Source organism: Phaseolus vulgaris, chromosome 7 (genome assembly GCF_000499845.2).
Source record: "Phaseolus vulgaris cultivar G19833 chromosome 7, P. vulgaris v2.0, whole genome shotgun sequence".
NCBI classification, from domain to species: Eukaryota; Viridiplantae; Streptophyta; class Magnoliopsida; order Fabales; family Fabaceae; genus Phaseolus; species Phaseolus vulgaris.
Window position 1 is genome coordinate 7213664 of NC_023753.2, and position 72089 is coordinate 7285752.

General features: G+C 31.2%; 4 protein-coding genes across 4 annotated transcripts; 1 reads left to right on the plus strand and 3 right to left on the minus strand.

Moving 5' to 3' along the window:
- Positions 1–7966: 7966 nt before the first annotated feature.
- Positions 7967–9834, minus strand: LOC137828288 (polygalacturonase-like). Its single transcript, XM_068634785.1, has 4 exons — positions 9662–9834; positions 9222–9530; positions 8597–9115; positions 7967–8469 (listed from the first exon to the last, which is right to left on the minus strand). The coding sequence occupies exons 1-4, from the start codon at positions 9782–9784 to the stop codon at positions 8125–8127; spliced, it is 1296 nt and encodes a 431-aa protein (XP_068490886.1). The 5' UTR covers positions 9785–9834; the 3' UTR covers positions 7967–8124.
- Positions 9835–26809: 16975 nt separating this feature from the next.
- LOC137828259 (polygalacturonase-like) lies at positions 26810–28809 on the minus strand. Its single transcript, XM_068634748.1, has 4 exons — positions 28637–28809; positions 28197–28505; positions 27572–28090; positions 26810–27444 (listed from the first exon to the last, which is right to left on the minus strand). Exons 1-4 carry the CDS (start codon positions 28757–28759, stop codon positions 27088–27090), a joined length of 1308 nt encoding a protein of 435 aa, XP_068490849.1. The 5' UTR covers positions 28760–28809; the 3' UTR covers positions 26810–27087.
- A 17308-nt stretch (positions 28810–46117) lies between these two features.
- On the minus strand, positions 46118–48014 carry LOC137828434 (polygalacturonase-like). The gene is made up of 4 exons (XM_068635013.1): positions 47777–48014; positions 47337–47645; positions 46712–47230; positions 46118–46584 (listed from the first exon to the last, which is right to left on the minus strand). Exons 1-4 carry the CDS (start codon positions 47897–47899, stop codon positions 46228–46230), a joined length of 1308 nt encoding a protein of 435 aa, XP_068491114.1. The 5' UTR covers positions 47900–48014; the 3' UTR covers positions 46118–46227.
- Positions 48015–53577: 5563 nt separating this feature from the next.
- Positions 53578–55615, plus strand: LOC137828327 (polygalacturonase-like). Its single transcript, XM_068634848.1, has 4 exons — positions 53578–53750; positions 53882–54190; positions 54297–54815; positions 54942–55615. The coding sequence occupies exons 1-4, from the start codon at positions 53628–53630 to the stop codon at positions 55284–55286; spliced, it is 1296 nt and encodes a 431-aa protein (XP_068490949.1). The 5' UTR covers positions 53578–53627; the 3' UTR covers positions 55287–55615.
- Positions 55616–72089: the final 16474 nt, after the last annotated feature.

The following is a 72089-nucleotide window of genomic DNA, read 5'->3' on the forward strand; positions in this document are numbered from 1 at the left end:
AAAAAAGGGAATAAAACAACAAAAAGAAAAGCAAATAAAGAGCGTACGAGTGGACCGTCTAAATACACTTGGTAGACTGTCTACTGTATGAAAAAAAATGATATCTTTATAAAAAAAGGAATTGAATTGTCAAGATACTTATACTTGTTTTTAGACCTGTCCTCCATTGCTCCTTTTGTTTTGTTTTTTTTTTTATGGTTTTAAGCCTTTTCCCCCCATTTTAACTACCTTTGCATTGGCCCCATTACATCCCTTATAAATTCCTTTTGATCTCTGGTTGCATGTTTTTCAATTGTTGTGAATATTAGAGTCCTTCTAAGCATATGGTAGTGTTTGTCTACATGAGTGCTGAGTGTAAATACAAACCCTAAGCACATGAAAATTGGAGAGTGTCTAGTGAAAGTTCTTTCATTCTTGATTCAACTTTTGATTTCAATTATCTGCCTGTGTATTAAAATAATAGGAATTTCCATTCACATTTGTCTTGATTCTTTTATTTTTTTGAATTTATGCCATGCTTGCCATTATGCGTTTTTAGAATTAGTTGTATTCATTTTGTTATTTGTTTGCACTATTTTTCTTTTTTTTTTCTTTTTTGAGTCCGTAGAGTATTTTGCCCAAGGGTGCAAAAGGATAAGTGTGGGAGTTATTTGATGAGCATAATTCTATTTGCATTTAATAGCTTTAATCATAGATTGTTGGTATGTAATCATGGATAAATCCATAGTTTTTATTAATATTCTTCTAATTTGGTTTATTTGAGCCTTAATTATTATTTCAGTTAATTTTGTGTTTTTAACCCAAGTTGTTTCTTTTAAATCAAAACAGGAAACAAAATTTGAGATAAAGAATTAAATATGCAAATATCTCATAAAAAGAATTGAAAGCAAATCTTTTGGAGGGATATTCTCTCAAATATTGCAATTAAAACTTCTCTACGAAACCCTTAAAAAATAGAACAAATATACTTTGAAGATATTATTAAAGAAAATTTTCTGCAATATATCTAACGGTAGTGATGTAATCAATTCACAAATCTGAAGCAAAAATTGGAAATAATATATTTGGAAGAGAAACAAAAATAAAATTTGAGATTTTTTTTGAATGAAGATATCTATTTAATAATCTTAAATATGAAAGAAAACATCTGATAATTGTAAAACAATATCATAACACAAATTTTGAATCCAATTTTGGTTAAAGGAAATGAAGATTATAAAAGAGATTTCTCAGGAAGAAAGAGGGGAGCTTTTGGATGGTGTTTCATAGGACACATTCTAGCTAGATCTAGTTTTATTTTCTTTTTTATATTATTCTTGTTTTGTGTCCACATGGAAAGGTAAACATTTTTGGTTGATTCATTTGTATTTCCCCACTGAGTTCCGAGGTTTTGATTAATAAAAGTTTCATTTTTCATTACTGTGTAACAAATGTTTTAATCTTTTAATCTCCTAGAAAACTAGTTTTTATGAGAGGTGGTTGTACTTGAATGCATGATTGAAAGTCTTCCCTGTCTTAAACTTTGGTTTTTTAGTTAGTTCACATGGTTCTAATTAATTTCTTGAGCGTATTATTCAAGAGAGAGGAAATAAACATTCTCATGAAATATACACATGAAACAAAATGGGTACCGATTAATCCAATACACACATGCTTTACTGGTAAGTTTAAAGTTGAATCATATTGATGCATATTGTTGCATGTTCAATTTGGTTTAGCTTGTTTGAGGACTCAGAAATGACTAATATTTAGATAACCTATGAAAAATTCAATAGTAAAAAAACTTGGGATCAATTGCTTTTAGACAAACTATATTGAAATCTTTTTAAGGGATCAATTAGTTTTAGACAAACTATATTGAAATCTTTTTAGGTCGACTGTTAAATAACTATTACAATACCTAAAAAATATTAAAAGAGGAGAAAAAAGAGGAAAAAAAAACATTTAAATATTCAACCAATGCATTCTAAAACTCAAATTGGGGCTTGGACACACCCCCGTAATACCTATGTTTCTAGCACCCTAAGAGCCGACGTCTCGACAACTACACTTCACTCAACTTCCTTTTTGGTCAGAAGCTCTTTTCGAGACATTAATAGCCAACCTTTGATAACAATTGATAAGTACCAAAGCAATTGGGGGTACACCCTCAAAAGCTAGCTATCTATTAACTTTTATAATTACATCAAAAGAATGAGTAGTTGGGGAAACAACTTGATACATACAAATATATTTAGAAATTTTAGAATTTGCATCCAAAACTAACTAAGTGATGCACAAAAAAGGATATAACATGATCAAATAACAAACTAGAACAATCACAAACCAAACAAGGAGAATAAAAACATTGAATTATTTAGTATAACTGTCTATTTAAAAAATTGAGGGAATAGAAGAAATCACAGAATCTAACCTGCACACGAGGAATCAAACTTGTCAATGTTTTGTAAAATGTGAAAATGGATCAATAAATCAGGCTTTTTTATGCCCTCTTGAGATTGGCTCTACAATTTTTTTATAGAACTGAATTTTTGTTGCTTGTATAACTATACTCCCAAGTTAAACAAGGAGAGAACAACAACCACTCCATTTCAGTCAGAAGTGAAACATGTATAATTATGTATGCAATCACAAATGTAAAAAAAATAAAATCCTAGGATATTCAATTCAATATCTATTCACTTAATGCACTTATACTATGTCTTAACCACAATTATCAATCTTGGATTCAACATGTAGCAGCCATCTCTGAAAACGTTATAATGAATTAAGAACAAAGAAATATATATTGGTGAAATTAATAGGAAAAAACACAACAAATTAGAAAAAAGATAATAGAAAACTGTAAAAAAAATAGTCACAAAATGTAAAGGTACTAAATTGAGAACAGAGGTACGTAACATTTATAATTTGAAGAAAGTAATATCATCTTCATGCAGGGAGTGCTCTATAACTTAAAACCATGCTGTAAAAGTTTGTCATGGCTAGCTAATATGAAATAAAATAACAAAAAGCCAAAAAGATAATTTGAATATCACATGAAAAAGTAATCATAAACACTTGCCTCTGAGGTAACAAGCACATGAGACCGAGTCTTGCAATAAAAGATGGGGAACTTTTCAATAGAAGAATATGACTCAATGTTGAATAAACAACTATATTTGTTTACAAATAACTAATAAATAGTTAAAATTAAAAAAAAAAGTTAATGTTATTTGGTCTTATAAGTCTTCCAAAAAATCATTTACCACAACTTAATCAATTATGTACATTGTGACATGTTATTCATGATTTCCAAGAGTAGTTATCTCCATAAATCTCTATAAGTAGCCTAACATTTTGCATTTGCAACAAGATATTGTAAAACTACACATTATACATGATAGATATTTGAGTTTGAGTTGAAATGATTTTTGTTTCAGGAAGTTATTCAAAAGAGTAGTTTTGACTCTTTATCCAAGAGACCTTTTGAGGAGACTCGTCTTTCAACAAAATGACATTGATGGTGAATTATAAGAAAATCATTAAATAATAATTAATTTTAGAGACAAACAACATTTAATTACTAAATTAGATATTATCTTAGAGACTAAAAAAGTTATTGATATCTAAAATAGTTTTTATTATTAATAAAATTTATAAATTAGTTTATAAACAAATATCTACTTAGCTATCAAGACTTTAGCTATCCACTTTATAATTTAAAGTAACTAGCAAATAAAACTTTGGTAGCTAATTAGATATAAATTTAAAAACTATTTTATAAATTTTATTAATAATAGAATGTACTCTATGTACCAATAAAGTTTTTTAATATCTAAAATAGTATCTAAATTATTAATATAGTAATTAAATATTTTTTTGTTTGTAAAATTAGTTTAATGTTTTAATGTAGTGGTGGTAATATCGGTAGTATGTGGACCTACTAATTATTGATTTTAATGAAAATATTTTATATAAATGTTAGCATTTTTTTGAAGGGTTATTTTTCAAATTTTGATTTCCAAAGTTGAAATCAATGAATTAATATAACAATAATAATAACTAAAAAACTAGTTTCAATTTAAAATATACTGATAATTTAAACTAAAATCTCATGTAGGCAAAATCAGTGGACTCGACCAAATAAATATAAATTGATTTGAGTGAACCCTCATTCGATACTGTTTGAAAAAAAATTAAATTAAATTTGAAATTTTATTTTAATTACAATATAATGATTTCATATATAAATTTTAATCCACTGGTAACTCGAATAGTCGAACCTTGAATAAATTGATTGGTCTGAGCCACTCACGTCTCTCGCACCACCAGACACCAAATCGGTGGCAAAAGACATTACTAACCTTGAAAGAAAAGTGAAATCAAGTTGGCGAATTCGGCACCCGGAGGAAACTAGACAAACTCTATAGAGTAGTGAAAATATCGTAAACTTCAAACTGTTGAAATGAGGTTCTATTTATAGGAAATCAGAGAGGAGAGATATTACGGTGTGATCGGTTCGACACTGTTAGATCAACCTTCATCCAATGGTTTAGGTCACTCGACATATGAAACGACACTAATTTTCAACCATTGGATATCTGCGACTGAACAATATACTCCAAATGGCGGCCTTCTTTTTGAAAAAGCAAGCGTCCCATTGTTGCCAAACATTTAATGTGTGCAATAGTCACATCCCACGTCGAGAACAACAACGATCATCTTTCGACTCTTTAGAAATTACGTTCTTCGAGCCTAGAGGGTAGTGTACCAGTCGAAACTGGACGAGCTAGTCTCAATCTCGGTGACCAACCGACCGAACATCTCATGGCACATAATAAATAATAGCAATGTCATTTACAAAAACACTTAATAAGCCACACTCACATCCCGAAATATATAGGAAATATCTTTGACAAATCAGCTAAGCACTTATTAGAGATCAAATATATTTGTACACTACAAGAAAAACATGAAATAAAATAGAAACAAATTTTAGAGACAAAAAATAATTAGTTGCTATAGTAACTAAATTAAAGACCATTTTAGAAACTAAAAAAAATTAGTTTCTAAATTAGTTTCTATTATTGTTAAATGGTTTCTAAATTGGTATCTAATTAGTTACAAGGTTTTAACTACCAATTATTTAGTTTTAAAATTTGGTAGCAAAAACCTTGGTTGCTAATTAGATACCAATTTAGAAACCATTTAACAATAATAGAAACTAATTTAGAAACCAAAATTTTTTTAGTCTCTAAAATGGTTTCTAATTTAGTCACTATATCAACTAATTATTTTTTGTCTCTAAAAATTGGTTTCTATTTCATGATTTTCTTGTAGTGGTAGTTTCTGATAAGTCAGGGATTATGCTTCAAATTAGTTAAGAACTAATACCTAGTTGGTTTATCCCATTACCATAAGGATCCATGACCAACATTACAAATACTCCTCTTCAGATGTGTAAGGTAAGTTTTTTTTACCATTTATACACTCTTGATAGAGTACTTCCTTGAGCGTCGAAGTACCTTTTGCAGACAACCCTCTGACGAAGCGTCAACATTTAAGGAAGAGTCTTGTAGGAAATAATCAGAAGATTACCGACACGTCAGCAATTGTCCGCCCAGTCACAGGTACTCTCTAGGCCCCCTGCCTATATAGGTACAAACATATACATGTTCATTGTAATACGAGGTTAACTTAGACATTATACGTATCCTTTGAGTATGTGGATTTTTTTACTATACATAAAGAAAGATTGTACAACTTTATAATATAATAGACCAAATACTTGCATGTTACATAATATGTTCTTGAACTAAACTATCGTCTTAAAACAAAGAATGACCATGTTTATGCTTAATTGTTTTCATCACTTAATCAAAATCGTAGGGTGTTAGAGTCTTTCTTTACTAATATTAAAAGTTTGTTACATATAAATATAAAAAATGTATATATATTATGTTAAAGAGAATGAATGTATATTATGTACATTTATGGTATGTTACATCTCACAAAGTTCTCGTAGAGAAATATATTGAGTCCATGAAGAACACTATGTTATCACATATTATTTGAAAAGGTTGAAACACCAAATACTTCCGTTGGATGAGAATTTTAAATTTAGGAAAGCTCAATGCATAAGCTAATGTATTGTTCGCTTAATACATATTGATTGGTTATTATATTAGAATTCTAGTTGATAAGTTGAATTCAAATTTTTATCACGACAAAGATTTGAATCAATTTTGGCCCAAATTCTTTGCGGTTAGGTACTTATTTATCGATTCCACATTTACTTGAATACCATAATTGGTGTTTATTTAATATATATTTCTCCATTTCAAAAGTTATACATCCTTCTAAAAAAATAATGATCAAATTTCTCTAACAAAATATACTGATGGTAATCATTCAATAATAATTAATTTTAAAAACAAAAAATAATTAGTTACTAAATTAGATATTATTTTAGAGACTAAAAAAAATCATTCGTATCTAAAGTAATTTTTATTATTAATAAAATTTATACAATAGTTTATAAACTAATATCTACTTAGCTATCTAGGTTTTAGTTATTAATGTTAGAATCTAAAGTAATTAGTAGATAAAACTTTGGTACCTAATTAGATACAAATTTAAAAACTATTTTATAATTTTTATTAATAATAGAAGCTATTATATGTACCATTAAAGTTTTTTAATATCTAAAATAATATCTAATTTATTCAATATAAAAACTAATTATTTTTTGTTTCTAAAATTAATTTAATGTTTTCTTGTAGTGGTGGTAATATCGGTAATATGTGGACATGCTCATTATTGATTTTAATGGAAATATTTTATATAAATGTGAGCAATACTTCAACTTTGTCTTTTCATTTTGTTTTTAACTTGTCCATTCTCTTTTAGCTCTTTTATCTCCATTTTTCCATAAATTTATGAAATTAACAACACTTTGGGAATAAATAATTCATATTCATCTAATAATCCCAACATATGTAAAAATATTCAAATTCCAAAATTAGCTGTTGAAATATAACTATTTTAAAAGTTAAAGTCCATAAGTGTCTGTATTTTTGTAAGAAATGTTACTGAATTATGAAACTAATCAGTGCATTACAAGATAATCATTAAATAATAATCAGTTTTAGAGACCAACAATAATTAGTTACTATATTGAATAAATTAGATATTATTTTAAAAACAAAAAAATCAATGGTATATAAAATAATTTATATTATTAATAAAATTTATAAACTAATTTCTAAACTAGTATCTACTTATCTATCAAGGTTTTAGCACTCCAGAGTATAAAGTAATTATTAGATAAAACCTTGCTAGCTAATTATATATCAATTTAGAAACTAATTTATAAATTTTATTAATAATAAAAACTACTATACGTACCATTAAAGACTTTTAATATCTAAAATAATATATAATTTATTCAATACAGTAACTAATTATTTTTTGTTTCTAAAATTAGTTTAATATTTTATTGTAGTGGTGGTAATATAGGTAATAAGTGGACCTGTTAATTATTAGTTTTAATGAAAATATTTTATATATATGTTAGCCTTTTTTCAAGGTTATTTTTCAAATTTTGATTTCAATGTTGAAATCAATGGATATAACAATAATAACAACTAAAAAACTAATTTCAATTTAAAATAAATTGATGATTTAAAGTAAAATATCATGTAGGCAAAATCAGTAGACTCGACCTAATAAATATAATAACCTATTTTTACATCTCTTATTTCAGCTCAAGAGAAGTTGAAGTTAATTTTTATTGGCTTAGTCCAATTAAATAGTACGTCAAATGTTATATATTCACGACTTACACCTATAGTTTACATCCTCCAAATAACCTTTCTTTAACAACAAGTGTGGAAAGGAGTTTTAGAGATATTACAAATAGAGAGTTATAAGAATAGGAAAATTACTATTAAAGACTAATTACGTACATAATAATTCTACAGTGTTTATTAAAAAAAAATACAACTAATTTATTTCATTGTTCTCCTCATTCAATGGGATGTCTTTCTAACTCTTAAAAGAAATAAAATATTGTAAATATAAATTGTTTAAACAAATTTGCATTACTCTTTTTGTTTTTTTTATCATTGTTCTGTTTTTTTATCACTGCTTTGCTTTTTTATCAGTGCTCTCTTTTTTATCAGTAGCAGAATCACTTGATTTTTTATCAGTAGCCGAATCACTTGATTTTTTATCAGTAGTAGAATCACTTTCCTTTGTATCAGTAGCAGCTTCACCGCAGGCAGGGGCTTTCCCTGTTATTGTTGGCTTGACATTAGTACATGTAGCGGTTACCGGAGCTCCATTGTATGTGAGCGTAACATCACCTATCTCAACACCCTCACATGGAACACCACTACTACAAGCAAGAATAATTCCTTCTTTAGTTGCTGAAGTTCCCTTAATACCCTTGATGGAAACTTTGCTTATCTTTACTTTTGATGGAGTCTGAATCACCACAACAATAAAAAAAATGAGATGAAAATTAGTCTTTTAAGCCACTTTAGTGTATGAAATATTTTGTTACTTAAATAATAACATCAACATGTGCATGAATGGATAGGAGACTAAGTACCCCTTTGGAGCATTGGTTGTTTGGACAATACTCTTGGTCTATGATGACAGGGTTCTGCACATTATCCATGGTAATATCTTCAAATTTCATGTCATTAACTGTAATTGTTCCTGGCTCGTTAGGCCATGTCTTAATCCTCACTCCATTCGTAGTTCCTTTCAAAGTGCAACCCTTAACTGTAACACCTTCAACAGGCTCTTCTTCCTTGTACTTTCCAAGGCTTCCAATACTAATACCATGACCAGGTCCACAATTCACATTTTGGATAAGTACTTGTCTGCTACCGTCACCCAATGAGACACAATCATCTCCAGTGGCAATGTCTGTATTAAGAACATTCACACCGGTGGATCTTCCAATGTGGATGCCATCGGTGTTGTGGCTATCACCTGGAGCACTTACTTTAAATCCGTCGAATGTGAAATTGTTGCAACCCAAAACATTGACATGAAAGTGTTTGCTATCCTTGCTAGTAATGTCACGAACTATTGAATTATTGATGAAATTAAAACCGAAGTTCTGTTGACATTTAATAAAAGAATAGAAAAGTGAATGAAAACTATTTTCGATAAGTGTGCAAGTTATGTTACATCTTATATGAATTTTGAAAATAATATTCATTTACCATGCCAAGTTGTTTGCAATCAAATTTTTTTGCACATTCATTTTGCTTCCAAGCAGTTGCACCTTGACCATCAAAAACTCCTTTACCAGATATGGTTAAAGAGTTAACATAGCCAATCCTAAGCCATTGGTCACCGCCAACTGCCTCTGGCTTTTCAGGTGCTTTGAGTGTGCCATCAACTTGAATTTCAATAGGAGCTTTGCAAGGACCTTTTACCTCTACATGGGTCATTTGATATGTCCCACTTGGAATCACAATTTTTACCGCAGATGTCGATGCACATGCTTCAGCCCAAGCACTTGTTAAAGCCTTAAGAATATGAAAGTAACAAATTATTCAAAAATATTGCAATAAGAACGAAAAAAAAATCCCATGATTTATGATGAAATAGGTTTTCTTCCATCAAACAATGTGAATTTCTTTTTGATTCATTATCATACCTTGGCTATATCTGTATTTGGTTTTCCTCCAAATTTTGATATATCAAGATTTGCTGATTGAGTTAAAACAAAGTTAATTACAATAAAAAAAGATAACAACAATATGATCGTAGAGAACTTCATATTTTGTGTACTTGCTAATTGTACCACACTTCAACTCGTGTTCTTGAATTAATTTCTAGCATATTTTGAATTTATTTATATTAGAGTAGCAAGGATCCAAAACCGTTAATGTTATTAGCAACTATAACACGCACATGACTATCTAAATGTGTCGTTTTCCTTTTTTTAGTTGTTTAGTATATTTGTAGGATTTAGTTATTAATTATTAACTTTACATCACCCATTAACAACCTATTTTTATATTTTCCCGACAAACTATCAATGTTCGTTAAATAATTCAATTTAGGTAATATGATTTTATTCAGTCAAACGTGATATTTTGAATCCATGGTCTAATTTAGTTATCAAAATCGAATTCTATCACTATAAAATATTAATAAAATAAAATGTATGTATAAATCTAACACTTTAAAATAATATATGTATTCATGTGTATAATATATGTTGTGTAGTATATTATATTTACAAGTAACATTAGAAATATATTATATTTATTATTTTGTAAGAACAACATTTAAATTGAAAGTAATTTTATAACTATTTAAATTGATTCCACGTTACATTGATTAAAGCACCAATTCACGTGAAATTATTGTTTAAATTTTAGAAATGATACAACAACTTTTTTTGGAGTAAGTTTTGAATGTTTTGTAATTTCTTGCATTCTTTTGATGTTTTGACTCAACTGAATAAGAGGGTGACAATTTTTTTTAGGAGATTTTTCTCTCAAACAAATTAGGAACGAGACAAATCTCTCTCCCTTTTATTATCGTCACTCAAGTGAGTCATTTATTGCTTAAGCTTGAAATTACCATTCAAGTTAGAAATTCTTCTTCAATCTAAAATTCTAACGAACCAACATTCTTTCCTATTGAATTTTGCTCTAACGATATTGAGTGCTTCAAATAAATTTTATAGATGAAATTAATGTTTTTTATGTTGATAAGTGTTACGGACATGTATATATAAAAGTTTAAGAGGTTTAAAAGTGTTGTTATTTGATTCATGATGTAAGATGTAATACATTTTATGATAAAGAAGTTGTGAATCACTAAGTGTGATTGATGGTATGTTTTGCATTTGGATATGTGTGATATTAATATGAAAATCTGTGTATTTTAATAATTATGAAGTAGGTATTATTGACATGTTGTGTAATTATAAATTTAAGGGATTGATTAATATATTCAAACTCTAGTGATGCACTGAGTCAAATAGAAATGTATCACATGGTAAAAAACTAACTGAGATTCCATATACTAAGTTAAGGGTGACGGTCATTAATATTCAACTAGAAGTATAAAAATTATTTTGCCATTTGTGGTTGTTAGTAGGATCTATATTAGAGTAGGATAGATGATTGACCTTATAGAATTCTTAACAAAAAATGTTGCAACATTCTTACTTTTAAATAACTAGGTTATTTATTTAATATTTAAATTGAATATAAAATATTCGAATATTTTACGCTTTAAATAACGTTTATTTCTTATGATTTCAGAAGGATCTTTATCTGTCTATTCTAACTTGTTCTAATAGCGACTTAATCCATTCTTTTCAACATATTAAAATACAATTTTAATCCAATTAAATTGATTTGATAAACTCTATATAACTCTCATTCTGAAATCTTTTTCAATATGCTTTTTTATGTCTTAAATTTTAAAACACCTTTAAATCGAAAAGAGATATTATTTTGGGTTCTACAAGCGTTTTCTAGAAAAAAAATTTAAGTATTTTTGAGATCAATCTTTTTGGTTAAGAGGATTTCAAGTGAGTTTTACTATTCTAATTTGATCTTACTGAATTTAGGTGACATTGTTGTATTATATAATTTTGATTTGTGGTGTTTAACCTTGATTGGATAGGGTTTACTCTTGCAGTTATATAGGGATAAAATAACACTCTTGTAGTATTCAAGAGTGTTGTTCTTGGTGTATTTTGTATTTGTGAACAATTGATTTAGTGTTTGTTTGGCTTGTTTAGTTTAGCAAACAAATGTAGCTCTTGTTTCAAAGTGAAGCATTATAAAAATTACTATGAAAATCTTCTTTTCCTTTCTCTCTTTATTTCAAAGTTTGAATTGATCTTGTTCTCGATGTAACTGATCATTTTAATCTGTTAAATTTGGTAACAAATTCGCTTTAATCCATTAAATCATTCTAATTTTTTATATTTAAATTCACTCCTCTTAAACTCCACATTTATTTTTAACATACTTCTGATATTGTTTCTTTCCATGAGAAAGTTTTGGATGTTGATGGTGTTTATGGCTTTAATTTGTATATAACCAGAAGAATTATTTGGTCTGATTTAGTCATTACCCACCAACAAACTAGGTGTATTTTTTATTGCTGTAATGGTGTATCTTCCTGTGTCGCATAACTCTCCAAATATATGTTATAAATTTATATCATTTGTAATAAATTTTTATAATATAATATATAATATATATTATAGTTTTAAACTCAGTTAATGTTAATTTTTTTCTTACGAAATAATAAATATAATTATAATGATATTTCGAAATGCAGTATATTATAAAATATTTATAATAATATAATTTAAATTTGTAACCCCCATTTTTACTCTAACTATTCTTCATTATTAGTTATCTCTTAGGATTTAGCCATCATTCTTGATGGAAGAGTTGAGAAAATTATTTCTCTCAACTTATTTTATCATATACTGAATTTTGGTGATGTTTGAATAATTTGCTTTAAGTGCCTAAATTTTAGAGGGTTCTCCTACTTGAACTAGGATATTTGGGGATAAGAAATTACTTGGGAAGTTATCTATAATTTTTTAATAGAACCTAAGATAGTTTATTTAGATAATAAGTTAATCTAATAATTGTATGAATGTTAGGTTATAAAGTTAGTTAAACTGAATTTGATTATGAGATTATGAATTTGAGATGTATATGTAATTGTTTTGAGAAATCTTAACACTACAAGAAAATAATTAAATAGAAACTAATTTTAGAGATAATTAGTTATTATATTGACTAAATTAGATACTATTTTAGAGACTAAAAAAAATTATTGATTTCTAAATTAGTTTCTATGGTTGATAAATAATTTCTAAATTGGTATCTAATTAGTTACCAAGGTTTTAACTACCAATTATTTATGTTCTAAATTTGGTAGTAAAAACCTTGATAGTTAATTAGATACCAATTTAGAAACTATTTATCAATGATAGAAACTCTAACTTAGAAACCAATAATTTTTGTAGTCTATAAAATAGTATTTAAATTAGTCAATATAACAACTAATTATTTTTAGTCTCTAAAATTAATTTATATTTAATGATTTTCAAGTAGTAAATGATGTATGTATTAGTGATTGATATGCATTATATGTGAATATAATGATATGTGTTGCATGTGATTGATGAAAACTTGAATAAACATGATGTCATAAAATTTCATAATTTGTGATGAAATAGGTTTTCTTCCATCAAACGATGTGAATTTGTTTTTTATTCATTATCATACCTCAGCTATATCAGTATCTGGTTTTCCTCCAAATTTTGATATATCAAGATTTGCTGATTGAGTTAAACAAATTAAATTAAAAATAGATAACAATAATATGATCGCAGAGAATTTCATATTTTTTGTACTTGGTAATTGTACCACACTTCAACTTGTGTTAATGAATTAATTTTCAAGAATATTTTGAATTTATTTATATTAGAGTAGCAAGGATCCAAAACCGTTAATGTTATTAGCAACTATAACACGCACATTACTATCTAAATGTGTCGTTTCTTTTTTTAGTTGTTTAGTATATTTGTAGGATTTAGTTATTAATTATTAACTTTACATCACCCATTAACAACCTATTTTTATATTTTGACAAACTATCAATATTCAAGAAATAATTCAATTTAGGTAATATGATTTTATTTAGTCAACCATGATATTTTGAATACATGGTCTAATTTAGTTATGAAAATCGAATTCTATCACTATAAAATATTAAAAAAAAATATATGTATAAATCTATCACTATAAAATAATATATATATATATATATATTTATAATATATATATATATATATATACATATTATACATATATGTTTGTATAAATATATGTTGTGTATATATTCTATTTAGAAATAGTATTAGAAACTATAATAGCCTAAAAAAAACAGAAAGCACATAACCTCCCTAACACATGTAACTTTTATTTATCTCTTATCAAACTCTCTCCATTCTCTCTTCATTTCTCACTCCATACATAATCTATTTTAGAATCTTATCGCATCACGCTACAGCTGGGGAGTCAAGGAACATTTCTATCGATCAGATTTTCAAACAGAGTAAGTTCATTTTTGCTTATCCTCCATTTTTCCTTAGGATTTAGTCATCAATCTTGGTGGAATCAGTTGAGAAAATTAATCCTCTCAACTTATTCTACTATATACTGAATTTCTATTATGTTTGGATAACTTGCATTAGACCATTATATCTTGAAGCTTATTCACACCGAGGGGGTAAAATTCTAAAGGTTGCTTGTAAAGTAAGAAATTAAGGTAAGAAAAGCCAACTTTAACTTTCAATAGTACTCTAGGCTAGAAGATCTTAATATGGAGAGAACGTGTTCCCAATATTTAATTTCTCTTGTAGGAATGTTGTTTATTTATATATTGTGTTATTTTTTTTATATATTATTTAAACTTGTAGAATTGATGGTTTAGTATTTAAGTGTTGTTTTTTTATATGTTAAATAGACTTTTGAATGTTGTGGATCGCGTTTTGAATGATACTGTATGATGAAAATGGTATGAAATTGAAGTCATACATCTGGGATAATGTATTGACTGATGTTTGTTTGTGTATGAAGTATTGATGCCTATGTGGTAACAGAGATCTTCGAGCTTCATTGATGATCTAAGTCACATAGACTAAGATATCAGGTGGTGAGAAGTTGATGGATGAGTTTGCACACCGTGATATATAAGATGCACGACTTAGGTTGTATTGAACTTAACCTGATCCTTTCTCTTGGATTTGCTGGTAATCTAAGTCTTGGGTATTAGATCAAGTGTTAGTCTCACGTAGGAGTTACTTTTGATGGGAAAAACGCACGCGGAAGCAACACACACAATCACAAATCAACTGCAGAAAATAAACAACACAAAATTTAACGTGGTTCGGCTGCCAACTGCAACCTACATCCACACGAGCAACTATTAGGTTTTATTTCTTTCCTGTTGCGTACAAAATTACAAGCACAATGATCTCTTAAAATAGAGATAATAAAGGGACACAATGATTAAGTCCACTCACTAAACATGTGTCTAGTCAGCCCAACCCAATTGGTCTTGGCTTCATACCCAACAATCTCCCACTTGAAGCCACAAAACAATGTTCACCTGCGCTTCAATTGTGTACAATGATTAAGCCCACTCGCTAAACATGGTTTATAGTCAGCCCAACCCAATTGGTCTTGACTTCATACCCAATAATGTCCCACTTGAGGTCACGGAACAATGTTCACCTACGCTTCAACTATGTACATATACTTCTGTAATCTGTCGACGAAACTCATTGTTCCACCTCTAGTTGACACCAGCCTTCTTAATCATTTTGAAGACTTCGTTAAAACTCTCCTGAGTCTCAACACGTCAGTCACTGACCCGTTCTCTGTTCCTACCGACTCCCACTTACAGGAACTGCCGGATCCTGGAACAACCTGAGAACAAACACTCTCCTTATTCAACAAGAAATTTTATGGAGAAGTTTCAACAGTTGGAATACTGGTTCTTCTAAACCACCGTCGTCTAGGAACCTTAGCTGAAGCACGACCCGTGCTCCCACTGCCATAAGTACCTCTGACTGGTTTACCTAAACCTTTCCTTGCTCGTTCATCCTGAATCTGACATGTGTCTCTGGGTTTCTCTCTTGTAAAGACAACCCTCTTCTGCCCACGAGATTCTGTGAACCGGACTTTGTTTATGTTCTGAACTGGGATGGTCACCCCCTCAGACGGTAATCCGATCATATACAACGAACCTCTCTTTCTTCCGCAGGTCATGACAAGATTTCCCTTGACAACCTTCCACTGCTGATTTCCGAACTTCACTTCATGTCCCTGTTCGTCCAACTACCTAACAGAAATCACACTTTTCGTTAAGCTTGGAACAACTTTGACATTCTTCAAAGTCCAAAAACCAACTGGTGTCTTCAACACTATGTCACCCATGCCCGTAACCTTAAGTGTTCTATTGTCCGCTAGTCTTACCTTTCCAAAGTCCCCAATAACTAAATTCTGCAATGCTTCACTGTTGGTGGTAACATGAAATGAAGCACTAAAATCCATGACCCAGGAATCCACACTGCTCTCCGCGCAACAGACTAAGAGGTTTCGGACGTCCTCGCCAAGAATGAGATCACAAATCTTCTCAAAAAGTGAATCCATCGGATCCCGTTGAACTGATAACTGCTGTAACCGTTCCGGACCAACTGTCAGAAAAAACAATAACAGTAGTAAAACTTGAACTTCATCATCGAACTTAATGTCCACTGACATAAGTCTGGCTAAGAGATGTGCTAAATAACTGAACTGTCTTCCTTCATCCTTGTGTTTACCAATTCTCTAAAGAAACACCTTGTTTGCAGCAGATGACTTCTCGTACATGTTAGACAATGCTTCCATGATACCTTTCGATGTCTTCTCCTTCAAAATGTTGAACGCAACATTCTTGCTCAAAGAGAGTCGAATAACGGACATAACTTTCCGATTCAAACCTGCCCACTCTGCATCAGACATCTTTTCTAGCTTGTCACCCAAAGCCACGTCCAAATCTTTCTGAACTAGCAAATCCTCAATTTGCATTTTCCACCAACTGAAATCTATACCATCGAATTTTTCAATTCGGAACCTCCCTTCTTTTGTCATCTCAAATAACTAGACGAGATACTCGGTACAACTGATTTCAAATCTTGGCAATCTTTTTTCTTTTTTTTAAAAAAAAAATCAAGAACACAAAAATTGCACAACCCAAAATCACTCACCAACAAACCTGGTCGTAGTCCCCACTGCATTGGCGCTCCGCACCACCACCGTCGCTGGTCACCGCTGTTGTGAGGCAGATTTGGGAGCCTCCTCCTTGCACCGCTGTGAAACCCTAAGCCTTGGGACGCTGTTGCAACCCCTGCAAAACCCTAGCTTTGGTATGCTGCTTCCGCCTCTGCGAAACTCTAGCTTTGGGACACTACTGCAACCGCAATTTTCACGTCTCATCTATTAATTTCTGCTGATCAGATCTCTAGTGTGTAAACGAACCAAAGCTCTTGATACCACTTGATGGGGAAAAACGCACGCGGAAGCAACACACACAATCACAAATCAACTGCAGAAAATAAACAACACAAGATTTAACGTGGTTCGGTCGCCAACTGCAACCTACATCCACACGAGCACCTATTAGGTTTTATTTCTTTCTGTTGCGTACAAAATTACAAGCACATTGATCTTTTTAAATAGAGATAATAAAGGGACACAATGATTAAGCCCACTCACTAAACATGTGTTTAGTCAGCCCAACCCAATTGGTCCTGGCTTCATACCAACAACTTTACGGATATTTCGGAAGGCGACAATTGTTATTCTGTTTGTTGAATATCCTGAACGTGTATATCCATGTGAGATCTATGTGATTGTTTTATATTGAGATTTGAAGAAAATTGAATAATTGAGAAATTGATCAATGTAATTTGGTTTTCTCTTTTTCATTGAATTGTGTATATTATAAAATTTTATTTTTATTAGCTTACATTTTTTCTTGTTGTGTTTTGAATTGTGATGATTGTACTATGTACATGAGCAAAAATAATCTTACAGTGTTAGAGGTTTTGGAAGACTTTAGGATGTTCTTTTAATATTTATATTGTAAATATTTGTATTTATATAAACATGTATGATTTGTATTGTAATAGTTATATGTATTTCTGGAATGTTACAAAAATATATTATATTTATTATTTTGTAAGAAATAACATTTAAATTAAAATAAATTCAAATTAATTTTATAACTTTTATATATATATATATATATATATATAAAATGTTCCCAATATTTATGATTTTTTTTAAATTTAATTAGAAGTAAATAAATCATATAGTCCTATTCCTAAAAGATTTATCCCTAAATAACATATCCAAATTAGAAGAAAGTCCATGAAAACCACTATCGAAGAATTTAGATTTTTTTTTCTTATATATAAATAAATCGCAATAATAATCCAAGTAATAAAAGCCATACATATATATATTATGTTATATTTAAAACTTATTAGATAGGATGTAAATTTTTAACATATATTTGGAGAGCTAAGCGACAACGGAAAGATTGCAACGAGGTGTCGACTGTTTTTGTTTTTTTTTTTTTTAATTTGACACTCATATTATTTGAATTTTATAGAAAATTTTACGTAAACACGTAAATAGCTGAGAAACAAATATCGTGTTAATTCAACTGAGAAATTATATTTTCTTAAGATGTTATAAATATTTTTCATTTATATAATATTAAATTAGTTTATTAAAAGAACTATTTGAACTATTCTTCGATATATTTTTCCTTACTTTAGTTTCGTATTGTAGTATTTTTTGCTGCTAAATTTTACTGTAAAACTTTACAAATTTATGATATTATTGGGTTAAGCTTCGAATTAATATTTCAAAATTGAAAAATAAATTATGGATTAGATAATGACTAATATTACCGGAAGACATGAAATAGTATTCAATGTTTAGAATTTGATGTTAATTAATTATTGAGATATTTGATTTTGATGTGACAGGGCTAGTGAGAATGGAAATAATTTTTCAAAATATATAATATACCAAAATAAAATACATCAGTTGAGAGATTATTTTTTGTCATTTAGCACTTTCAATTTTTTGAATTTTCTTTGTTATTAAATTTGAATATGGACATTGACTTAAATGCAATCCATTTAAATTTAATTACTTTTTTTTGTAACATTTTTTATAACTAAGAGTTTTGCACCAACATATGGTAAAATTGTCTACCACACATGGTAGATAGTTGAGCCTGGGTTGAAACGATCTTTGTGTTAGGAAGTTGATGAAAAAAGTAGTTTTGGCTCTTTATTCAAGAACACTTAAGAAGCCACACTCACATCCTGAAATATACAAGAAATATCTCTGACGAATCAGCTAAGAACTTATTAGAGATAAAATATATTTGTACTTTTTGATAAGTTAGGGATTATGCTTCAAATCAGTTAAGAACTGATACCTGGTTGGTTTATCCTATGACCAACATTATAAATACCCCTCTTCAAAGGTGTAAGGTATGATTTTTACCATTTACTAGAATACACTCTTGACAGAGTACTTACCTGAGCGTCATAGTACCTTTTGCAGGTCACCCCCAACCGAGTGCTAGCATTTAAGGAATGAGTCTTGGAGGAAGCAAGATTACTAACACGTTAGCAATCATACGCCCAATCACAGGTACTATCTAGGCCCCCTGCCTATACAGGTACAATTGGCGCCCACTCTGGGGTCGAGGTAGCATTCAATTTCAGCAACGATGGTGTCAAAAAGGAAAAACATTAACAATGATCGAATGGCATACGAACAACTCGCAATAATCCAGGCCCTCCAGGCACAAATGGAGGAGTTACGATAAAAAGACATCGAAGAACAGCTGCAGAATGAAGAAGAGATGCTCATTCTCAAGGAGAAGAATAAAGAGCTAAAGCAACAGATTGATGGGCGTGAACAAGAAGAACAATCTCGAACACAGATTCATCAAACTCATTAAAGTTACAGACACACCCCTCCACGTGACGATGACGAAGACCTGAGAGGGCATCCTTTTACGGATTAGATCATCTAAACACAACTCCCTTCCAAGTGGAAGAGATTGACCATTAAACTCTATAACGGTTCTACCGACCCTGATTGACCATTAAAATCCTAACTCTGTGGGTAGTTTAAAAGTTTTGACAACTAAGTTTACCACTCAGTATGCAACGAGCCAACCACATCATACCTCATCCATGTCACTCCTTAACGTAAAGCAAGAAAATGGAGAGTATTTGTAGGCGTTCATGGATATATTCAATAAAGTTTGCATGGGTATTAGAAACCTTATGCTGGAGATAGCCATGCATCACCTGATCTCGACAATCCGATCAGACCGGTTCACTGAAAGCTTGACCAAAAGGCCAACTAAAAATCTTGATGAGTTGAAAAATCGTGCCACTAAGTTTATGCAGATAGAGGAACACACTGATTACCATATAAGCATTCAGTCTGTGAGTAGAGAAAAAAAAGGAGAAAGATAAAGGAAATTGGCCTACATCAAGTCGGCCGAATTGCTTCAGAGAAATCGGGCCCCCGACTCCTTATTTACACCCACTAACCGTTCCAAGGTGTAGATGGTTAGCATTTAAATTTTTTTTAAGGGTTATTTTTCCAATTTTGATTTCCAAAGTTGAAATCAATTAATATAACAACAATAACAAATAAAAAACTAATTTCGATTTAAAATAAATATAATGGACTCGAACTAATAAATATGAATTGATTGGAGTGAACCTTCATTCGAAACTGTTTGAAAAAAAATAAATAATTAGTTAAAAAAATTAAATTAAAAATTTTATTTTAATTATAAATATAAGGATTTCATATATAAATTACAATATAGGATATGTTTTTAATATTTTTTATATTTTTAAAATTATTATTATATTATAAAATGAACTAACATAAATATATGGTTCAACGAATCTAAACTAATTTAAATTGCGCACAAAAATGAATTCTAATAAAAATAATTTGTCCCATATGATACTTTTTCAGAATTTTCAAACCAATCTAGTAAAATACAAGTTATTTTTGCACCTCTTATTTCAGCCTAAGAGAAGCTGAAGTTAATTTTTATTGACTTAGTCCAATTAAATAGTAGGTGAAAGGTTATATATTCAGGACTTACACCTATAGTTTACGTCTTTCAAAGAATCTTTCTTTTACAACAAGTATTGCTAGGAGTTTTAGAAATATTACAAATAGAGAGAATTATAAGAATAGGAAAATTATTATTAAAGACTAATTACGTACATAATAATTGTAAAGTGTTTATTATAAAAGTTACAACTAATTTATTTCATTGTTGGGATGCGTTTCTAACTCCTAAAAGCCGCTAGAGGAGTTGCAGTCTATCTCCACTCCATGGCCCTTTCATACTTTGGAAATTGATATTTTGGGTCAATTCTCTTTTAACCCTACGTCAAATGAAGTACCTCATCATCGCCATTGAATATTTCACCAAGTGGATCGAAGCTGAGTCGGTTGCCCATATAACCTCTCCCAAAGTCCAACATTTCCTATGGAAAAATATTGTATGCCGTTTTGGAATTCCTAGACACCCGGTATCAGACAATGAGACCCAATTCGTAAGTCGACAACTCAAAAAACTATGCACGGAGCTGGGAATGAAGCAGATCTTCGCTTTAGTTGAGCATTCGTAAACGAATGGTCAGACTGAGTCGGCCAACAAGGTCATGTTAAGGGGTCTGAAGAGAAGGCTTGAAAAAGCGAAAGGGGGTTAGTCGAAAGAAATCCTCGTAATCTTGTGGTCATATAACACCACTCCCCAATCAATAACGAGAGAGACATCTTTCAGTGTGTCTCGAGGAATCCAACAAGAGAAGGAGGATAAATTTAGACTTGTTCGAGGAAGTGTGTGACCACGCACGTATAAACTCAGAAGCGCTGAAAAGAATAGTGGAGTTGCGGCACAAAACCAAAACAAAACTTTTACAATTCAGGGTTGCCGACTTGGTACTGGGAAAAGCCCATCTCTATCAAACCAAGAACAAGTTGTCCCCAAAATGGACTGGCCCATATCGGGTAACCGAGGTGCTTGGCAATAGAGCTTATAGATTGGAAACTCTGGAAAGAGGAACCATCCCATGAACATGGAACGCGACAATTCCCAAACTCTATTTCAGTTAAGATGTTTATTTATGATGTTTCTTAAACATTTTCTTTTTGGTGATACTCTTTTCTACCCTAAAAAGTGATATGATTCCAATAGCCAAATAGAGATGATTCTTTGACATTCTACGGAATCAACTTGAGTTGGAGATAGCTTAGGCACTTAAATAATGAGGTTTTTTTAGGTTTTTATAATGAGGTTGCCTTGAAATAATTTTTTTTTCTTGGAAATCTACATATCATTATACACCCCGATTAGATGAACCCTAAGGTCAGACTAACTTGAGGGCGGTTACACCCCGATTAGCCGAACCCTATGGTCGACAAACTCTGGGATGTTACACCCCGATTAGTTGAGCCCTAAGGTCGAACTAACTTGGGAATGGTTACATCCCAATTAGTCGAACTCTAAGGTCTGACTGAATCAGGGACGAACACCTTCTATGTATCGTTATACTCATCGTTTAGTCGAACCTGAGTTCGGACTACCTCAGTGACGTCGACATCAACATATTGTCTCAGTGGAACCATAAGGTGAGGCTGACCTGATAAGGTGCTTACTATATACATCAAGCTAATCAATGGCACAAATTAAGCAATGTTGAAGCAATAAGTGGCTCGACTGACCCTGAAGGGGGCAACCCAACAATAATCAAGCTTGCTGCTAAGAGTTATTCTCGTCGCCTCGGGTGCTTCATCTAAACTCAAGTCAGCAATTAGCAATCTGTTTAACTGTGTGCTTTTAGTGTGCAAGCAAATTTATTTTATATTTACTTTAGGCATTCATTTATATGTTATAATCAAAGCTATCGATGCCATAAAAGGGCACAATTAAAAAGGAAGTCACAGTCTTAAGATACACGAAACGATTAACATCCCAAATGTCGTCCAATTTTAAACATTAAATATACACATAAAGGTGAAAATATTGTTCATAATTTTAGAGTCTAAGACTCCCCAACGAGTTTTCCATCAACAATCGATTTGCATGGGTTCAGCTTGAAGAAGTCCACCATGGGATGAACAAGAGCAACTTGCTCCAGGGCGATTTCAAAGCCAACGATCTATGATTGAGCCGCGTCGTCTTTCAAAGTGTCCACTATCTTGGAAAACTCATTCTCTTTACGATTTATCTTGTCTCCCATCTTCTTCTCCAAATTCTCAATCTTACTAGATAGATCGGTCTTCTCTTTAGACAAGACAAGCTCTTATTGAGTCTTGCTAGCCAACTCCAAGCGTAAATGGTCAACCTCGACGACCTCGTCATGGAGGCGCTCGATCTCCCGTTGGAGTTTGGCAATTTGTTAAGCCTTCTTGCTTTCGGTCTTTTATTGATCCTCTGCCTTGACATCAGCCGAGCATGCCAGGACAATTGCTTGGCCAAAAGGTTTCTTAAAATCTTGGCGGAGTCGATCTTCATCATAAATTGTCAGCCTAGCCCTATCCTCATCCAGTAGAAAGCATGATTCGTTGTGAGCTAAGATGTCAAAATTTGGACCCCATAAACTTTTCCCTTTTGGACTTTCCACAACTTCACACTCTTGGATGGTTAAAACATCTTGGTTAGGAGCTCGGTCGTCTGATTGTGAATGCTCGAAGGGATTGGCAACTTTGATCTCTTTCTCTTAAAGACGAGCCTAAAAGTTGTGTGCTTGTCTTGTTCATATTGAACACGAACATAACCAGCTGAGGGATTCTTCTTGGGCACCAAAGAATCCTTGGTTGCCCTCATTCTCTTTGCGAGCTTGGTCAGCTTGGACTTCCTAATTGAAGAAAGCATGTTCTATGGAAAACAAAGAGATAGTTTCAGAATCCATAAATCGAAGGATCTTTTATAAGTTGATGCTGAAAGAGGGGTATACTAATATAGGCCTTTAGAGAACCCGGAAGGTATTCTTTTGTCAAGAGTGTTTGTGTGTCAAAGATAACCTTGAGGTTCTCCAAGAACTCGCAGATACCTCATTCCCTTAGGGACAGGTCTTCAAGACGCCGAACACTTTGGAATCGAGGGTGGAGCGACCAATAAAATGGGAAACCATCTAACAAATATGGATCTCCGACCAAGGCACAAACCTTTATCAACCGACCTTTAAAATTTTGTAGAATGACTAAAAAAGGGTAAGCAGACCCCTCCCGGGAACCCCATTCAAGGAGGCCTATAATTGCTGACCGAATTGTTTGAACTCGAAAAAGTAAGAAGAATACTTCCACAGTCGGCGAAATGTCGAGCTGGGAACACAAAATGATGAAGCCTCGGATGAATGCCCAACTGTTCGAATGCAGCTGGACAAGGGCCATGTTTAGCTCGGTCAACAACTCTTTTTAAAATATCGGGAGTGGGAGATGCAACAAGACTTTGGTAAAGAAAGTAGCATAAAAGAAACATAATGGCCCATCGGGGTTCGACGACTCATCACTACATATTGGTTCGCTTTCTCTACATACTACAACTTTTACTGAGTTTTCATCCCTTTTGGTTAGGGCCCCTGATTCTCTTAACTCCCTAATTTCCAAACGAGTGGTAAAAATAGAGGTTTCTTTAAGCAGTTCTTTTTTGGCCCAAGGGTAAGCAGAGCTATAATCCATCTTTGAAAGCAACTAAGACATGAACAACAATAGAAATACGAAGCAGAATTAACAAAAAGAGATGTGTATATATATATATATATATTAGAAACTAGTCAAAGCATAGTAAAGTACATTGTCCAATCGAAATCAATAACAAACAGTAACAACCATTGCTCAAAAGAGGGTTGGTGGGATGAAAATATACATGTTTTTCAGTGATTCATGGTGAGGCAAAGTGGCGCTATGAAAGGGAGAAAGAGTTTGCTTTTCTTTGATAACTCTACACAAGCATAAAAAGTAGAGTACTGAAGAGGGAAGGGTTTTTATTTTTGAAAGGGCAAGTTAAAACGAAAAGTTTTCCCGCCATTCATGACAAAACACGTGTACGCACCATAATTAGTGTGATGAAGTCATCCCGTCTGCTGACGCTACGGAAATCGTGTACTAATTAGCCTCTAAGCCAAATGTATTTCCAAAACGAGCACAGGTAAGCCTTTTCACCTCGCCATGCTCAGTTCGAGGCTGGGGGGTTGTGTGCTAGTCGGACGTGCTCGGGGCTCAACCCGGGCACTTAAGCACACTATTCTGACTCGCCTAGTCTATAAAAGCAAAATACTTAAGCTGCCCCAAAACAACAAAAGGCCCAATGACGCAACAAGACATATTAAAAAGGTAACTAAAATAAGAATAACTGAATGAATAACTGAATCAGTTAGACACAAATATTTACTTTACAATTCAATGAAAATAAATAGTTAGAGATAATGTTTTACCTGTACCCCTAAAATAAAGGGATATATTGACAAAATATCTTTATGTTATTGACTCTTGAAGGGAGATCTACGATGATATAAAAGGACCACGAGCCCCTGAACAATGGTAAGTGCAATTTTGAGATACTACACCATACTCATACGTTATATTCATATCTATATGCTCTCACTGACTTGACTGTCAAAGTCTCATCAATAGGTGGAGCTCCTCGCATTGTGAATTATTAGCATCTCAAAACAGAAACAACAACAAAGAGAAGTCGGCTCAGAGTCCACCATCGAAATCCGATCCAGGTCCACCGACAAGAACATTAATAAAATTTATAAACTAGTTTATAAACGAATATTATCTAATTAGCTATCAAGGTTTTATTTATCCACTTCATAATCTAAAGTTATTAATAGATAAAACTTTGGTAACTAATTACATACAAATTTAGAAATTATTTTATAAATTTTACTAATAATAGAAATTAATTTATGTACCAATAAATTTTTTTCATATCTAAAATACTATCTAATTTATTTAATATAATATATAATTATTTTTTTTCAAAAATTAGTTTAATGTTTTCTTGTAGTGATGGTAATATCAGTAATATGTGGACCTGCCAATTATTATTTTTAATGGAAATATTTTATATAAATGTTAGCATTTTTTTCTAGGGTTATTTTTCAAATTTTGGTTCCCAAAAAATCAATGGATATAACAATAATAATAACTTAAAAACTAATTTCGATTTAAAATATAATGATAATTTAAACTAAGATATGATGTAGGCAAAATCAGTGGACTCGACCTAATAAATATAATTTGACTGGATTCGAAACTGTTTGAAAAAAAAATTAAATAATTAGTTAAAAAATAAAATAAAATAAAATTTTATTTTAATTATCAATATAAGGATTTCATATATAAATTACAATATAAAATATGTTTATAATATTTTTTGTACTTTTAAAATTATTATTATATTATAAAATGAACTAAGATAAATATATGGTTCAACGAATCTAAACTAATTTAAATTGTGCGCAAAATGAATTCTACTAAAAATAAAATGATACTTTTTCAAACTTTTCAAACCAATCTATTAAAACCCAAACTATTTTCACACATGTTATTTCAGCCCAGAGAAAAGGTGGAGTTAATTTTTGTTGCCTTAGTCCAATTAAATAGTAGGTCAAAGATTATATATTCACGACTTATACCTATATTTACATTTTTCAAAACCTTTCTTTAATAACAAGTATTGATAGGAGTTTTAGAGATATTAGGAAAATTACTATTAAAGACTAATTACGTACATAATAATTGTTCACTATTTATTAACAAAATTACAATTAATTTATTTCATTGTTCTCCATATTCAATGAGATACCTTTCTCACTATTAAAAGAAATAAAATATTTTAAATATAATTTTTTTAAACAAATTTGCATTATTCATTTTGTTTTTTTATCAGTGCTTTGTTTTTTTTTATCAGTGCTCTCTTTTTCAGTAGTAGAATCACTTGATTTTTTAAGTAGCAGAATCACTTTGTTTTTTAACCGGAGCTCCATTAGTTCAAACTTTTCAAACCAATCTTATTTCAGCACAAGAGAACGTGAAGTTAATTTTTATTGGCATAGTCCAATTAAATAGTAGGTCAAAAGTTATATATTCACGACTTACACCTATAGTTTAAACTCTCCAAAGAACCTTTCTTTAACCACAAGTATTGATAGGAGTTTTAGAAATATTACAAATAGAGAGTTATAAGAATAGAAAAATTACTATTAAAGACTAATTACATACACAATAATTATACAATGTTTATTAAAAAAAATACAACTAATTTATTTCACTGTTCTCCTCATTCAATGGGATGCCTTTCTAACTCTTAAAAGAAATGAAATTTTGTAAATATAAATTGTTTAAACAAATTTGCATTACACTTTTTGTTTTCTTATCATTGTTCTGTTTTTTATCACTGCTTTGCTTTTTTATCAGTTTTTTTATCAGTGCTCTCTTTTTTATCAGTAGCCGAATCACTTGATTTTTTATCAGTAGCAGAATCACTTGATTTTTTATCAGTAGCAGAATCACTTTCCTTTGTATCAGTAGCAGCTTCACCGCAAGCAGGGGCTTTCCCTGTTATTGTTGGCTTGACATTAGTACATGTAGCGGTTACCGGAGCTCCATTGTATGTGAGCGTAACATCACCTATCTCAACACCCTCACATGGAACACCACTACTACAAGCAAGAATAATTCCTTCTTTAGTTGCTGAAGTTCCCTTAATACCCTTGATGGAAACTTTGCTTATCTTTACTTTTGATGGAGTCTGAATCACCACAACAATAAAAAAAATGAGATGAAAATTAGTCTTTTAAGCCACTTTAGTGTATGAAATATTTTGTTACTTAAATAATAACATCAACATGTGCATGAATGGATAGGAGACTAAGTACCCCTTTGGAGCATTGGTTGTTTGGACAATACTCTTGGTCTATGATGACAGGGTTCTGCACATTATCCATGGTAATATCTTCAAATTTCATGTCATTAACTGTAATTGTTCCTGGCTCGTTAGGCCATGTCTTAATCCTCACTCCATTCGTAGTTCCTTTCAAAGTGCAACCCTTAACTGTAACACCTTCAACAGGCTCTTCTTCCTTGTACTTTCCAAGGCTTCCAATACTAATACCATGACCAGGTCCACAATTCACATTTTGGATAAGTACCTGTCTGCTACCGTCACCCAATGAGACACAATCATCTCCAGTGGCAATGTCTGTATTAAGAACATTCACACCGGTGGATCTTCCAATGTGGATGCCATCGGTGTTGTGGCTATCACCTGGAGCACTTACTTTAAATCCGTCGAATGTGAAATTGTTGCAACCCAAAACATTGACATGAAAGTGTTTGCTATCCTTGCTAGTAATGTCACGAACTATTGAATTATTGATGAAATTAAAACCGAAGTTCTGTTGACATTTGATAAAAGAATAGAAAAGTGAATGAAAACTATTTTCGATAAGTGTGCAAGTTATGTTACATCTTATATGAATTTTGAAAATAATATTCATTTACCATGCCAAGTTGTTTGCAATCAAATTTTTTTGCACATTCATTTTGCTTCCAAGCAGTTGCACCTTGACCATCAAAAACTCCTTTACCAGATATGGTTAAAGAGTTAACATAGCCAATCCTAAGCCATTGGTCACCGCCAACTGCCTCTGGCTTTTCAGGTGCTTTGAGTGTGCCATCAACTTGAATTTCAATAGGAGCTTTGCAAGGACCTTTTACCTCTACATGGGTCATTTGATATGTCCCACTTGGAATCACAATTTTTACCGCAGATGTCGATGCACATGCTTCAGCCCAAGCACTTGTTAAAGCCTTAAGAATATGAAAGTAACAAATTATTCAAAAATATTGCAATAAGAACGAAAAAAAAATCCCATGATTTGTGATGAAATAGGTTTTCTTCCATCAAACAATGTGAATTTCTTTTTGATTCATTATCATACCTTGGCTATATCTGTATTTGGTTTTCCTCCAAATTTTGATATATCAAGATTTGCTGATTGAGTTAAAACAAAGTTAATTACAATAAAAAAAGATAACAACAATATGATCGTAGAGAACTTCATATTTTGTGTACTTGCTAATTGTACCACACTTCAACTCGTGTTCTTGAATTAATTTCTAGCATATTTTGAATTTATTTATATTAGAGTAGCAAGGATCCAAAACCGTTAATGTTATTAGCAACTATAACACGCACATGACTATCTAAATGTGTCGTTTTCCTTTTTTTAGTTGTTTAGTATATTTGTAGGATTTAGTTATTAATTATTAACTTTACATCACCCATTAACAACCTATTTTTATATTTTCCCGACAAACTATCAATGTTCGTTAAATAATTCAATTTAGGTAATATGATTTTATTCAGTCAAACGTGATATTTTGAATCCATGGTCTAATTTAGTTATCAAAATCGAATTCTATCACTATAAAATATTAAAAAGTAAAATATATGTATTTATATATGTTTATAATATATGTGGTGTAGTATATTATATTTAGAAATAACATTAGAAATATATTATATTTATTATTTTGTAAGAACAACATTTAAATTGAAATAAATTGAAAGCAATTTTATATATTATATATACTAGCGGAAACAGACGCGCTGCTGCACTTTTGTATCCACATTTTTCTGTTCTGCTCAAGTTCCATGATGATAGAAATTTAATATATATACAAAAATAATTTTGAATATGTCAAAATTGAAAAGCAATAAATAATATGTAAAAGAAAAATGATGAATATATTAATCAATCTTTTTTTTCTTCTATGGTTTGAGTTTTTCTTCTTCTTTAAGCTTTTTCTTTTCTTTCATTGTGGTGGTTTTGGGATCGGAAAGTGTGATGATGTGTATTTTTATTTTTTAAATATTAACATGTGTATTCTCATTTTTTTTATCATTATTTTATATTTGTATTTTTTTTATCACTACCATATGTGCATTTCTTTTTTTAAAAAAGAACTATAATACATAATATACAATTTATTTTTATCATTTTTTTAAATTCTATTCTGAATTTGTTTTTTTTAATGTAACTGATTAATGAATTGAATGGTAATTTAAAAAAAATAAAATTGGAGGCATATCAGAAGGTTCTAAGGTGTAGGAATTTACCTAATAATACAGGAAAAGAATGCAACAATATATTGTGAGTAATTTATTTTAATTAGTTAAGTGAAGAAAGATAAAAGGATTAAGAGGTGGCATCTTTCAGGATTACTGCAATATAAACCAATCACCAAATATATATTTAAGCTTCATACCCACGTTTCCAATAACCAACTCTTCTTTATGCATTACTCTGGTTCCCCATCAAACTTCACAACAAAAGGTCCAACTTTCAATAAAAAATCATATATTTTTTTTAAATAAAGACTTCCAAATATGTTATGATTCCATTTATGTCTATTTGAATATTTTTTAAACTTTTTATTTGCAATTTTACTCTTGTGATTTTTCTCATATATATACAATTATATGTTTATTTTTTTATATTGGATGTTACTTAAAACCTTTTAGAACGAAATTTCCTTTTTAAAATTTTGAAATTGTTAACAAGTATTAATCTATTAAAATATTTTTATCACATATTTTTTTAATAATTTTTTAATTTTACATCTATTTTTTTACTTTTATATTGTCATAAATTATGTTGTAAAAAAATAAAATAAAAATATAATTATCTTAATTAACATTAGATAAATTACTTGATTGAAATTTGCAACTGAAAAAAAATATTTAATTATATATATTTTTTTTGATCAACAAAGAATTAAGTTAAATTAAGGGGATACAAAAGAGGTATCCCAACCCTTTACATAACCCAAACCCTGTTTTTTAGGACCTCCAAGAGGCATCCCAAAACATGAGGGAAAAAAGATATATCATAAAAACAGCCCCATACTACTACTATTGTAATGCTGGACTGCTTCAAAACACTAAACAACAATTTCACACCACCATAACACCATTAGGTCCTCCCACCAGTTTGACTGCTACTTGAAGAGTGAACTTTCTGCAACCTCCACACCCATTGGCTAGTGCTGCCTCTCTCAACCTCCTATAATAGCGAACATAAATTACCCTTGCCAAGTTCTTCAGTTTTATACGTAAACCTCCAACAACTTCAATTAGGCTTTCTGGAAAACCCGGCGATGTGCCTACCACGGCGATTACCGGTTATCTGATCTTCTGTTCTTCAAGTACGACGATGATACATAACTTCGGCGACCACCGACTACGCACGCATGGAGAACGCCGCTTTATCGACCGACGATCATGTTGGCTTTCCACGTGTCCTCATCCACATCGCCCCTCACTTCCAATCTCTGATCTTCTGTTCTTCAAAAACGGCGATGATGCATAACTTCGGTGACCACCGACTACGCACGCATGGAGAACGCCGCTTTATCGACTGGCGATCATGTTGGCTTTCCACGTGTCCTCATCCACATCGCCCCTCACTTCCAATATCTGAACTTCTGTTCTTCAAAAACGGCGATGATGCATAACTTCGGCGACCATCAACTACACACGCATGGAGATCGCCGCTTCATCGAACTTCGGCGACCACCGACTACGCACGCATGGAGAACGCCGCTTTATCGTCCGACGATCATGTTGGCCTTCTCGACTGCACTCCTTTGTCTTGACCACGTGTCCTCATCCACATCGCCCCTCACTTCCAATCTCTGATCTTCTGTTCTTTAAAAACGGCGATGATGCATAACTTCGGCGACCACCGACTACGCATGCATGGAGAACGCCGCTTTATCGACCGGCGATCATGTTGGCTTTCCACGTGTCCTCATCCACATCGCCCCTCACTTCCAATATCTGAACTTTTGTTCTTCAAAAATGGCGATGATGCATAACTTCAGAGATCGCCGCTTCATTGACCGGCGATCATGTTGGCCTTCTCAACTGCGCTCCTTTCTCTTGACCATACACCAGCAGCTCAGCCCATACCTCATCGACATCGCCCCTTACTTCCCATTATCTGATCTCCTGTTCTTCAACTGTTATAAGTGTTTACCATGGTGACAACAATCCGAACTACCAAAATAGAACCAGACATATACTTTTGACCTCCAACACGAACCAAATTTAGGCACCTACATGTTCAGATCAAACTTGGTACCCAAAACCTCTTGATCACATCACCCTGAAACCATCTCCTCTCCTTTTAGAAGCTCCCACACCGACCTCAGTCTACATAGTGGTGCCCTTCTATTTTATACTTTTAATACAAACAAACGGGTTAAGTAACCAATCCTCAAACGAATAAGAATGGAAGGCAGCTTTATGCTTCATCCACAACCATGACTTGAGTTGTGCCATCTGCAGAATCTCTTCAGCATCAACAACTTGTTGTTTAAACAAAATTGAGTTTCTCTGATCCCAAATACACCTCACGATAGCGGCCCAAATTCCTTTGAGGACCAAATTTTGCTTACTACTGCTTTGGGCTACGTGGAAACTCACAAAGTGGTCCTTAAGGTCGTTGTGTTGGACTAACGTGATACCTAACCATTTGAGACATAAAGACCACACCTGTTGTGCATACACACATTCTAAGAACAAGTGCTTGCAAGATTCCTCATTATCTTCACATAGCACACAAACTACAAAACTCATATGAACGCCTCTTCTACTTAGCGCCTCCCTAGTTGGGATCCTATTGACAAACACCCTCCAAGTTGTTGACAAAACAGTGGGAAACGCTTTTGCTCTCCATAATGACTCGAAAGCTGCATGATACGTGCCTCCGTTTCCATTAGACAAGGTATTGTAAGCTGCATTGACTGAGTATGTCTCCAGATCCTCTGTCCCCTAGACTCGGATATCATTCTTGGCTTGCTTTACATCAGCCCTTGCAAGATATTCGACAAAGTTTACTTCCAGCTCCGATTCCCATTCGAATCTATCTCGTCTCCATTCTAGCCTCCATTTCCATTCTGAACTTTCCCACACCCCTACATCTTCCACTTTGTACTCCTGATTAACCGACACCGAATATAGTCTCTGGAACAAGAATTTGAGGCTTGTGTCACCAACCCACACATCCTCCTAGAACCTCACCTTATCCCCCCTACCTAATTTCCAGTGTATCTCCTTCTGGAACCATCCTTCACCACCTCCCTCCCTACACACCTTTACTAGATCTCTCCACCACCATGATTGGTATTTTACTGGTAGATGGGGACTTACTAGTTCCACCCCATACTTTGACTCTAACACCTCCTTCCACTTCCCTTTTTCTTGAGACATAAACCTCCATCTCCACTTTCCTAAGAGAGCAAAGTTGAACTTTCTAATGTCTTTTAACCCCAACCCTCCCTCCTCTTTCTTTTTACAAAGATCTTCCCAACTTACCCATGCAATAGGCCTATTTTCCTTGCCCCATCCCCACAGAAACTGCCTTTGAATACTTATGATGCTTTTGTAGATTGACTCTGGCGCTTTGAAAACTGAAAGATAGAAAAGGGGGATTGCATTGAGAACAGACTTTATAACACACATCCTTCCTGCCATTGATAAGAACCGCCCCTTCCACACACTTAGCCTTGCTTTGAGTTTGTTGAGAACAGGCTCCCAAAACGCTTTCTTCCTTGGATTCCCTCCCACTTCTAATCCCAAGTATTTGAAAGGTATTCCCGATTGATTACAGTTCAAAAACTTTGAATAGCAAAGGAGGTTAAAAGACTGCACATTTACACCTGCTAGGCTTGATTTGTGGAAGTTGATCTTCAGCCTTGATGCTACCTCAAAACCCCTTAAGATAGACTTCATTACAACCACATTGCTCCATGATTCCTCACAAAAGAAGAGAGTGTCATCTGCAAACTGGAGAAAAGACACCTCTACCTCCTTGTTTCCCACCTTAACTCCGGATAGAAGATTCGCTTTCATTGCTTGTCGAACAAGTCCATCTAGGCCTTCCGCCACCACTATAAAGAGAAAAGGTGCTATGGGATCGCCCTGCCTTAACCCTCTAGTGGGTTTAAACTCCTCCGTGGGACTTCCGTTGACAAGTACTGATACTGTGGCTGATTCCATGCATCCTCTAATCCAATTTATCCAAACATTATGAAAACCCAACCTTCGAAGCATGTCGTACAGGAATTCCCATATGATAGAATCATATGCTTTTTCAAAATCTACCTTGAAGCACAGACCCCTCTTCCCTCTCCTTCTAATATCTTCGATCACCTCATTTGCCAAAAGCACATTGTCTACCAGATCTCTTCCTTCAATGAAAGCCGATTGACTACCATCTACAAGAGCAGGTAGAACTTTCTTTATTTGCCCTGCTAAAACTTTTGAGATGACTTTGTAGATGGCACCCACTAGGGATATGGGTCTAAACTAATGAAGGTTACACGGGTCCCGTACTTTAGGTACTAATGCTATGAATGAAGCATTGCACCCCTTCGGGATTACATCTGTTTCATGAAAGCACTTCAACGCTGCTACAAAATCAGATTTTAGAATATTCCAACTCTTCTTGATGAAGTTGAAATTGAAGCTGTCTGGGCCAGGACTCTTCATACCCTCACATTGCCATACAGCTGCCTTGATTTCTTCCTCACTAAAGGCCTTAATCATACTCAGGCTTACTTCTGGCGATAAAGAATTAAACTCAACCCCATCCATACTCACCCCAAGGTCCTTCGTTGCTTTAAATCTGGATTCAAACAGATTCTTTGCTTCATGCCGAATAGTGCATGGTTCCTCACACCATAAACCCCCTAAATCAACACCCTTCACTTCATTCTTAAGCCTTCTCCATCTTAAAGACGAGTGAAAGAACCTTGTGCAGGAGTTACCATATTTAAGCCAATTAGTTCTAGCCTTTTGACGTAGAAGGGATTCAATCTTTGCTTCATTCTCCCAAAGCCTCCTTACCAAATCTGATCTAAGCTTCTTCTAACTCTCATCCAAACAGCCTCGACTATCCTGACAATCCAGGTTTTCAATGTCTTGCAATAATGACTGCTTTGTAGAATTCAAGTTCCCAAAAACGTCTTTATTCCATACTTTTAGATCCAGTTTAAGGAGTTTAAACTTCTCCTTGAGCACCTTTATGACATTTCCTTGGCCCTCATAGGACCTCCACTTACCCTCCACCATCCCCAAAAAACCTCTCTCTAAGAACCAAGCATCAATAGTTCTAAAAGGTTTGGGACCCCAATCCTTGTCTATGCACTTAAGTCTTAATTATATATTTTATAATTATATATTTTATTACTTTATTTATTTTTAGTATATCAAATTAAAAAAAACTTAAGTCTTAATTAATATATATTTTTAATGATTACAGTAATATTTAACTTTTTAAATCACATATATATGTATATATAAATAATGTTATGTTTAAAATTTATTAGATAGGATGTAAATTTTTATCATATATTTGGAGAGTTGAACGACAACGTAAAGATTGCGACGAGCCATGGACTGTTTTTTTTTTTTTTTTTAATTTGACAGTCATAATAGCTGAGAAACAAATATAGTGTTAATTCAACTGACAAATGATATTTTCTTAAGATGTTATAAATATTTTGCATTTATATAATATTAAATTAGTTTATTAAAAATACTCTTTGAACTATTCTTCGGTATTTTTTTCTTACTTTAGTTTCGTATTGTAGTAGTTTTTGCTGCTAAATTTTGCTGTAAGAATTTACATATTTATGATATTATTGGGTTAAGCTTCGAAATAATATTTCAAAATTGAAAAATAAATTATTGATTAGATTACTTTTTTCAAAATATATAATATACAAAACTAACAAACACATGATTAGTATATATATATATATATATATATATATATATATATATATATATATATAAATTTATATAAACATTATCTATCTATTCAAATATGAGAATGAAAAATATTTTTCAAAATATTTAAATGACTTCCACGTTACATTTAATTCATGTGAAATTATTGTTCAATTGTTTAAAATTTTAGAAATGATACAACAACTTTTTGTGGAGTAAGTTTTGAATTTTTTTTTAATTTCTCGTATAATGTTTCTTTTGATATTTTACATGAAGCGAAAATAAGAGGATGATAATTTTTTTTTTCATTTGGGAGATTTCTTACTCAAGCGAATTAGGAACAAAAATAAATCTCTTTCATATGGATTATTCTCACTCAAGTGAGTGAATAATTGTTCTATATAGAAATTATCGTTAAGTTAAAATTCTTTTTCAACAAAAAAACCCTAACAAACCACTTTTTTTTTTCTATTTAATTTTACTCTAACGATATTTTGTACCTCAAACAACTTTTAAAGTCCATTTGCTTCAGACCCAATCTTGTATGCGACGATATAAAGGAGAAGATGATTCATGTTTGGTTCAAGGATGATGGCCGAAAGGAGAGTAAGTGTAACGACACCTTTTTTTTAAAGAAACAGAAACAGCGTGCCACATTCTTCTTCACACCACAGTAGCATCTTTTCTTCTTTCTCTCTCTCTCTCTCTCCAATTCTTTTCTCTCCCTCTCTCTTAATTTCTCTCCCAATTTTCATCTATTTTAGAATCTGATCATACCACGTTGTAGCAGAGGAGTTAAAGAACATTTCTACCCGATCAGATTTTCAAACAGAGTAAGTTCATTTTTACTCTAAATATCCTTTGTTCTCTGTTTTCCCTAGGATTTAATTATCAATCTTGGTGGGATCAGTTGAGAAGTTTAATCCTCTCAACTTATTCTATTATATACTGAAATTTTGTTCTGTTTGGATAATTTGCATTAGGCCCATAAATCTTGAAGCTTATGCAAACGGTGGGGAATAAAATTCTAAAAGTTGCTTGAAAAGCAAGCAATTGAGGTAAGGGAAGCTAAATTTAATTTTTAATAGCACCCTAGGATAGAATATTTGAATGCGGAAGGGACGTGGTCCCAATATTGAATTTCTCTTGCATGGGTGTTATTTGTTTATATATTGTGTGTTTGTTTATATATTATTTAAATTTGTGGAAATATTGGGTTTTGATGATTTAGTATTAAAGTGTATTTTTTTTTTATGTCAAATAAACTTTTGAATATTGTGGATAACTTTTTGAATGATATTGTATGACGAAATGGTATGAAATTGAATTCATACATTTGGGATAATGTATGGACTGATGTTTGTTGTATATTAAGTATTGATGTCGGGATAATGTATGGACTGATGTTTGTTGTGTATTAAGTATTGATGCCTATGTGGTAACAGAGATCTCCGAGCTTCACTGATGATCTAAGTCACATAGACTAAGATATCAGGTGGTGAGAAGCTGATGGGGGAGTTCATGCACACCGTGACATATGAGATGCACGGCTTGGGTTGTATTGAACTTACCTGATCCTTTCTGTTGGATTCGCTGGTAATCTTTGGATCAGGTGTTAGTCTCTGGTAGGACTTACTTAATACGGGTCTTCCGGAAGACGTTGTTTGTTGAATATTTTGGATGTGTAGATCCATGTGAGATCTATGTGATTGTTTTAATGTTGGGAATTGAAGAAGATTGTGTAATTTGAGAAATTGATCATGTAACTTGGTTTTCTCTTTGGATTTAAGTGTGTATATTATAAAATTCTATTTTCAGTAGCTTACCCTTGCTTTTCTTGCTGTGTTTGAACTGCGATGACGGTACTATGTACATGAGCAGATGACCATACAGGTGCAGGAGAGCCTTAGAGGTTACAGAGTTTTATTTTGAGCTGTGGATATGTAAATATTTGTATTTCTATAAATCCTAATCATGTATTAGGAATGTTTTGAAAAACTCCAAGTTTGTATAGAAACTGGTAGAACGTTTATTGTAATAGTTATATGTAAATTATGGGGTGTTACAGTAAGTATACAAACATAAATAGTAAAATCGTTTCTCCTCCTCACAGCAAGTCACTGCACAGAAACAACGAGAAAGACACCTAAGCACATGTAATTTACAATTTTATCCGACATAATAAACAAGTTTAAGTAAATATATATTAATAAACTTCATTCTCATAAAGTAAACAATATGAATTTCATTCTCAAATCTTTATAATAATATAATATAATAATAAAATAAATAATAATATTATAAATATTTATATATTTATAACAATAAATTTTTTATTAATATTAATAATATATGTAACACCCAAAAAATAACATCTAACTATTATAAGATTATGACTTATAGAAATACAAATATTTACATATCTATAGCTCAAAATAAAACTCTGAAACCTCTAAGGCTTTCCTGCACCTGTATGGTCATCTGCTCGTGTACATAGTACAGTCATCGCAGTTTAAACACAACACAAAAAGCAAGGGTAAGCTAGTGAAAATAAAATCTTATAATATACGAAATTAAATTAAAAGAGAAAATCAAATTACATGGCCAATTTCTCAATTATTCAACCTTCTTCAAATTCCAACATAAATCAATCACATAGATCTCACATGGATCTACACATCCAGAATATTCAACAAACAACGTCTTCCGGAAGACCCGTATTAAGTAAGTCCTACCAGAGACTAACACCTTATCCAAAGATTACCAACGAATCCAACAGAAAGGATCAGGGTAAGTTCAATACAACCCAAGCCGTGCATCTCATATGTCACGGTGTGCATGAACTCCCCCATCAGCTTCTCACCACCTGATATCTTAGTCTATGTGACTTAGATCATCAGTGAAGCTCGGAGATCTCTGTTACCACATAGGCATCAATACTTAATACACAACAAACATCAGTCCATACATTATCCCAAATGTATGAATTCAATTCCATACCATTCCGTCATACAATATCATTCAAAAAGTGATCCACAATATTCAAAAGTGTAATTAACATAAAAAAATAACACTTATATATTAAACCATCAAAATATAATATTTTTACAAATTTAAATAATATATAAACAAACAACCTAATATATAAAAACACAACATCCCTGCAAGAAAATTGAATATTGGGACCACGTCCCTTCTGCATTCAGATCTTCTATCCTAGGGTGCTATTAGAAATTAAATTTAGCTTACCTTACCTCAATTACTTGCTTTCCAAGCAACTTTTAGAATTTTATTCCCCACAGTTTGGATAAGCTTCAAGATTTACAGGCCTAATGCAAGTTATCCAAACAGAACAAAAATTTAGTATATAGTAGAATAAGTTGAGAGGATTAAACTTCTCAACTGACTCCACCAAGATTGATGACTAAATCCTAAGGAAAAACAGAGAACAAAGGATATTTAGAGTAAAAATGAACTTACTCTATTTGAAAATTTGATCGGGTAGAAATGTTCCTTAACTCCTCAGCTACAGCGTGGTATGATCAGATTCTAAAATAGATGAAGTTTGGGAGAGAAAATTAGGAGAGAGGGAGAGAAGAGAATATGGAGAGAGAGAGAAAGAGAAAAAAAAGAAAAGAAACTGTGGTGGAGGGGGTAGGTTCTGTGCTTTTTTTTTACGTTGTCACAATATAAATGTTTAAATATTAAAATAACAATAATATGTAAAATTAATATATAAAATAATAATTTTAATTAAAATGATGATAATAAATATAAATTAAATAAATTAATAATAATTAAATAAATTTATTAAATAATAATATTATTAATTATTATTATTTTAATTTTATATTCTTTTATTTATAATTAAAATTTTACATTATTTTAATTAACTAAAATGTACACAATTATTTTTTTTTATACACAAGGATAAATTTGTAATCTTACAATTTATACATTAAAAATAATTCACATCACTCACCAATTTCAATAAATTTTTCTCACACATCAACTCTAACATACCTCGATCCAAACAACCTCAACTTTCTTCACACTTCCACTCCCCCACACCCTCTAAACCAAACAAAACCTTATAGATGAAATTAATGTTTTTTTTTAAGTTGATAAGTGTTATGTACATGTATATATAAAAGATTAAGAGGTTTAAAAATGTTGTTATTGTTGAACATAATATGATTTTCAATTCAGCTTGAAGAATATGTTGTTGTGTGTGCTGTTAGATAAATTTTGAGTTGTTAATTTGAACTTAGTAATGATTCAAGTTCAATTGAAAGTTTTATTTTTCAAATCTATGTTAATTTTAGATAATTGTTTTGTGTTTTGAATCAGTTCAAAAAGCTTCTATTCAAGTTTGGTGACTACAACAAATTTTTCAACAAGTTGATTTATGCGACAACAAATTGAATAACACTTAAGGTTTTTAAAAGGATTTATAAATGTTTTGTTTTCTTTTGTCTTTTCTATAAAACAAAATTAGTCAGTTATTTCAATAAGTGAACTGGTTTTCTATGTTGTGATTTTAACCGAAAATGAAAACAAAATAGTTTTTTTTTTAAATCAATTAAGTAATTTTAACATAATGTTGTTATGATTTTCAAACTGTTTTTAAATACTTTTAACAGATTTTATGTAATGATCAAATTGTTTTAACCATTTTTTGAAATTTATTTTGGACATGAAAAAAAAACATCTTTTGAAATCTATATAAAGTATGGTTTTTGATCTTTTTCTAAGAAGAAGAAGAGAGTTTATTGAAAACATTTTCAAAGAGAAGATCAAAGAGCTTTGAGAATCAATCTTGTCATCTTGGATCATTGCTTCTATGTAAATAGGATTCTGGGTTTTATGTTCTACTGTTTTTCAATTGTGTAAATCTTAGGTGTATTCTAATTCATTCTTTTAATCTATATTGTGTTGTAAAACAATTTCAAATATTATTTTTGGAAACTGTGTTTTTTAGAGTGTTCTGCGTTTTTGAAGGGTTCAAGATTAACACTCTTGATTGTTTTGTAATCTGGTTTTTATAAATTATTGAATTCTCAGTGGTGTGGTGATGATTGAATGTAGCTCTTGATGAACCAATATAAATTTCTCTATCTGATTCTCTCTTCCCTACACTGATAATCTGTTTTATATTTTGTTCTGCATAAAACAATTAGTTGATTCGTAAAAACAATAGGTTTATATTTTTCATAAAACTGTTAATCTGTTAAATAATTAGTTGAACATATAAATCAATTGATTGATTTAATTGATCTTTTCAATCTAACTCTAGTCTTTACGAAAATTTTGCGATAACAATTCACTCCCCTATTGTTCTAGCCACACATTCTAACAATTGACATCAGGGGCCAAGTTCTGGAAAAGATACTCATATTTCGATCCTAAATCTTTTTGAAAAATGACTGAAAAACTACCTTTGAGGAAGGTGCTTCTATAAATAGACCACCATTGTTGTGTGATTTGAACTATCAATTTTGGAAAGTTAGAATGAAAATTTTTGTTGAGTCAATTGATAGAGGAATCTAGGATGCTATCACAAATGGTCCTTTTATTTCTAAGAATGAAAAATGTGATGTTTTTATTGAAAAACCTTGGTCTCAATGGACTGGGAGTGAATGAAAAAAAGGCTCAATATGATTGTATTGAAAAGAACATCATAACCTCTACTTTCAGATGAATCTTTAAAGGTTTCTTAGTGTGTATCAGCAAAGGAGATGTGGGACATTGATGAACATATATTTATTCACACTCAATAACGTTAATCATAGATTATTGAACTATAATTATAAATAAATCAATTATTTTAATTAATATTCATATAATTGGGTTTATTTGGACCTTAACTATTATTTTTGTTAATTTTATGTTTTTAAAGTAAATGGTATGAAGGAAGTGTCTACATTTGTGAGTGGACGCAAAAGTCTAAGTTGCTTATTTGAATAAAAAAAGAAAACACAGTTTGGGGAGAAGAAGAAGGAAATAAAAGTTACAATATATTAGAAACAGAACTGAAAGCAAATCTTTGATACACGAATCATGGAAAGTTGGAAAATGTTAACAAAATCTAAACTACAATATTTTCCCAATATCCTTGGAGCAGAAAAGCCTATAAAAGGACACAAGCTTCAAAGAGAAAGGGATAACTTCATATGGTTTTCTTAGTTTCTTTTCTTATTTGTAATTTTTTGGTTTTGCCTCTACATGGAAGGCTAAACCTTTTTTGTTGATTCCTTTGTAATTTCTCATTGAGTTATGAGGGTTTGATCAATAAAAGTTTCTTTTTTAGTTCTCTATAAGAGTTGTTTTAATATTATAATCTTCTAAAAAATTTGTTTTGTGAGAGGTTGTACTTGAATGCATGATTGAGAGTCTTCCTTGTCTTAAATTTTGGTTTCTTAGTTAGTTCACATTGTTCTAATTAATTTCTTGGGCGCATGATTTAAGAGAGAGGAGATAAGCATTCTCATGGAGTATACGCATGAAACAAAGTGGGTATTGATTAAACTAATAGACACATGTTTTATTGATGAGCTTCAATTGAATTAGATTGACGCATGTTCAATCTGTTTTAGCCCTGTTGGAGGATTGAGAAATGACAAATATTTAGAGAACTTGTGAAGAATTCAATGGTGGAAGAGCTTGGGGATCAATTACTTTTTATTTTCTGTTTTAATCTTTTTTATATTTTTTGCATAACAATCTCAACTTCTTTTTTATCATTATTGTTATTGCTAACTTTTATTGCTTGTAGATGGATTCTTAAAGCTGATTTACTGATTTCACTATTTGATTCGTTGGGAGACAACTTGGGGTCATTTGAACACAATTATACTATCATCTTTCTTGCGTAAGACAGGTCTACGCTGAAAATATTTTAATTTGACAGTAGAACGACAACTATCATACATCCTTGAAGTGACCCATGATAGAACAACAAACATAAAGAGGGTAAGGAAGCATTCCTATGCTAATGGGAGAAACTATCTCAGATGTGCATAAGAGATTTACTCATATAGTAAATCATCATATTGTTCTAGGCAAAGTCTTTGAATGAGAAGAATTGAACATCAAGATCCTAAAATGCTTGGACAGATCATGGCAACCAAAGGTCACTGCCATTTCAGAATCGAAGGACTTGACTACACTGACCACTGCATCCTTATTTGGAAAGCATAAGGAGCATGAGCTTGAGATGAACAGACTAAATGATCAAGAGAGTGATGAAAAACATGTGAAAAGCATTGCTCTAAAAGCTACAGCACAAAAGATTGATCAAGATTCAAGTGAGTGACAGTGAAACTCTCAACTTGTTGATAAGGAAATTTGGTAAGTTTTTGAAAAAAAATAGCAGCATAAGGCACAATCTTCAAACAAGTATAATTCCAAGAAAATAACTTATTTTAATTCTGCTAATTATATTTATTTTGGGTGTGGTAAACAGATACACATCAAAGTTGAATGTCCAAATACCGTGAGTGAAGAGAAAGGTGCTAACAGGAAATATGAGAACAAAGGCAAAGTTAAAAGAGAATATATTGCATGGAAAGACAATAATGATTCGTCTTCGAGTTCTTAAACAAAATAAAATAAATACACCAAACAAAAACTAAATAAAATAAATACATTAACCAAAATAAAAAAGTAATTAAGAAAAACAAAAAAATTTAGAAAATATTCACATAAAAAAAATATGAACATCTAAAAAAAACAAAAACTTTCAAAAATATTCACAATAATTAGCAAATTATACTTTCAAATTTTAAACAAAACTATTCTTCAGCAACGATGCCAAAAGTTATAATTGGTCCCCAAGGACGGATATCAAGCCCACAATGAATAGTTATTTAAAATTCTAATAGTAGCATTCATTAAGAATATGTGCAATAATTTGATTTGAAAGATATTGACCCCTAAATTCCAAACCCATGAAAATTAAATAAAAGCAAAGTAAATAATTTGGATGAGTGAATTGGGAAAATTGAGAATGGAATTAATCTTTCTTACTTGTCTTTTTTTCAAAGCTTAAAAACATATAACATTTCATCTTGATTGACATTGATGCACACATAAAAATCATTCATATTGATTATGTACCTATACGAATGATAGGGCCCAAGTAATACCTGTCTACTTGGTACACAATTTGTTGACGTGTTTGTGGTATTCTAGTTCCTTTTAGTTCTTTCTCTTGCTGCGTGTGCTTCGTCGGTCGGGTATCTGCGATTGCACTCTGACGCTCAAGTCAGTGCTAGTATTTTCGATGCTCTAGTAGAAATATGAAAAACGTACATTTTCCCCCTTCATAAGTTCTATTTATAGGTTGACTTAGGCCCTTACCTGTGTGGGCTGGATAATCGGTTCATTAGAACGTGTGTAGTGACTCCCTGAAATCATAGGAGTGTATCTTTTAGGTTATCGTTATTTTGAGATATTTACCCGCATATTTCGGAACGTGTCCTTGACTCATCCAAGTCCAGTTATAACTGCTTCTTTATTACATTTTTATTATGTTGTAAATGCTATTTGACCCAGTTTTCGGTCGTCCAGAGTCCGACCGGTACAGATTCCTCGCATACAAAATTAGTAAGAATGTTTCCTAAATATCAATTTCTCGCATATTTATAAAAATTCCTTATTATTACGAGTTACGATCAAATGTTATAAAACTATTAACATTTCAAATTTATTCCTATCATTCCAATATATTAAGCATTATCATTTAAGTCAAATGCTTAGAGGTACTTTCCAATCAAATCTAAGGATCAAAATCATGAATAAAGATTCAAACTTTAATAATAAAATGACAATACAATCATCAATAAATAACAAAATATTATAAAATAAATATCACCTCAATACATACGAGTTTGAACATATTACCCTCAATCCCAAAGGAAAGAATTAGCCACTCATGGTGACTATTACAAGCATGTACAACAAGAAAGGAAGATCCAAAATGTTTCTCCTTGACGGATGCCTCCTTTAAGGTTTTATTCATGTGGCTTCCCTTCAAATGAAGTTTAGAGTTATGTCTCACGTCTTCTATTTAACCTAATTGAACTTGGGCTAAGTGACATCTCACTTAAGCGACATATTACTTATTTAAGTGAGTTTTACAAGAAAAAGTCCAACTTCACTATATTAAACCCGCTTAAGTAAGCCTTGGGCGAGTTTTCAATGTTTCAACTTTGTCTTTTCATTTTTTTCTTTAACTTGTCCATTCTCTTTTAGCCCTTTTATCTCCATTTTCCCATAAATTCTTGAAATTAACACAAATTTGGAAATAAATCATTCATATTCTTCTAATAATCCCAACATATGTAAAAAGGTTCAAATTCCAAAATTAGAGGTTGAATTATAACGACTTTATCAATTAAAGTCCATAAGTGCTTGTATTATTGTAAGAAATATTAATGAATTATGACACTAATAAGTGGATTACAAGATAATAACCAATTTTAGTGACCAACAACAATTAGTTACTATAATAAAAAAATTAGATATTATTTTAAAAACAAAAAAAAATTAATGATATATAAAGTAATTTCTATTATTAATAAAATTTATACACTAGTTTCTAAACTAGGATCTACTTATCTATCGAGGTTTTAGCTATCCACTCCAAAATATAAAGTAATTAGTAGATAAAATCTTACTAACTAATTATATACCAATTTAAAAACTAGTTTATAAATTTTACTAATAATAGAAACTAATATACGTACCACTAAAGTTTTTTAATCTAAAACAATATGTAATTTATTTAATATAGTAACTAATTTTTTTTTTCTAAAATTAGTTTAATGTTTCATTGTAGTTGTGGTAATACCGCTAATATGTGGACCTGTTAATTATTGATTTTAATGAAAATAAAAATAAAAATATATATATATATATATATATATTTTAGCATTTTTTTCAAATTTTGATTTCCAAAGTTGAAATCAATGAATATAACAATAATAATAACTTAAAAACTAATTTCGATTTAAAATATATTGATAATTTAAACTAAAATATCATAGGGAAAATCACTGGACTCGACCTGATAAATATAATTTGTTTGGATTCAAAACTGTTTGAAAAAAATTAAATAATTAGTTAAAAAAATTAGAATTTATTTTAATTATCAATATAAGGATTTCATATATAAATTACAATATAGGATATGTTTTAAATATTTTTTATACTTTTAAAATTATTATTATATTATAAAATGAACTAAGATAAATATATGGTTCAACCAATCTAAACTAATTTAAATTGTGCACAAAATGAATTCTACTAAAAATAAAATGATGCTTTTTCAAACTTTTCAAACCAATCTTATTTCAGCCCAAGAAAAGGTGAAGTTAATTTTTATTGGCATAGTCCAATTAAATAGTTGGTCAAAGGTTATATATTCACGACTTACACCTATAGTTTACATCCTAAAAAAACCTTTCTTTAACAAAAACTATTGATAGGAGTTTTTAAAAATATTACAAATAGAGTTATAAAAATAGGAAAATTACTATTAAAGACTAATTACGTACATAATAATTGTACAGTGTTTATTAAAAAAAATACAACTACATTATTTCATTGTTCTCCTCATTCAATGGGATGCCTTTCTAACTCTTAAAAGAAATAAAATATTGTAAATATAAATTGTTTAAACAAATTTGCATTATTCTTTTTGTTTTCTTATCATTGTTCTGTTTTTTATCACTGCTTTGCTTTTTTATCAGTTTTTTTATCAGTGCTCTCTTTTTTATCAGTAGCCGAATCACTTGATTTTTTATCAGTAGCAGAATCACTTGATTTTTTATCAGTAGCAGAATCACTTTCCTTTGTATCAGTAGCAGCTTCACCGCAAGCAGGGGCTTTCCCTGTTATTGTTGGCTTGACATTAGTACATGTAGCGGTTACCGGAGCTCCATTGTATGTGAGCGTAACATCACCTATCTCAACACCCTCACATGGAACACCACTACTACAAGCAAGAATAATTCCTTCTTTAGTTGCTGAAGTTCCCTTAATACCCTTGATGGAAACTTTGCTTATCTTTACTTTTGATGGAGTCTGAATCACCACAACAATAAAAAAAATGAGATGAAAATTAGTCTTTTAAGCCACTTTAGTGTATGAAATATTTTGTTACTTAAATAATAACATCAACATGTGCATGAATGGATAGGAGACTAAGTACCCCTTTGGAGCATTGGTTGTTTGGACAATACTCTTGGTCTATGATGACAGGGTTCTGCACATTATCCATGGTAATATCTTCAAATTTCATGTCATTAACTGTAATTGTTCCTGGCTCGTTAGGCCATGTCTTAATCCTCACTCCATTCGTAGTTCCTTTCAAAGTGCAACCCTTAACTGTAATACCTTCAACAGGCTCTTCTTCCTTGTACTTTCCAAGGCTTCCAATACTAATACCATGACCAGGTCCACAATTCACATTTTGGATAAGTACTTGTCTGCTACCGTCACCCAATGAGACACAATCATCTCCAGTGGCAATGTCTGTATTAAGAACATTCACACCGGTGGATCTTCCAATGTGGATGCCATCGGTGTTGTGGCTATCACCTGGAGCACTTACTTTAAATCCGTCGAATGTGAAATTGTTGCAACCCAAAACATTGACATGAAAGTGTTTGCTATCCTTGCTAGTAATGTCACGAACTATTGAATTATTGATGAAATTAAAACCGAAGTTCTGTTGACATTTGATAAAAGAATAGAAAAGTGAATGAAAACTTTTTTCAATAAGTGTGCAAGTTATGTTACATCTTATGTGAATTTTGAAAATAATATTCATTTACCATGCCAAGTTGTTTGCAATCAAATTTTTTTGCACATTCATTTTGCTTCCAAGCAGTTGCACCTTGACCATCAAAAACTCCTTTACCAGATATGGTTAAAGAGTTAACATAGCCAATCCTAAGCCATTGGTCACTGCCAACTGCCTCTGGCTTTTCAGGTGCTTTGAGTGTGCCATCAACTTGAATTTCAATAGGAGCTTTGCAAGGACCTTTTACCTCTACATGGGTCATTTGATATGTCCCACTTGGAATCACAATTTTTACCGCAGATGTCGATGCACATGCTTCAGCCCAAGCACTTGTTAAAGCCTTAAGAATATGAAAGTAACAAATTAATGAAAAATATTGCCATAAGAATGGAAAAAAAATCCCATGATTTGTGATGAAATAGGTTTTCTTCCATCAAACAATGTGAATTTCTATTTGCTTTATTATCATACCTTGGCTATATCTGTATTTGGTTTCCCTCCAAATTTTGATATATCAAGATTTGCTGATTGAGTTAAAACAAAGTTATTTACAATAAAAAAGGATAACAACAATATGATGGTAGAGAATTTCATATTTTTTTGTACTTGCTAATTGTACCACACTTCAACTTGTGTTAATGAATTAATTTTCGAGCATATTTTGAATTTATTTATATTAGAGTAGCGAGGATCCAAAACCGTTAATGTTATTAGCAACTATAACACGCACATTACTATCTAAATGTGTCGTTTCTTTTTTTAGTTGTTTAGTATATTTGTAAAATTTAGTTATTAATTATTAACTTTACATCACCCATTAACAACCTATTTTTATATTTTCCCGACAAACTATCAATGTTTAACAAGAAATAATTCAATTTAGGTAATATGATTTTATTCCGTCAAACGTGATATTTTGAATCCATGGTCTAATTTAGTTGTCAAAATTGAACTCTATCACTATAAAATATTAATAAAATAAAATGTATGTATAAATCTAACACTATAAAATAATATATGTATTCATATATGTGTGTATAATATATGTTGTGTAGTATATTATATTTACAAATAACATTAGAAATATATTATATTTATTATTTTGTAAGAACAACATTTAAATTGAAAGTAATTTTATAACTATTTAAATTGATTCCACGTTACATTGATTAAAATACCAATTCATGTGAAATTATTGTTTAAATTTTAGAAATGATACAACAACTTTTTGTTGAGTAAGTTTTGAATGTTTTATAATTTCTTGCATTCTTTTGATGTTTTGACTCAAGTGAATAAGAGGGTGACAATTTTTTTTTTTGGAGATTTTTCTCTCAAACAAATTAGGAATGAGACAAATCTCTCTCCTTTGTATTATCGTGACTCAAGTGAGTCATTTATTGCTTAAGCTTGAAATTACCATTCAAATTAGAAATTCTTTTTCAATCTAAAATTCTAATGAACCAAATTTCTTTTTTATTGAATTTTGCTCTAACGATATTGAGTGCTTCAAACAAATTTTATAGATGAAATTAATATGTTTTTTATGTTTATAAGTGTTACGGACATGTATATATAAAAGATTAAGAGGTTTAAAAGTGTTGTTATTTGATTCATGATGTAAGATATAATACATTTTATGATAAAGAAGTTGAGAATCACTAAGTGTGATTGATGGTATGTTTTGCATTTGGATATGTGTGATATTAATATGAAAATTTGTGTATGTTAATAATTACGAAGTAGGTATTATTGACATGTTGTGTAATTATAAATTTAAGGAATTGATTAATATATTCAAACTCTAGTGATGCACTGAGTCAAATAGAAATGTATCATATGGTAAAAACTAACTGAGGTTCCATATACTAAGTTAAGGGTGACGGTCATTAATATTCAACTAAAAGTATAGAAATTATTTTGCCATTTGTGGTTGTTACTAGGATCTATATTAGAGTAGGATAGATGATTGACCTTATAAAATTCTTAACAAAAAATGTATGCAACATTCTTACTTTTAAATAACTAGGTTATTTATTTAATATTTAAATTGAATATAAAATATTAGAATATTTTACCCTTTAAATAACGTTTATTTCTTATGATTTCAGAAGGATCTTTATCAGTCAATTCTAACTTGTTCTAATAGCAACTTAATCCATTCCTTTCACTTATAAGTGAAATCAACATATTAAAATACAATTTTAATCCAATTAAATTGATTTGATAAATTCTATATAACCCTCATTCTCAAATCTTTTTCAATATGCTTTTTTATGTCTTAAATTTTAAAACACCTTTAAATCAGAAAGAGTTATTATTTTGGGTTCTACAAGCATTTTCTAGAAAAAAATTTAAGTGTTTTTTAGATCAATCTTTTTGGCTAAGAGGATTTCAAGTGAGTTTTACTATTCTAATTTGATCTTACTGAATTCAGGTTACATTGTTGTATTGTACAATTTTGATTTGTGGTGTTTAACCTTGATTGGATAGGGTTTACTCTTGCAGTTATGTAGGGATAAAATAACACTCTTGTAGTATTAAGAGTGTTGTTCTTGGTGTATTTTGTATTTGTGAACAATTGATTTAGTATTTGTTTGACTTGTTTAGTTTAGCAAACAAATGTAGTTCTTGTTTCAAAGTGAAGCATTATAAAAATTACTATAAAAATCTTCTTTTTCCTTTCTCTCTTAATTTCAAAGTTTGAATTGATCTTGTTCTCGATGTAACTGATAATTTTAATCTTTTAAATTTTGTAACAAATTCACTTTAATCGATTAAATCATTCAAATTTTCTATAAGTTTTTCAATATTTTTTATATTTAAATTCACTCGTCTTAAACTCCACATTTATTTTTAACATACTTCTGATATTGTTTCTTTCCATGAGAAAGTTTTGGATGTTGATGGTGTTTATGGCTTTAATTTGTATACAACCAGAAGAATTATTTGGTCTGATTTAGTCATTACCCACCAACAAACTTGGTGTATTTTTTATTGCTGTAATGTTGTTTTATTTAGAAGAGTCAAAGGGAGAAAATGCTTTTAATAATAAATCTTTTGCCAAGTTTCATGACTGAATTAAGTCTAATTGGGAGACTACAATTGAACCAAACATAGATGATAGACACTATTGGAATGAAGAGCGGTGTTCGCAGTGGGGTCCATGGGAGTGAGGTGTGATAAAGGGATAAAAAAAAGGGAAATTAAAAGTAAAATAAAAATAAAAATAAATTTAGAGCATTTTATTCTGGTTTTGAAATAAAACCTTTAAAATTATATGTTTGTATGAACTCATATATGAGTATATGTTATGTGATGTCTTTCCTTATTTTTTTTCTTAGACAATCTAATCTAGTTTGTTGTAAAAAGAGTGTAATGTTTCTATTGAATTTGTCCTAAAAAATCATATTATATTTAATGTCTTTCATATATTCCAAGTAATTGTTTAATCAATTTTTTTTTCAATTTTTAAATATTATTTACAAACTTAACCCAAAAATATCGTAAATTTGTAGATGTTTGCAGTAAGATTTAGCAGCAAAAAATACCACCATATAAAATTAAAATAGATAAAAAATAAAAACTCAAACAAGTCAAAGAATGGTTGAAAGAGTCCTTTTAATAAACTAACTTAATATCATTTAAATGCAAAATCTTTAAAACATCTTAAAAAGTATATAATTTATCAATTGAATTAACTATTATATTAATTTCTCAGCTTATGTGTTTCACGTAAAAACTTTGGATGAAATTCAAATATTACGACTATCAAAATAATAAAAAACGGTCTAGAGGTAGTCACAATCTTCCTCTGTCGCTTAACTCTCCAAATATATGTTATAAATTTATATCATATGTAATAAATTTTCACAATATAATATAATATATTATAGTTGTAAATTTAATCTGAATTTAGTTCATGTTAATTTCTTTTTTCTTACAAAATAATAAATATATTTATAATGATATTTCTAAATACAGTATATTATAAAATATTTATAATAATATAATTTAAATTTGTAACCCTCCGGAAAGTGAAAAGAAAAGAAAACGTAACAGAAACACCCCATTAACCCTAAAGCACTTTATTTGGAATATTATCAAAGAATTTTTATTCCAAAACTTAATTTTCAAAATTTTTAATTTATGTTGGAAAATAAACATAAGATAGTCTACGTGTTTTTAAAGAGTATTTTTAATGTTATATAAATGAAAAACATTTATAACATCTTAAGAAAATATCATTTATCAGTTGAATTAACCACGATATTTGTTTCTCAGCTATCTACGTGTTTACGTAAAAACTTTTGATGAAATTTAAATAATGAATGTCAAATTAAAAAAACAAAAACAGTCGACACCTCGTCGCAATCTTTCCGTTGTCGCTTAACTCTCCAAATATATGTTAAAAATTTACATCCTATCTAATAAATTTTAAATATATATATATATATATATATATTATAATAGTTATAAAATTACTTTCAATTTAAATGTTGTTTCTGTAACAGAGTTAAAAATAGAACACACACCCCTTTCTTTCTTTCTCTCTCAATCTCTACCAAGTTCTATTGTCTTCATTATCTCTTAATTTCCTCTCTCAATTTTTATTTATTTTAGAATCTGATCGGACCATGTTGTAGGTAAGGAGTTAAAGAATATTTTTACCTGATCAGATTTTCAAACAGAGTAAGTTCATTTTTGCTATAAATATCCTTTGTTTTTTGTTTTTCCTTAGGTTTTAGTTGTTAATCTTGGTAGGGTCAGTTGAGAAGAGTAATCCTTTCAACTTATTCTACTATATACTAAATTGTTTTTCTATTTGGATAACTTGCAGTAGGCCCTTAAATGGAAGCTTATCCTGAAGGAATAAAATTCTAAAAGTTGTTTGGAAAGCAAACAATTAAGGTAAGGGAAGATAAATTTAATTTTTAATAGCACCCTAGGCTAGAAGATCTGGATGTGGAGGAGACGTGATCCCAGTATTCAATTTCTCTTGCAGGGATGTTGTTTGTTTATATATTATTTAAACTTTTAGAAATATTAGATTTTGATTGTTTAGTATTTAAGTGTTATTTTTTATGTTAAATAGATTTTTGAATGTTTTAGATCGTGTTTTGAATGATACTGATGAAAATGGCATGTAATTAAATTTTGATGCCTATGTGGTAATAGAGATCTTTGAGTTTCATGGATGATCTAAGTCACATTGACTAAGATATCAGGTGGTGAGAAGCTGATGGAGAAGTTCATGCACACCATGACATATGATATGCACAACTTGGGTGTATTGAACTGATCATGATCTTTTCTATTGGATTCGCTGGTAATATTTGAATCAGATGCTAGTCTTTGGTAGTACTTATTTAATACAGGTCTTCCAGAAGGCATTAGATGTTATGTTGTTTGTTGAATACCCTGGAGTGTAGATTCATGTGAGATCTATTTGATGGTTTTATGTTGGGATTTGAAGAAGATTGAATAATTGAAAAATTGATTCATGTAATTTGGTTTTCTCTTTCGATTTAATGGTTTATATTATAAAATTTTATTTTCACTAGCTTACCCTTGTTTTTCTTGTTGTGGTGTGAATTGCAATCATTGTACTATATGTACATGAGAAGATGATCATATAGGTGTTAAAGGTTCTGAAGGGTTTAGGATATTCTTTTGAACCTTATATTGCAAATATTTGTATTTCTATAAGTGTTAATCATATATTAGGAATGTTTTGAAAAACTCTAAACTTGTATAGAAATATGTAAAACTGGTATTGTAATAATTAAATGTATTTTTGGAGTGTTACAGTTTTTTACAAAGTAATAAATATAATATATTTCTAATATTATTTCTAAATATAATATGCTACACAACATATATTTATACACATATATGAATACATATATTATTTTATAGTGATATATTTATACATACATCTTATTTTTTAATATTTTATAGTGATAGAATTCGATTTTGACAACTATATTAGACCATGAATTCAAAATATCACGTTTGACTGAATAAAATCATATTACCTAAATTGAATTATTTATCGAACATTGATAGTTTGTCGGGAAAATATAAAAATAGGTTGTTAATGGGTGATGTAAAGTTAATAATTAATAACTAAATCCTACAAATATACTAAACAACTAAAAAAAGGAAAACGACACATTTAGATAGTAATGTGCGTGTTATAGTTGCTAATAACATTAACGGTTTTGTATCCTTGCTACTCTAATATAAATAAATTCAAAATATGCTCGAAAATTAATTCATTAACACGAGTTGAAGTGTGGTACAATTACCAAGTACACAAAATATGAAGTTCTCTACGATCATATTGTTGTTATCTTTTTTTATTGTAATTAACTTTGTTTTAACTCAATCAGCAAATCTTGATATATCAAAATTTGGAGGAAAACCAAATACAGATATAGCCAAGGTATGATAATGAATCAAAAAGAAATTCACATTGTTTGATGGAAGAAAACCTATTTCATCACAAATCATGGGATTTTTTTTTCGTTCTTATTGCAATATTTTTGAATAATTTGTTACTTTCATATTCTTAAGGCTTTAACAAGTGCTTGGGCTGAAGCATGTGCATCGACATCTGCGGTAAAAATTGTGATTCCAAGTGGGACATATCAAATGACCCATGTAGAGGTAAAAGGTCCTTGCAAAGCTCCTATTGAAATTCAAGTTGATGGCACACTCAAAGCACCTGAAAAGCCAGAGGCAGTTGGCGGTGACCAATGGCTTAGGATTGGCTATGTTAACTCTTTAACCATATCTGGTAAAGGAGTTTTTGATGGTCAAGGTGCAACTGCTTGGAAGCAAAACGAATGTGCAAAAAAATTTGATTGCAAACAACTTGGCATGGTAAATGAATATTATTTTCAAAATTCACATAAGATGTAACATTACTTGCACACTTATTGAAAATAGTTTTCATTCACTTTTCTATTCTTTTATCAAATGTCAACAGAACTTCGGTTTTAATTTCATCAATAATTCAATAGTTCGTGACATTACTAGCAAGGATAGCAAACACTTTCATGTCAATGTTTTGGGTTGCAACAATTTCACATTCGACGGATTTAAAGTAAGTGCTCCAGGTGATAGCCACAACACCGATGGCATCCACATTGGAAGATCCACCGGTGTGAATGTTCTTAATACAGACATTGCCACTGGAGATGATTGTGTCTCATTGAGTGACGGTAGCAGACAGGTACTTATCCAAAATGTGAATTGTGGACCTGGTCATGGTATTAGTATTGGAAGCCTTGGAAAGTACAAGGAAGAAGAGCCTGTTGAAGGTATTACAGTTAAGGGTTGCACTTTGAAAGGAACTACGAATGGAGTGAGGATTAAGACATGGCCTAACGAGCCAGGAACAATTACAGTTAATGACATGAAATTTGAAGATATTACCATGGATAATGTGCAGAACCCTGTCATCATAGACCAAGAGTATTGTCCAAACAACCAATGCTCCAAAGGGGTACTGAGTCTCCTATCCATTCATGCACATGTTGATGTTATTATTTAAGTAACAAAATATTTCAAACACTAAAGTGGCTTAAAAGACTAATTTTTATCTCATTTTTTTATTGTTGCGATGATTCAGACTCCATCAAAAGTAAAGATAAGCAAAGTTTCCATCAAGGGTATTAAGGGAACTTCAGCAACTAAAGAAGGAATTATTCTTGCTTGTAGTAGTGGTGTTCCATGTGAGGGTGTTGAGATAGGTGATGTTACACTCACATACAATGGAGCTCCGGTAACCGCTACATGTACTAATGTCAAGCCAACAATAACAGGGAAAGCCCCTGCCTGTGGTGAAGCTGCTACTGATACAAAAGAAAGTGATTCTACTACTGATAAAAAATCAAGTGATTCTGCTACTGATAAAAAATCAAGTGATTCGGCTACTGATAAAAAAGAGAGTACTGATAAAAAAGCAAAGCAGTGATAAAAAAAACAGAGCAATGATAAAAAAAACAAAAAGAGTAATGCAAATTTGTTTAAACAATTTATATTTACAATATTTTATTTCTTTTAAGAGTTAGAAAGGCATCCCATTGAATGAGGAGAACAATAAAATAAATTAGTTGTATTTTTTTTAATAAACACTGTACAATTATTATGTACGTAATTAGTCTTTAATAGTAATTTTCCTATTTTTATAACTCTCTATTTGTAATATTTCTAAAACTCCTATCAATACTTGTTGTTAAAGAAAGGTTTTTTTTTGGAGGATGTAAACTATAGGTGTAAGTCATGAATATATAACCTTTGACCAACTATTTAATTGGACCATGTCAATAAAAATTAACTTCAACTTCTCTTGGACTGAAATAAGATTGGTTTGAAAAGTTTGAAAAAGCATCATTTTATTTTTAGTAGAATTCATTTTGTGCACAATTTAAATTAGTTTAGATTGGTTGAACCATATATTTATCTTAGTTCATTTTTTAATATAATAATAATTTTAAAAGTATAAAAAATATTTAAAACATATCCTATATTGTAATTTATATATGAAATCCTTATATTGATAATTAAAATAAATTCTATTTTTTTAAACTAATTATTTAATTTTTTTCAAACAGTTTTGAATCCAATCAAATTATATTTATCAGGTCGAATCCAGTGATTTTTCCTACATGATATTTTAGTTTAAATTATCAATATATTTTAAATCGAAATTAGTTTTTAAGTTATTATTATTTTTATATCCATTGATTTCAACTTTGGAAATCAAAATTTGAAAAAAATGTAACATATATATATTTTCATTAAAATCAATAATTAACAGGTCCACGTATTACCGATATTACAACCACTACAATGAAACATTAAAATAATTTTAGAAATAAAAAAATAATTAATTACTACATTAAATAAATTATATATTGTTTTAGATTAAAAAACTTTAGTGGTACGTATATTAGTTTCTATTATTAGTAAAATTTATAAACTAGTTTTTAAATTGGTATATAATTAGTTAGTAAGATTTTATCTATTAATTACTTTATATTTTGGAGTGGATAGCTAAAACCTCGATAGATCTCCTAGTTTAGAAACTAGTGTATAAATTTTATTAATAATAGAAATTACTTTATATATCATTAATTTTTTGTTTTTAAAATAATATCTAATTTATTTAATATAGTAACTAATTCTTGTTGGTCTCTAAAATTGATTATTATTTAATGATTATCTTGTAATGCAATGATTAGAGTCATAATTCAGTAATATTTCTTACAAAAATACAGACACTTACGGACTTTAATTGATAAAGTAGTTATAATTCAACCTCTAATTTTGGAATTTGAACATTTTTACATATGTTGGGATTATTAGATGAATATGAATGATTTATTCCCAAAGTTGTGTTAATTTCAAGAATTTATGGGAAAATGGAGATAAAAGGGCTAAAAGAGAATGAACAAGTTAAAGAAAAAAATGAAAAGACAAAGTTGAAACATTGAAAAATTGCCCAAGGCTTGCTTAAGCAGGTTTAATCTAGTTAAGTTGGGCTTTTTCTTGTAAAACTCGCTTAAATAAGTAATATGTCGCTTAAGTGAGATGTCACTTAGCCCAAGTCCAATTAGGTTAAATAGAAGACGTGAGACATAACCCTAGACATCATTTGAAGGGAAGTCAATTGAATAAAACCTTAAAGGAGGCATCCGTCAAGGATAAACATTTTGGATCTTCCTTTCTTGTTGTACATGCTTGTAATAGTCACCATGAGTGGCTAATTCTTTCCTTTGGGATTGGGGGTAATATGTTCAAACTCGTATATATTAAGGTGATATTTATTTTATAATATTTTTTCTTTATTGATGATTGTATTGTCATTTTATTATTAAAGTTTGCATCTTTATTCATGATTTTGATCCTTAGATTTCACTGGAAAGTACTTCTAAGCATTTGACCTAAATGATAATGCTTAATATATTGCAATGATAGGAATAAATTTGAAATGTTAATTGTTTTATAACATTTGATCGTAACTCGTAATAATAAGAGATTTTTATAAATATACGAGGAATTGATATTTAGGAAACATTCTTATTAATTTTGTATGAGAGGAATCTGTACTGGTCCGACTCTGGACGACCGAAGACTGGGTCAAATAGCATTTACAACATAATAAAAATGTAATAAAGAAGCAGTTACAATTGGATTTTGATGAGTCAAGGACACGTTCCGAAATATGCGGGTAAATATCTCAAAATAACGATAACATAAAAGATACACTCCTATGATTTCAGGGAACCACTACACACGTTCTGATGAACCGGTTATCCAGCCCACACAGGTAAGGGCCTAAGTCAACCTATAAATAAAACTTATGAAGGGGGAAAATGTATGTTTTTCATATTTCTACTAGAGCACAAAAAATACTAGCACTGACTTGAGCGTCAGAGTGCAATTGCAGGTATCCGATCGACGGAGCACACGCAACAAGAGAAAGAACTAAAAGGAACTAGAATACCACAAACATGTCAGCGAATTGTGTACCGAGTAGATTGGAAATCAAAATTTGAAAAATAACCCTTGAAAAAAAATGCTAACATTTATATAAAATATTTCCATTAAAAATAATAATTAGCAGGTCCACATATTACCGATATTACCATTACTACAAGAAAATATTAAACTAATTTAAGAAAAAATAATAATTATATATTATATTAAATAAATTAGATATTATTTTAGATATTAAAAAATTTATTGGTACATAAAGTAATTTTTATTATTAGTAAAATTTATAAAATAGTTTCTAAATTTGTATGTAATTAGTTACCAAAGTTTTATCTACTAATAACTTTAAATTATGAAGTGGATAGTTAAAACCTTGATAGCTAACTAGATAATATTCGTTTATAAATTTTATTCCACCTGTCAAGTCAGTGAGAACATATAGATATGAATATAGTGTGTTGTGGAATAAAGTCAGTGAGAACATATAGATATGAATATAGTGTGTTGTGGAATAGTGCCTTCATTTCGATTGGATTTTCTTGGTGGAGAGACACTACAAGAAAAATTTCAAATAATGTTATAAGCAAACTGCAGCCAGTCAGGATTCGAACCCAAATCTTTTCAGTGACCCAAGGAAGCATTGACCACTAGACCAGACAAGTTCTTTGGTCATATTATCAATATTATATTCATATTATTAATATTAATTTTGATATAAATATACATTTAGATATTTATTGTGTGTGTATAGTAGTTTTATTTGACTTGAGTAATATTACTTTTATCCGGATATAGATAGATAGAGAGAAAAAGGAAGAAATTATATAACTTTAATATAACTTTAATACTATAAATACATACATATATATATATATATATTGATTAATATATTTCTTTATTTAATCATTAATTTTTTAAAACTCATGGTTAAATTTAAATTTACTTTCATATTATATATATATATATATATTAATATAAAATTATTTGATATCTTATTTTCAAATATAGGTTATTATAGGTAGTTGTGAAGTTTTTGTTAGATGGCTATATAGGTGCTTGTATCTTACACTTCTTTTCTGATTTGAGATTCTTGTATAAGGATTGAAATATCCTTAAAATGTTTTGTTTAATTTTTTTTATTCTTTGTCGATAAAAAAAATCTTATTTTCGAATATTTACTTACATAGATTAAAATTGATATAATGTATAATTTTTAAAATATTTTAAATTATAAATTATTTAATCACTTTGTCATTATGATTTATATATTAGTAGAAAGGGTTATTTAGTAACAACTTTTTACATAGATTTATGGAATAATTAATATAGTTTAAACTATAATGATATGCTAACTAGTAATCTGTATTAGAGATTTAATTAATAGTTAATGTAAAAGTCATCATTTTATGTTAAAAGATAATATTGTTTGTTGACAATATTCTTTACTATATATAACACACAAGTAAAACCAACTACCTATAATGAACTTAATTAAGTCAATATGATCGTAAAATAATAATTAATATGATAGTTGATTTTAATGTAATAGGTAATATGATGACTATGAGTATGACATATATTAAATTTGATTCATACTAATAGATAATATAATAAATTATGTTTAGATTCAAGTAGATTATAGATAAATTAAATGTGATTCATATGTTAATATTGTTAGTATCATTAATATTGTTAGTATTATTATTATTGTTAGTATTATTAATATTTTTAGTATTATTAATATTGTTAGTATTATTAATATTATTAGTATTATTAATATTGTAAATATTGTTAGTATTATTAATACTGTTAGTATTATTAATATTGTTAGTATTATTAATATTGTTAGTATTGTTAGTATTATTAATATTGTTAGTATTGTTAGTATTATTAATATTGTTAGTATTGTTAGTATTATTAGTATTATTAATATTGTTAGTATTGTTAGTATTATTAATATTGTTAGTATTATTAATATTATTAATATTGTTAGTATTATTAATATTATTAATATTGTTAGTATTATTAATATTGTTAGTATTATTAATAATAATAAGTATAATAAAAATCATAATAAAACTAAAGAATTTGCTTAGTGTAATGGTTAAATTTTACTTGGTTGCTGAAAGATTGCTGAAGGAACTTGGCTTCGAATCCCATTCACTGCTAATTTTATTTTATGGTGCTAGTAATTACATACGGAAAAAATCCGTATGTAAACAGTTTACATACGGATTGTTTACATACGGATTTTGATTCCCGCTCCATGGCGCCAAAAGTTACATACGGATATCCGTATGTAATGTTGATTTTACATACGGATATCCGTATGTAATGTTGATTTTACATACGGATTTTGATCCGTATGTAATAATCTGTATGTAATTCGCGTTTTTCTTGTAGTGAGATGCAGAAGCTTCATGGATTGAAATGGAAAAGGAGCTCACTTAGAGCTTGTGGATTCCTTGAAGGTGAAGGCTAAGTATGGAGAGTGATAGGTGAGGCCTAATCACTTGATCTAGTGGAAATTTGAAGACTAAGTGTCTATCCTAAAGAGGCAAGACAAGAGTGAGAATTGACTCAATATTTTGGCAGCAATTTCACTCATTCATTAATCTTGAAAAATGAGAGCCAAGCACCTCAATTTATAGGAGAGAGGGTTGAACATTTTGGAGCCAAACTTTGAAAATTCAAAATAAAACTCTCCAATGAGAAAGTGTCATGTGGAGTCATGCTTTCCATGTTTGGCTCACACCTTCCATGCTAAATCCTCTCCACTCCTATGTTGCCATGTGGACGTCCATGTGCTCCATGCCAAGGTATTTTCGTTCTCCAATATACCCTAGATGTTTTAGGGTTACATTGGGCTTAAAGAAGCCCAATTGCTACCCTAACTAGTCACTTTTAACTCTAACTAGTCATATTTTACTATTGGCCCAAATACAAGCCCCAAAACCTATGCTACGAGGAGCTCCACCTATTGATGAGACTCCGACAGTCAAGTCAGGGAGAGCATATAGGTATGAATATAGTGTATGAGTATGGGTGTAATATCTCAAAAATTGCACTTACCATTATTCACGGGCTTGTGGCCCTTTTATATCATTCATAGATCTCCCTTCAAGAGTCATCTCCCTTCAAGAGTCAATAACATAAAGATATTTTGTTAATATATCCCCTTTATTTTTGGGGTACTGGTAGAACATTATCTCTAACTGTTTATTTTCATTGAATTGTAAAGTAAATATCTATGTCTAACTGATTGAGCTATTCATTCAGTTGTTCTTATTTCAGTTACCTTTTTACTATGTCTTGTCAGCTGTTTGGGCCGACTAGTGGACGCGTCATTGGGCCTATTATTGTTTTGGGGCGAGTTAAGTATTTTTCCTTTATAGACTAGGCGAGTCAGAATAGTGCGCTTAAGTTTTGAAAAGACATTTGGCTCAGAGGCTAATTGGTACATGATTTCCGAAGCATCACCTGACGGGACGACTTCATCACACTGATTATGGTGCGTACACGTCTTTTGTCATGAACGACGGGGAAAACTTGTCGTTTTAACTTCCCATTTTGAAAATAAAAACCCTTCCCTCTTCAGTACCCTGCTTTTTATGCTTGTGTAGAGTTATTAAAGAAAAGAAAACTCTTTCTCCCTTTCATAGCAGCACTTTGCCCTGCCGTGAATCACCGGAAAACATGTATATTTTCATCCCACCAACCCTCTTTTGAGCAATGGTTGTTACTTTTTGTTATTGATTTCGATTGGACAATGCACTTTACTATGCTTCAACTAGTTTGTACTGTATATATATTTTTTCTGAATTGTGCTTCGTATTTCCATTGTTGTTCATGTCTTAGTTGCTTTCAAAGATGGATTATAGCTTTGCTTACCCTTGGGCCAAAAAAGAACTGCTTACAGAAACCTCTATTTTTAGCACTCGTTTGAAAATTAGGGAGTTGAGAGAATCAGGAGCCCTAAGCAAAAGGGATGAAAACTTAGTAAAAGTTGTAGTATGTAGAGAGAGAGCGAACCAATATATAGTGATGAGTCGTCGGACCTTGATGGGCCATTCTGTTTCTTTTATGCTACCTTCTTTACCAAAGTCTTGTTGCGTCTCCCACTCTCCATTTTTTAAAAAGAGTTGTTGACCGAGCTAAATGCGGCCCCTGCCCAGATGCATCCGAACAGTTGGACATTCATCTCAGGCTTCATCATTTTGTGTTCCCAGCTTGACATTTCGCCAACTGTGGAAGTATTCTTTTACTTTTTCGAGTTCAAACAATTTGGCTGGCAATTATGGGCCTCCTTGAATAGTGTACTCGAGAGGGGTCTGCTTACCATTTTTCAGTCATCCTACAAAATTTTTGAAGGCAAGTTCATAAAGGTTCGTGCCTTGGCCGGAGATCCATCTTTTTTAGATGAATTCTCATTTTATTGGTCGCCCCACCCTTGATTCCAAAGTGCTCGACGTCTTGAAGACCTGTCCCTAAGGGAATGGGGTATCTGGGAGTTCTTGGAGAACCTCAAGGTTATCTTTGACACACCAACACTCTTGACAAAAGAATACCTTCTGGGTTCTCTAAAGGCCTATATTGGTATACCCCTCTTTCAGCCTCAACTTTTAAAAGATCCTTTGATTCATGGATTTTGAAACTATCTCTTTGTTTGTTTTGCAGGGAACATGCTTTCTTCAATCAGCAAAGGACGAGTTGACCAAGCGCGCAAAGCGGATGAGGGTAGCCAAGGATTCTTTGGTGCCCAAGAAGAATCCCTCAACTGGTTTTGTTCACGTTCAATATGAACAAGACAAGCACACAACTTCTAGGCTCGTCTTTAAGAGAAAGAGATTAAAAGTTGCCCATCCCTCTGAGCCCTTATAATCGGACGACCGAGCTCCTAACCAATATTTTTTCACCATCCAAGAGTGTGAAGATGTGGAAAGTTCAAAAGGAAAAAGTTTATGGGATCCAAATTTTGACATCTCGATTCACAATGAATCATGCTTCCTAGTGGACGAGGATACGACTAGGCTGACAATTTCTAATGAAGATCGACTCCGCCAAGATTCTAAGAAACTTTTTGGCCAAGAGATTGCCTTGGCGTGTTTGGCTGATGTCTAGGCAGAGGATAAAAAAAAGATCGAAAACAAGAAGGCTTAACAAATTGCCAAACTCCAACGGGAGATCGAGCGCCTCCATGTCGAGGTCGTCGAGGTTGACTGTTTAGCAAGACTCAAGAAAGGCTTGTCTTGTCTAAAGAGAAGAACGATCTATCTAGTGAGATTGAGAATTTGGAGAAGAAGATGGGAGAAGAGATAACTCGTAAAGAGAATGAGTTTTCCAAGATAGTGGACACTTTGAAAGACGAAGCGGCTCACTCATAGATTGTTGGCTTGGAAACTGCCCTGGAACAAGCTGCTCTTGTTCATCCCATGGTGGACTTCTCCAAGCTGAACCCATGCAAAAATCGATAGTTGATGGGCAATTCGCTGGGGACTCTTAGACTCTAAAATTATGAACAATATTTTAACCTTTATCTGTATATTTAATGTTTGAACTTGGACAACATTTGGGATGTTAATCATTTCGTGTATCTTAAGATTGTGACTTCCTTTTTAATTGTGCCCTTTTATGGCATCGATAGCTTTGCTTATAACATATAAATAAATGCCTAAAGTAACTTACAAAATAAATTTGCTTACACACTAAGCGTAGCATAGTTAAACAAATTGCTAATTGCTTACTTGAGTTTAGATGAAGCACTCGAGGTTGTTAAAATATATGACCTTAAACAAGAGGGGGGTGAATTGTTTATAAGAGATTTGAAAAAACTTTTGAAGGTTTAATGAAACTCAGTGAAGAAATCCATAAGAGGAATCAAGTTAGCCAAGAACACAATCTGTTTTAAAGTAAAACACAAAAAAACAATCGGTTGTTTCTTCGAAACAATGGGTTGTTTATGCCAGTTAAAACTTAAACTACTTAAAAACGAAATTTAAAGGAGTTCAGAGAAAGAGAAATGCACACAAGCAGTTTATACTGGTTCACTCTTACAACAAGAGCTACATCCAGTTCCCAAAAACCACTAGGTAATCCACTTAGCAATCAAACCAGATTACAAACACCACACACCAAAGTAGTGACCTTGAACCCCTCAAGAAACACACTACCTTTGGCAATACAACAATAGAAATACAGAAGATTGAGAAAAGGATTACACCTGATCAAAGTACAACTGAAAATAATACAATTGCAATCATATTCCACTCTCACTTGAAAATCCAAAGCTTGATGTGAATCTTGAAAACTTGAGATCAAATAAGTCAAAATGAATTTCTCAAAAATGTTTTTTACTCTTCAGAAACATATAACAAACTATTTATATTTTCCAAAGATTGGTTAAAACATTTAATGAAGGGGCGTATTCAGTTAGAAATCATTTAAGACAGATTCACCATTCAAAATAGAATTTTGTTAGGATTTTCAAAGAAACAATCGGTTAAAACCACAAAATAACCGATTGATTTGGTTTGACAGTTAAGTCAACCAAGTCAAACAACTTTCAACCTTTTTCAAAACCTCTAAGAGCAAAACAGCAGGTTGATTCGACAAAACAACAGGTTGTTTTTCACTTAGTTGGAAAAACATCTAATTTCAAAAAGGTACATCAGTTTTAGATTCAACAAAAGAGTGGATCACACTTTAATCTACCCATATCCCACCCACACACAGCAACAACACTAGCCTTTCATCAAACACCTTGGATTTGGATTCTTCAAACCTCTTGATCACTCTTGATCAACAGAGGCGACGAGAATAATTCTTAGCAGCAAGCTAGATTGTTGTTGGGTTGCCCCTTTCAGGGTCAGCCGAGCCGCTTGTTTCTTCAGCGTTGCTTAATCTGCACCATTGGTTATAGTAAGCACCTTACTGGGTCAACCTCACCTTATGGTTCCACTGAGACGATATGTTGATGTCGACGTCACTGAGGTAGTCTGAACTCAGGTTCGGGTAAACGCTGAGTATACCTATACGTAGAAGGCGTTCGTCCCCGATTCAGTCCGACCTTAGAGTTTGGCTAATCGGGGTGTAACCATTCCCTTGTTAGCTCGACCTTGGGGCTCAGCTAATCGGAGTGTAACGTTCCCGAGTTAATCCGACCATAGGGTTCAGCTAATCAGGGTGTAACCGCCCCCGAGTTAGTCCGACCTTAGGGTTTGGCTAATCGAGGTGTATAATGATATGTAGATTTCCAAGAAAAAAATATTTATTTCAAGGTGACCTCATTAAAAAACCCTTTTTAGGGGAAAAAAATGTCACCAAAAAGAAAATGTTTAAGAAACATCATAAATAAACATCTTAACTGAAATAGAATTTGAGAATTGTCGCGATCCATATTCGCGGGATGGTTCCTCTATCCAGAGTTTCCAATCTATAAGCTATGTTTCTAAGCACCTCGGTTAACCGATATGGGCCGGTCCATTTTGGGGACAACTTGTTCTCAGTTTGATAGATATGTGCTTTTCACAGTACTAAGTCGACAACCCTGAATTGTTAAAGTTTTGTTTTGGTTTTGTGTCGCAACACCACTCTTCTTTCAGCGCTTCTGAGTTTATACGTGCGTGGTCACGCACTTCCTCTAGCAAGTTTAAATTTATCCTCCTTCCCTTATTGGATTCCTCGAGACACACTGAAAGGCGTCTCTTTCGTTGTTGATTGGGGAATGGTTTTATATGACCAAAAGATTATGTGGATTCTTCCGACCAACCCCCCTTTCGCTTTTTCAAGCCTTCTCTTCATACCCCTTAACATGACCCTGTTGGCCAACTTGGCCTGACCATTCGTTTGCGGATGTTCAACTAAGGCGAAAATTTGCTTGATTCCCAGCTCCGTGCATAGTTTTCTAAGTTATCGAGTTGCGAATTGGGTCCCATTGTCTGATACCAGGTGCTTAGGAATTCCAAAACGGCATACAATATTTTTCCATACGAAATGTTGGACTTTGTGAGCGGTTATATGGGCAACCGACTCAGCTTCGATCCACTTGGTGAAATATTCAATGGCGACGATGAGGTACTTCATTTGACATAGGACTAAAGGGAATGACCCAAAATATCAATTTCCCAAGTATGAAAGGGTCGTGGACGGGAGATAGACTGCAACTCCTCTAGTGGTGAGTGGCTTCAGTCGACATGCTTCTAACATTGTTCACATCTCTTAACATATTTCACACAATCATCATTCATCGTTGATCAGTAATACCCTGCTCTTATAGCTTTCAAAGCGAGAGTTCACCCACTGATGTGACTGCCACATATGCCCTCATGTAGTTCGGACATTATTCGCATGCATTGGTCTCCACTTATGCAGGTGAGGAGTGGATGAGTATAACCATAACAAAGGAGATGACCATCCACTAGGGTGTACCGGCTTGCGTTCTTCTTGACAATCTTGGCCTCTGTGGGTTTGGAAGGGAGTAACCCATTGACGAGATATCGAACGTACGATGTTAGCCAAGTGTGTGTCGAGCTGATATGCATGATCTCAACGTAGTCATCTTTGGGATGAAGTTGACTCATAGCAACATTCATCATTCACAACATCGCACCTTCAAAAAAGGTTAAAGGAAAAAAGTAATGCTCAAATCTTTGAAGAATTATTCGTATACATAGGTAAAGTGTGATCCGTCGAACAGAGGTTTCATATAAACCCTCTCCTCTAAAGAGCACGCTTCCACGGTTATGTATGTTTTCACACTATCATAATAGAAATCATAAACAACAATTAATTCTCGCACAAGCTGGGAGGAGACAAAATCATATGGATAAACATCTACCTCACCCAAAACCCATAGATAGTTAAGGTTTTGAACGGGGAAACCTATCTTTTCTATTTCTAAAGGTCTTGACAACACATTTTTCTACCTTATGTTCTTTTTAACCACCTCGATGGTAAAAACGGGGGAAGGAGCTTCATTTGATAAACAGTTAGAAATGGTATGGCTCATTGAGGGTTCACTGCTGTTAACGGAGATTTGTTCAATAGGTCATTCCCAACCGAAGAAGTAGATGAACCAAAACGTGTAGAGGAAGAAGCCATAAGAACTTACCAAGTGTGCGAAAATTATGGAAAATTTCTAGAGAACAATCAGATGAGTAATCTGGAGGGTCGCACAACAAAAAGAGGGCAATGAAGTTAAGATAAAAGGAATAGACAATGAACGCGAAAACAGTTCCACTTCAAAAAAAGTAAAATCCCTTATTAAATGGCTCAAGGATGCAATAGTTAGGGAAAATTGAAGAGATGTGACATTAACTGCCACGGTAATGATGCACCCTCATCATTTCATTAATGAAAAGGGAAATTTTTTCTTAAAAGAGTAAGAAAGACAACTAAATGTCAACCTTATCGTATACTCTTTAGTTAGCTCGTTCATCCTTCGGTATTGATCTGATCGTATCTTTCTTTCTTTTCTAAGTTCGGGGGGATATTATTTACCTACCACGAGCGTGTATATGTTCTGAATGACGGTAGGATACACCTGAAGGTCGTTATAACCCCCATAGGTCGATAATCGAGCTATGATTACCATAATGAGACAATAAAAGCTTTTCATAGTTAAAACGGCTAATCAATGTCAAATGTTTAATCATTGTCAAACAGTTAATCAATGATTATAACAAGTCATTTAACTCATGATTAATTATCACTACCTATAAATAAGAATGAAATGACATACACAACTCTTTTGCGCTTATATTATATCACTCTAAAATCGCACTTAATACTTTAAGTATCGGTAAATCTTTTACAAATAGACTTCTCCCCACTTCTGAATCATTAAACAACTCGACATCCCTTATAATATAAAGAAATTACTTCTTCATTAGAACTCCTGTTCTTCATGTTCTTTTTGGATAAGAACATGTAGTTATGTAGATAATTTTAAATGAGTTATAGATTTGTGTAATTTTTCTGAAAAAAAAAAAATTATTGAAAATTTTTTTTTACATCGGGAAGCATCACCATGGTCAGCCAAACGTGTATTGTATGCTATGAGTAAACCGTGATATCAGCCCACAGACCCCAAACTTCTTATTTGTCGCGTTATGCATATCGTTTTCGAACACAGCTAAGGACCATCTTTTTTTTTCCTTTTCCTATTAATACATATCTTAATTACATATTTTATTATTAGAATGTAATAATTTTCATTTTTTAATTTTGTAATTATATTTTTATTTTCACTCATTTAATCATTTATGCTGTTTCCTTCAAACTAAGGGAAGGCGCATATTTACTCTCCATTTTCTTTTTTTCTCATTTTTTTTCCATCTCCAACCCAGTTAAAACAAATAAAAATAACGAATTAATGTAATATTAAATAAATAATTATTTTACTATATTATTATTTTAAAATATAATATTTTTATATAGCAAAAATTAATAAAGAATTTTTATTTTTATTCAAATTTATTTTTACAATCATTTTTTAAATATTTTAATATATATAACTAAATTTATTCAATTATCTCAATAAATTAATTAACTCTGGACATTAAAGACTTTATCTTAGACACAATTTACGGCTTGGAAGGTGTTATGTAATGTGATTGCCACTAAGGACAATCTCTTGAGACGTGGAATACCTTTGGTGTGTGTTTGGTGTCCCTTGTGTGGTGTGGAAGAAGAGTCGGTAAGACATTTATTTTTTGAATGTAGGGTCTCTTAGAGAATTTGGGGATTCTGTCTCGAGTGGCTGAGGTCTTCTTTGGTTTTACATTGTGATGCACAAATGCATTTTAAGATATTTAAACTAATAAGTTTGAAACATGCCATTATCAGGTGTTGGGGGGCATTTGGGTAGGTATTGTAAGTGAAATTTGGAATCATAGGAATAAGGTTGTTTTTTAGAATGAGCGGGTAGATCTAGTGGAGGTCTTTACTGTGGTACAAATGAAGACTTGGTCTTGGATCACGGTAAAAAAAAGATTGGTTGTTTTCTCTTACTCAGACGGGGGTTTAGAACCTCAGTGTTGTATGAGGTATTTCAAAGATTGATATTTGGTGTTTCTTATTTAATGTTTGTACCAGGTTTGGAAGTTGTGGTGTGTTCTGTGCAGATTTCCTTGGCTTTTTCTACATTGATGTGTTTGTCTTGGGTTGCGATTGGAAGTTGTTTGTGATTTTGTGCAAGTTTTTCTGGTTATGTTCTCTTCTCGCAGAATCGGTTGTTGTCTTTGGCAATTAGTTATGGCGTATGTCAAACTGTTGGCAAAGATCTTTTTTAGTTGTTGGATTTTGTGCCTGTTTTGAGGGTGTGTTTCACTGGTGGGTTGATGTATTTGAGGATTTTGTGTCTTGTTCTGATATGTGATTTTGGGTATTGTAGTGTAAGGTCTGGTGGATCCTTAGGTGGTTAGGTGCAAGGAAACTTGTTTTCGTTTTGTATAAGGGTTGAGATATCCCTGAAGTATCTCATTTTATTTTATTATATACCTACCTCAATATAAAGTGTTTAATCATTGTCAAACAGTTAATCAATGGTTATAACAAGTCATTTAACTCATAATTAATTGTCACCACGCAAAGACCTATAAATAAAAATGAAATGACATAGACAACTTTTTTGACCTATAAATAAAAATGAAATGACATAGACAACTTTTTTGTGTTGATATTATATCACTCTAAATCACACTTAATAATTTAATCATCAGTAAATCTTTTAGGAATAAACCTCTCTTTTACAAATAAACTTCTCTCCTCTTCTTTATTATTAAACAACTCGACATCCTCGACATATAAAGAAATTACTTCTTCATGACCTTGTAACTCCTGATCTTCATGTTCTTTTTCGATAAGAACATGTAGTTATGTAGATAATTTTAAATGAGGTATAGATTTGTGTAATTTTTCTGAAAAATGATTTTTTATTGGGTAGAAAAATTTACATCGGGCAGCATCACCTTGGTCAGCCAAACGTGTATTGTATGCTATGAGTAAACCGTGATATCAGCCCACAGACCCCAAACTTCTTCTTTGTCGCGTTATGCCTATCGTTTTCGAACACAGCTAAGGACCATTTTTTTTTTCTTTTCCCATTAATACATATCTTAACTACATATTTTATTAGTAGAATGTAATAATTTTCATTGTTTAATTTTGTAATTAAAATATTGTTTTTTTATATTAAATCATTTTTAAAACTTTATTTTATAAATAATTTTTAAATATTTTAATATATATAACTAAATTTATTCTATTATCTCAATAAATTAATTACAATTTTTTTAATCATTTTTCACTCAGTTTTTCAATCCAAACAACTCTAGTTCTTATTCTTCTTCTTTTTATTTTTAGGTTTACTCTTCTTCTTTTCTTTTCACACATGTCAACATTTTATAATACATTCTTAATAAAAACTGCAAAAAAAAAAAAAATTTGATGATTAAGAAAAAGAAAGTTGAAATATTCAGATTTAAGTAAAATTACATTATTAAGTGTATATAACTTGAGTTGTAGCTGGGCACCACTAAGATGCAGAGTTTGAAATTTGTTTTGTAGGCACCAATGAACGGGAGGGAGAGGTATTTGTAATTTTGAAGTCACCGTGCTCTCCTATAGTCAAAGACGCGCGTTTAGACCACAGCTCTTTCTTCTTCTAACATTCTTCTTCACTTACTTTAGCATTAAACGTGATTTTTACTGCCTCATTCGTTTACTTTAGGAGTAAACGCGATTCCATGTTGACTGACTCATTTTCAGAATGATGATGATAAGCACTCCATTCCCACTTATCTTATCATATCTACATGCATTCCTTCTTCACCAACCTTTTCACCCTCTACGCCGTTTAATCACTGAAGAGACAAACTTAGAATAGACGCAACGTAGCCAAAGACAAGGTGCATGAAGCAGCTGAAAGTACTTATGCATGGTTACAGTCATGGAACCCTGGAACATAATCTTCTTTGAAAATCTGAACCGTAACCATCTCCCCTAGGCATAAAACTTTGCAGAGATGACGTTCAGAACATGTGCAAAAGACTTTTTTGGAGCCATCCACGTATTCCTCTTAGACAAATTATTTCCACCGCCACATTAATCGTTAATGTTTGCTAGTTACTATATTTTAAAATTATCACGTGAAGTCGTGCCAAGTTGACACGATTTTAGTATGACATGGTAAAGTCATGTATAATTGAGATAATTTGTGTATGTGAAATCGTATTGAATTGACACAACTTATCTAAATTTATAATTTTTCTTAAACGAACCTATTTTAGTAAAAAACAAATAACCCCAGCCCAGAAAAAACCCATTTTACTTAACATCCTCACTTATCGTTCCATATCATCACAGGTACCTGATGCAATGGAGGTGCAGTAATAGAACTTTTAATTACTATACATTGAGACTGTCATCAATACACTCTCATTTAACAACAAGTGATTTTTTCAGAGTTTATATAATATTTATCAAATTATTCTTTATTATATTAGTTTCATTTGTCATAAAGATAATGTTAATAGAGAATTTATTAGGAAAACGTTTTTTCTTTTTAATTTTAACACCTTTACGATTCTCATGTATATAAGGTCAAATCTTTATTTATTAAATAAGCTTCATTGAATTATATTTTCTATTTAGAATTTTTCAAATATCAATAGGATCTCATGATGAAGATGACTTTAAAGCAACTTTTCAAATTTTAAACCGGCCACTTAAAAGAGATGTTCCCAATATTTAATTATCCTCTCCCTTTTGAAACACTTACATTTAAAAGATCTTTGAAAAAAAATTATACCTAATTTTTTTATAATTAAAAATTTAAACGAGTTAGGTTTGAGGGGCTGCTACTCACTAGACTTCAAGGCTCAAAGAATTAATTTATCTTTTTTTATTAAAAATGGAAAAACATTGGATATTACAATCCAACATCATCAAAATGCACATATTTACATTTTTATTTTTCTCTAAAACCTAACTCAATATATATATATATATATATATATATATATATAAAAATTATTTTCTCTCCATGAAGAACATCTCTATTTGGTAAACTTATACTAATAATAATAAAAAAAAAATGTATGACTGGTATATCATATATGTAATGAAAGAAATTAAAATTTAGAAAATAAAATTTATTTAAAAGTATTATAATAATTATTTTGAAAGTTTATTTAGGCAAGATTTTAATTGATGATAATATAAAAAAGATTATACCAACACTGAAAATTAAACTCAAAACATAAGATGATACGTAATA

Excerpts from the sequence above, each read along its gene's own strand:
- LOC137828259 (XM_068634748.1), bottom strand. The coding sequence starts at position 28,759 with ATGAAGTTCTCTACGATCATATTGTTGTTATCTTTTTTTATTGTAATT. Across the intron at positions 28,506-28,636 it reads CAAATACAGATATAGCCAAG|GCTTTAACAAGTGCTTGGGC; the intron begins GTATGATAATGA and ends CATATTCTTAAG. Across the intron at positions 28,091-28,196 it reads ATTGCAAACAACTTGGCATG|AACTTCGGTTTTAATTTCAT; the intron begins GTAAATGAATAT and ends AAATGTCAACAG.
- LOC137828434 (XM_068635013.1), bottom strand. The coding sequence starts at position 47,899 with ATGAAATTCTCTACCATCATATTGTTGTTATCCTTTTTTATTGTAAAT. Across the intron at positions 47,646-47,776 it reads CAAATACAGATATAGCCAAG|GCTTTAACAAGTGCTTGGGC; the intron begins GTATGATAATAA and ends CATATTCTTAAG. Across the intron at positions 47,231-47,336 it reads ATTGCAAACAACTTGGCATG|AACTTCGGTTTTAATTTCAT; the intron begins GTAAATGAATAT and ends AAATGTCAACAG.
- LOC137828288 (XM_068634785.1), bottom strand. The coding sequence starts at position 9,784 with ATGAAGTTCTCTACGATCATATTGTTGTTATCTTTTTTTATTGTAATT. Across the intron at positions 9,116-9,221 it reads ATTGCAAACAACTTGGCATG|AACTTCGGTTTTAATTTCAT; the intron begins GTAAATGAATAT and ends AAATGTCAACAG. Across the intron at positions 8,470-8,596 it reads ACAACCAATGCTCCAAAGGG|ACTCCATCAAAAGTAAAGAT; the intron begins GTACTTAGTCTC and ends GTGGTGATTCAG.
- LOC137828327 (XM_068634848.1), top strand. The coding sequence starts at position 53,628 with ATGAAGTTCTCTACGATCATATTGTTGTTATCTTTTTTTATTGTAATT. Across the intron at positions 53,751-53,881 it reads CAAATACAGATATAGCCAAG|GCTTTAACAAGTGCTTGGGC; the intron begins GTATGATAATGA and ends CATATTCTTAAG. Across the intron at positions 54,191-54,296 it reads ATTGCAAACAACTTGGCATG|AACTTCGGTTTTAATTTCAT; the intron begins GTAAATGAATAT and ends AAATGTCAACAG.